The sequence below is a fragment of the Euleptes europaea genome, chromosome 4 (assembly GCF_029931775.1).
Source record: "Euleptes europaea isolate rEulEur1 chromosome 4, rEulEur1.hap1, whole genome shotgun sequence".
NCBI lineage: Eukaryota > Metazoa > Chordata > Lepidosauria > Squamata > Sphaerodactylidae > Euleptes > Euleptes europaea.
Genome location: NC_079315.1, coordinates 117,617,083 through 117,689,171, shown reverse-complemented (window position 1 = coordinate 117,689,171; position 72,089 = coordinate 117,617,083). Strand labels below are relative to the sequence as shown.

The 72,089-nt window shown below is 45.5% G+C and overlaps 2 non-coding genes across 2 annotated transcripts; one reads left to right on the top strand and one right to left on the bottom strand.

Moving 5' to 3' along the window:
• The first annotated feature begins 20,560 nt into the window (after positions 1–20,560).
• TRNAI-GAU (transfer RNA isoleucine (anticodon GAU)) lies at positions 20,561–20,632 on the top strand. Its single transcript has one exon. It is a non-coding gene; the product is annotated as a tRNA-Ile (tRNA).
• A 20,335-nt stretch (positions 20,633–40,967) lies between these two features.
• On the bottom strand, positions 40,968–41,074 carry LOC130477212 (U6 spliceosomal RNA). The gene has a single exon (XR_008933303.1). It is a non-coding gene; the product is annotated as a U6 spliceosomal RNA (small nuclear RNA).
• Between the last annotated feature and the right edge of the window lie 31,015 nt (positions 41,075–72,089).

Sequence of the window (72,089 nt, the reverse complement as noted above, 5' to 3'; positions counted from 1 at the left end):
ATCTACAGTAAGACCCATTTTGGGGCTTTTCTCTATAATTTTTCTCCTGTGTGTGTGTGTGTGGGGGGGGAAACAGAGTCTGTGTGTGTGTGGGGAGGGAGCAGTTTCTGTGGGTGTGGGGGAAGCCAAAGGGGGCTTTCACACATTCTGCCTGGGGGTGTGTGCTCCCGAGTCTCTCTCTCCCTGGTTTGAGGGGGGGGGGCTTCAGTTGTGTGTCCTCAGCTTTTCCCTCATTCATAAGATTGGTTAGGTCTATTTTGATGCTTGCTCAAAACTGGTTTTCAAATTGTGACTTAAAGAATGCATTTGCCTGGTCTCGAGTCCGATGCAAAAGGGGAAATTCCACCCCCTCCTGCTCCTTATGCATAGCTAGCGTGCCTCTGTCCCTTTCCATGGTTTGCAAACTCCCAGGCATCACGTGTTGCTTTGCATGGTTTGCATGGTTGCAAAGGTGTTGCTTTGCATGGTTTGCAAACTTCTTCGCACCTGCCCCACCCTTGCTCCCCCCAGCTCAGCTGTTTGTCGGGGCTGGGAGCTTCGGGAGTGGGCGGCAAGCTCTGCTAATTGCAAACCCCCATTGTCAGAGATGCACATTAAGGAGGGGGGACCCTTTTCTGGGCCCATATCTCAGCCCCCCCCAACCCAATCTTCACAAAACTTGGGAGTTCTTGCAAGAAGGGTCCCCTCAAGCTACGCTGAAAGTTTGGGACCTCTACCCCCCAAAAATGCCCCCCGTAGCCGCGGAAAGGCGCAATTGTGTTTTTAATGGCTTTATTCGGACTAATTTTTCCCCGAACTCCGGATCTCATGCCGAATTGCACGGACCCGAAGTGGGGGAGCTCAGACTTCGGCATTTCCCGAATAAAAACGGGCCAAATTTTGCCAAATCCGAATTTTACCGAATTTTTTTTCAACAGCCCTACAACAGACATCTTGTGAGGTAGGTGAGGCTGAAAGAGAGCAAAGAGAACTGTGACTAGCCCAAGGTCACCCAGGTGGCTTCATGTGTAGGAGTGAGGAATCAAACCTGGTCCCCCAGATTAGAGTCCCCTGCTCATGTGGAAGAGTGGGGAATTAAAACTGGTTCTCCAGATTAGAGACTGCTGCTCATGTGGAGGAGTGGGGAATCCAACCCGGTTCATCAGATTAGAATCCACCACTCATGTGGAGGCATGGGGAATCAAACATGGTTCTACAGATCAGAGACCACCTCTCCAAATCACTGCTCCAAACCACCGCTCTTAACTACTATACTATGCTGACGTATGAGTGTTCAAATCTGGAGAACTGGGTTTGATTCCCCATCCCTCCACATGACCTTGGGATAGTCACAGTTGTATTAAGAGCTCTCTCAGCCTCACCTACCTCACAAAGTGTCTGTTATGGGGAAGGGAAGGTGATTGTAAGCTGCCTTAGGACACCTTTTGGTAGAGAAAAGCAGGGCATAAAACCCAACTCTTCTTCTAAATTTAATCATTGTTTTAATATTTTATATCAACTTGAGAACATTTAATTACTCAAGTGTCGTCAAGTCGCAGCTGACATATGGTGACCCCGTAGGTAAGAGATATTTAGAGGTGGGTTGCCATTGCCTGCCTCTGTGAGGGCTGAGAGAGTTCGGAGAGTACTGTGACTAGCCCAAGGTCACCCAGCAGGCTTCATGTGGAGGAGTGAGGAATCCAACCTGGTTCTCCATATTAGAGTCCAGCACTCTTAACCACAACACTCTTAACTGTTGGCTCCTAAATACTCAAAGGGTGGGTACAAATATTGTACTACTCAAATGGGGGGTGTACAAATACTGCTAAAAATACATTGTGTAACTCCCTCCCATGTCCGGAATAAACTTTACTGTGGGATGACATCAAGAGAACACTTGGTATCATATCCTCCATTCAGAGGAAGAAGCAGAGTTGGTTTTTATACCCCGATTTTCTCTACCTTTAAGAGATCTCAAACCGGCTTACAACCGCCTTCCCTTCCTCTCCCCACAACAGGCACCTTGTGAGGTAGGTGGGGCTGAGAGGGTTCAGAGAGAACTGTGACTAGCTCAAGGTATCCCAGCTGGTTTCATGTGGAGGAGTGGGGAATCAAACCCAGGATCTCCAGATTAACCACTACACCACACTGGCTCTCTTCATAAGGAGGAAGATGGGAAAGGGGGGATGGATGGCTGCATTTTATGAACTCTGAAGAGAACCCAGACACTGAACTCTTCTTCCTAAAGCTAGCATGGCGCAGTGGTTAAGAGCAGTGGTTTGGAGCGGTGGACTCTGATCTGGAGATCCGGGTTTGATCCCCCACTCCTCCACATGAGCAGCAGATGCTAATCTGGTGAACTGGGTTGGTTTCCCCACTCCTCCACATGAAGCAAGCTGGGTGACCTTGAGCTAGTCACAGCTTTCTCAGCCCCACCTACCTCACAGGGTGTCTGTTGTGGGAAGGGGAAGGGAAGGTGATTGTAAGCTGGTTTGAGTCTCCCTTAAGTGGTTGAGAAAGTCGGCATATAAAAACCAATTCTTCTTCTTCTTCTTCTTCTTCTTCTTCTTCTTCTTCTTCTTCTTCTTCGCTACTGATATATGTCTGAGCTCCTGCCTCCACCAAAAATTCCCCACCACTGTTCCTCTTTTCTCCTAGCCAGCGCAAGTTTCCCTCTCCTCCAGCCCTAAATCTCATCATCCATCACCCATGCAGGCCAGACCGCCTAGGCGGCTTTCTACCGAGCACATTCGGCAGCCAACGGGGAAAGAGATTGATGTCTCTGCACCAGGATGCTTTTTGGCCAGCAGACCGCTTCAGCAATATGATAAGCCCAAAGTAGCAGCTGGTCTCATCGCTTAGTCGAAAGCCTCATTTTCTGCAAACATTTTGGGTGCGATAATGGACTCCTTTTATCGCTGTGATTAGGCAGCAAATTATTCCATTAAATTGGAGTTATATTATTATTATTATTATTTATTTACGGAGTGCCAACAGGGCTGTTCAGATAGGAACGGAAGGAGGTTGGAGTATTAAAAAAAATTGGAATGTAAGACAGTCATATACCACTGCAGGACCTCTCCAGTGGACTCGTACAATTAGGAGGGTCACTATGGGTTTTGGCGAAGATCAGCTAGGAAATTTGAAGAGGAGGAACAGTGGTGCTGTGAATCAGAAAAGGAAGACCTCATTCCAAGAAGGATGCAAATCACAACATAATGGAGAGTTCTTGGAAAGGAATCATGATTTTGGAACACAGAAGGAGGAAAGAGGTGATATGATAACCATCTTGAAGTACTTGAAGGGCTGTCATATAGAGGAGGATGCTGAGTTGTTTTCTGTTGCCCCAGAAGGTCGGACCAGAACCAACGGGTTGAAATTAGATCAAAAGAGTTTCCGTCTAGACATTAGGAAGAATTTTCTAACTGTTCAAGCAGTTCCTCAGTGGAACAGGCTTCCTCGGGAGGTGGTAAGCTCTCCTTCCCTGGAGGTTTTAAAGAAGAGGTTAGATGGCCATCTGTCAGCAATGCTGATTCTATGACCTTGGGCAGATCATGAGAGGGAGGGCATCTTGGCCATCTTCTGGACATGGAGTAGGGGGTCACTGGGGGTACGGGGGGAGGTAGTTTGGAATTTCCTGCATTGGGCAGGGAGTTGGACTAGATTACCCTGGTGGTCCCTTCCAACTGTATGATTCTATGAATGTGAGAAGTGGAGCTCCCTGAATGGCTGCTATCTTGATAAATCCATTCCCACACAAGATTTATCAAGATAGCAGCCCGTCAGGGAGCTCCACTTTAATCCTAGGAATAGTAATATTAAGCCTTTTGGCTGATGAAGCTACTTTTGTAGTGAAAACGCTGGAATACGTCCGGAGCCGCGTTACCATCTGTATCTCCGTTGCCTGAAGACACATGACATTGAAATTGACTATAATATGACTCTATGTCTTATATAAACCTTTTTGCACTCATTATCAGCAACTCCAGCTGATTTTTTTCTTGACATTGTTATTTCCTTGCTTTGTAACCCTCGTTGCTTAGCTTTATTTGGATATTCATTTCTTTGTAATATAGTTACAGCCTTGGCTGTTTTGCTGCCTGCTATCCATTGCCTATTGCCTCATTCAATTTTGCCTACTACTGTTTTAACTGCCAGGTACTAGCTGGAGATTTCCTGCTCTTACAAACAATCTCCAGCCGATAGAGATCAGTTCGCCTGGAGAAAATGGCCGCTTTGGCCATTGGACTCTGTGGCATTGAAGTCCCTCCCCTCCTCAAACCCCTCCCTCCTTAGGCTCTACCCCAAAAACCTCCTGCCAGTGGTGGAGAGGGACCTGGCAACCCTTTCCAGGTGCCACTGGAGTTCTCCCAGAAGTACAAATGATCTCCAGACTTCAGAAATTAGTTCCCCTAGGAAAAGAAATTGGAGGGTATCCTCTATGACATTCCACCCACTGAGATGCCTCCCTTCCCCAAACCCCACTGTTCCCAAAACCCACCTCCAAAACTCTAGGAATTTCCCAACCTTATAGCATCAGACTCTGTTTCAGCTTGGGGTAGCCTGCCTTTTCACGGTGCCTGGTCCCACAGAGATATGAATCTGGCTATAAAACCATGAATAGGATTATGTGTTGGAAGAGGAGTTTATTGGGCTGTTAATGCATGGCTTAGTTCTACTTGTTTTGTCCCTGTGTTGTCGCATGTCTGATGATCCCACATTCTGGAAAATAAATGCATGGCAAGGAGCCACTGCTACTCTGCGCTCCTTCACCACGCTGTACCCCAGGTGGAGGCGAAGGTAAGCCAGCCGCGGGTGGAGGCAGTGGCAAGTGGCAGAAGGAGCCACCATCACACTGTGAAGTGAGAGGAAGCCGGCACCACTTGGAGGTGCTGGAGAGGAGGGCGGAGGTTGGGGAGGGGAAGGACTTCAATGCCATAGAGTCCAATTGCCAACGCAGCCATTTTCTCCAGGGGATCTGATCTCTGTTGGCTGGAGATCAGTTGTAATAGCAGGAGATCTCCAGCTAGTACCAATAGCAGGAGATCTCCAGCTAGTACCTGGAGGTAGGCAACCCTACTTATGGTGACCCAGTAGTGTTCTCAAGGCAAGAGACTAACAGAGTTGGTTTGCCTTTGCCTTCCTCTGCATAGCCACCATGGTATTCCTTGTCGGTCTCCCATCCAAATACTAACCAGAGCCAACCCTGCTTAGCTTCTGAGATCTGATGAGATCAGGCTAGCCTGGGACGTCAAGATCAGGGCTTTTTAAATGACGAAAAGCCTCAAATGCTTTCTTATTTCTTCACTTGGAAGGTGTTGCGAACACTTAATCCTAATAATGAAAATGCTGAATACTCCCCTTTTGTTTCTTGGCCTTATATCCTAATTTACTGACAACTGTCTGGAAAGAAAATCCCAGCTGGCCAACTGAAATTGAAGCCAGACTGCTCCAGATTCTAGCTAGTTAGAGGTGCTTTGGATTTCACTTTCAAAGTATAATGCAGCAACCACTTTAATTTTATTCTTGTTTTAAGCTTTTTGTGGGGAGGGGAAGAGACATAATTTCACGGCATCAACTGTTCATTCTCTTCCCCCTTTGTTCAGCTTGGGTTGTCCCCCTGGTCTTTAAAACCTCTCGCTGCTTTTACATCGAACTTCCCCAATATAAAATCATCCCAACACTGATTTTACATCTGTCCTTATGTTGTCGCTTCTGCTGAGCTAGTCTAGACTCCCGACATGCCGCTCCAAACGGAGGCCTCCCCTGCGTCTGCATCTGTTGACAGAACAGCGACTGTCCAAGAAGACAAGCCCGAATGGCTTCCATCAATAGGAACGGCTGCAAAGGAAAAATAAAAACCCTCAAAAGCAACCAAAACGGAGCAACAAAGAAATGAGAAAACTGAGCTTGTGCCAAGCTAAATATGCTCCAGGATATTATTTTTTGCTACCCAATACACACACACACACAAACACACACAAAAAGGAAACATTCCCTTCCATTCAAATCCTCAATCCCACCTTTCTGTAACTCTCCTTATGTTTAAATCCACAGGATGGCCCCCATGAAGACTGTCACTGGGGGTGGGGGGTCTATACAATAAGAAGAGTTGGTTTTTATACCCCACTTTTCTCTACTTTTAATAGGGTTGCCAGGTCGCCCTTTGCCATCAGCGGGAGGTTTTGGGGGCAGAGCCTGAGGAGGGTGGGGTTTGGGGAGGGACTCCAGTGCCATAGAGTCAAATTGCCAAAGCAGCCATTTCCTCCAGGGGAACTGATCTCTATCTGCTGGAGATCAGTTGTAACAGCAGGAGATCTCCATCTAGTACCTGGAGATTGGCAACCCTATGGCACATGGATTAATATTTGTGTGAGTTAATTGCTTTTTTAATGTTGCTTTGCACTGCTGAACTGGAGACACACATGAAGCTGCCTTATACTGAATCAGACCCTTGGTCCATCAAAGTCAGTATTGTCTACTGAGACCGGCAGCGGCTTTCCAGGGTCTCAGGCAGAGGTCTTACACATCACCTTCTTGCCTGGTCCCTTTAACTGGAGATGCCGGGGATTGAACCTGGGACCTTCTGCATGCCAAGCAGATGCTCAAGCACTGAGCCACAGCTAGAGTTGCCAGGTCCCTCTTTGCCACCAGCAGGAAGTTTTTGGGATGGAGCCTGAGGAGGGTGGGGTTCGGAGAGGGGAGGGACTTCAATGCCATACAGTCCAATTGCCAAAGCGGCCATTTTCTCCAGGTGAACCAATCTCTTTTGTCTGGAGATCAGTTGTAATAACAGATCTCCATCTAGCACCTGGAGGTTGACCACCCTAGCCACAGCCCCTCAACCAGTCTCACTTGGGTTAGTAGACTGAATCCACAACGTCTGGCAGTTTCCACTCTGAGAAGCTCAGAACCTGAATGCCCATGATCAGCGACATGGGATAACTGACTCTGACACTCAGATATTCAAGGGAGATGTCAAGGAATGACACTTATTTCTGTTAAGTCTTTTCTGAATTAATTAGCAGGAAGAATTCTCGCTCTGTGCCAGGAAGGACTTGGAAGGCGTTTGGTGCTGTCCTGATTTCCGCCACGTCCTCAGCATACCTCTAGAGAGGAAATCCATTCCCTTCCTTCCTTCCACCATCCAATTAAAGAATCTCATTCATGGTCCAGGAAAGGCATTGTGGGTGAATAACAAACAAACAAACAAACAAAAAAGAGAAGAGGCCAGCTCAGAAATGGCTGGATTCAGCTCGTGTGGAATTAGATGGCAGTTTCAGATTTCCATGAATAATGGATCCAATTTGTGTTAGGCTTGAATGGGGCCTACACAGGTTCGATTAAAGGCGAGAAAACTTTGAAGTAATTCTTGAGAGCTTCAAAAGACGTCTTAACTTTTTTGCTTCTTTTAGACAGGAAGGTGAAGACGAGTTTTCGATTCCAACTTTGAAATGAAGTCATGTCAGCCTGGGAGCTTCCATCAATGTGGATTGACATTCAAGCTCGGTATAAGTGAAACCCAATAGATGACTGGTTCGTTCTCTCTCTCTCTCTCTCTCTCTCTCTCTCTCTCTCTCTCTCTCTCTCTCTCTCTCTCTCTCTCTCTCTCTCTCTCTCTCTCCCTCCCTCCCTCCCTCCCTCCCTCCTCCTCCTCCTCCTCCTCCTCCTCCTCCTCCTCCTCTTCAGTTGACATTTTGAGCTGCATTCCCTGGACTAAGAAGTTGCCAACGAGAATATATCTGCTGTTGTGTATCAAATAATCTGATGAATTACTTTATTTCGAAAAAATTCCTGAAATGTTTGTATCACGGTTACACAGATTGTGGTTTTAGTGGCTCAAGGAAGGGCTGGGGCAGCTGCTGGGGTATGGGACTTCTACCCACTGCCACCAGCTCCCCACCAACATATCTGCCTTGCCAATAGGGTTTCCAGTAAGGGCTGCCAACCTCCAGGTACTAGCTGGAGATCTCCCACTATTACAATTGATCTCCATCCAATGGAGATCAGTTCCCCTGGAGAAAATGGCTGTTTTGGAAATTGGACTCTATGGCATTGAAGTACCTCCCCTCCCCAAACCCTGCCCTCCTCAGACTCTGCCCAAAAAACCTCCCGCCAGTGGAGAAGAGGGACCCAGCAACCCTACCTACCCACCCCCCCCCGTGCCGATCAGCTGGCTAGCGGAGGATTTACTAGCAGCAAAAGGAGGCCTAGGCCCATGAACACATGAAGCTGCCTTATACTGAATCAGACCCTTAGTCCATTTAAGTCAGTATGGTCTACTCAGACCGGCAGTGGTTCTCCCGGGTCTCAAGCACAGGTCTTTCACATCACCTACTTGCCTAGTCCCTTTAACTGGAGATGTCAGGGATTGAACCTGGGACCTTCTGCATGCCGAGCAGATGCTCTACCACTGAGCCACTTTCAATGCACTTTACAGCTGGATTTGACTAGGTAAAATGGCAAAATCCACTTGCAAATTATTGTTAAAGTGCATTGCAAGTTAATTCAAATTTTATTGTTCAGCATGTGTGAAAACACCCTTGGTTAGCTGAAACTGATAAAAACACAGGACCTGGAATACAGGCTAGCTATAAAATTCTTATGCACATATACAATGTAAATGACCAATTCTTGACCAGACGTGTTTGGGCCTTAGTAGGCCTTCCTCAGTGGACATTAGTGTTGCCATGTCCCCCTCTCCACCAGTGGGAGATTTTTGGGGAGGAGACTGAGGAGGGTGGGGTGTGTGGAGGGGAGGGACTTCAATGCCATAGAGTCCAATTGCCAAAGGGGCCATTTTCTCCAAGGGAACTTATCTCTATCGGCTGGAGATCAGTTGTAATAGCAGGAGATCTCCAGCTAGTACCCGGAGGTTGGCAACCGTAGTGGTCATACATACAATAATTTTTTTTAAAGCACATGCGGAAATAAACCTGATGAAATATTTTAATCTAATATTTTGTGTGGCTTGATGTAAATTCTTAACCCCAATTGTGGGTCTTGCCACATGGACAATTCCTCACATTATCTGATGCAACATGCACAGTGCTTCCAGATGTGTGTATATCAACCTGTGATGCTTTAGGATTAAGCTGTTCAGTTCAGGGACCAAGTCAGAAATGTACTCTTACTCTTCCCAGATACCCATATGGCAATGAATGTGCATTATTGTACATGCATCTACAATTTGTACTCAGAGTTCATTGGAATAGATCTGTTTCTCTGCGTGCTTCCGCTATACATCATTAACGTTGATCGCTTTCAAGTCCTTTAAATCTTTATTATTTGCAAGGCAGACTGTTCACAGTTTAGAAATCCCAACCTGTCCTGATTCTTCTGTAGGATGTGATTCCAAAACACAAGGCACATATAGAGAGAACCGTGGCAATGACAAAGGTCTGGAGATGCAACGGACCTCTTCCCCAAGCAATTCCATCAACATTATCCAAATTCCTTGTCACTTCCTTGAGATAAGGTAAACCTTCTCCAGGACTTCTTGAGATTTTTTTTTTATCAGAACTCTTTTGGCTTCCCTCAGATACCCCTTGATGTTTCGGCTAGGAGGGATCACCATATTCATTTTACTTCAAGTAGAATCTGGTGACTATTGAGATTGTCTCCATCATCAGAGGAGCCTGCTGAATATATTAGGTGCTGCAGAACACAGGCAGGATAATGCTGCTGCTGTTGTCTTGTTTTTGGACTTCTTAGAGGCATAGTTAAATTATGGAACTCCCTGCCCCAGGATGTGGTGATGGCTGCCAACTTGGAAGGCTTTAAGAGGAGAATGGACATGTTCATGGAGGAGAGGGGTATCCATGGCAATAGTATCCATAGTCAAAATGGATACTATTCAGGATGCATACCTATTCTCTCCAGGATCAGAGGAGCATGCCTATTATATTAGGTACTGTGGAACACAGGCAGGACAATGCTGCTGCAGTTGTCTTGTTTGTGGGCTTCCTAGAGGTTCCTGGTTGGCCACTGTGTGAACAGACTGCTGGACTTGAGGGGCCTGGGTCTGATCCAGCAGGGCTTTTCTTATATTCTTATAACTTGGGAGGCTTTAAGAGGGAGGTGGGCATGTTCATGGAGGAGAGGGCTATCCATGGCTACTAGTCCAAATGGATACTAGTCATGATGTAGACCTATTCTCTCCAGGATCAGAGGAGCATGCCTATTATATTAGGTGCTGTGGAACACAGGCAGGATGCTGCTGCCGCAGTCGTCCTGTTTGTGGGCTTCCTAGAGGTCTGATCCAGCTTTTCTTGTGTTCGTATGTTCTTATTAACATGAGGCTGCATCACACATCTTGTGATGACTGAAAGTCAAGTGGCAGGTTGTATGTGTGAAAGAAAGAAGAAGCAGAAGAAGAAGAATTGGCTTTTATATGCCGACTTTCTCTACCACTTAAGGGACACTCAAACCAGCTTACAATCACCTTCCCCTCCCCACAACAAGCACCCTGTGAGGTAGGTGGGGCTGAGAGAGTGTGACTAGCTCAAGGTCAGCTGGCTTCATCTGTAGGAGTCGGGAAACAAATCCAGTTCACCAGATTAGCCTCCACAGCTCATGTGGAGGACTGGGGAATCAAACCCGTTTCTCCAGATTAGAGTCCACTGCTCTTAACCACTTCACCACACTGGCAAACTGAGGGTCGTGGATTCCTTGGTTGAGTCCATTCATGTCATGTCAGGTCTTCCTCTTTTCCCGCTGCCTTACGCGTTTCCTAGCATTATTGTCTTTTCCAGTGACTCTTGTCTTCTCATAACATGGCCAAAGTATGATAGCCTTCGTTTAGTCATTTCAGCTTCTAGGGAGAAAAACAACCACTTAAAAAAACATAAAATAAATGTAAAACATTTGGACCCAATCATCTAGGGAGGATGCTGAGCTCTGCTTTGTTAGACATCTATCTTCAAACAGAGACAAGAAAGTCACCTATTGAAGCTTCACAATCTTTAGATTATCTGCACTGTTCAGGGACAGAACTGGATGGTCAATAAAAGGTCCGATTCTAGGACTCTAGAGTTGGAAAAGATCATAGGTATGAACAGATATGGAGAAGATCACATATGTATACCTGTACCCCATTCAGCCAGTGAAATTCACCTGGAACTTGCCTTCAATCAAAACCAGGTGGTGGCAGCTGTACTTTGTTCCTTCTTTCCCAGTGACTTGGCTCGTCTTTCCTCTCTCGAGTGCCTTCCGACCACTGTCTTCTGCCTCGACAGAATGACAGCATGCACCAAACTAACTTTTATTGCAAAAAAGGACTTTGCGGGAGCTAATGATGCACTCCTCCCATTCCTGCGCCGTGTCCCCGGCCCTTTTCGACGCAGTCCTCAATGCAATCATGTCAGGAAAGGGGAAGGCGGCCATCAACAACCCTCGGCCCTCAGGATTTGGGGAATGTCACAAATGCTGAGTCGCAGCTTTAACTGCCCTTCTCTCTCCATCCCGGTCCGCGTGCCCCCTTCCCATGCATCTCCCCTCCCCTCCCTTCGCCGGGTGGGCACTCCGCGCTACTTAGCTCCCGATTCTGCTATCCTCAATTTCCATGCCTAATGAGCCCTGAGCTGAGTTAATAATGGATGTAATAAGTAATGACTCGTTTTGGAGGGGGGGGTCCAGGCGTCTCGGCGTGAGATGAAGAGGAAGCCCGGGCTCCGGTGCGATTTGTTCTGCCGTGTCACTCGCCGCCAAAGAGGGCCGCTCATCAATAAAAGGCAAGATGACGGATGAGTTCATTTAATGGAATTCCTCCGAGTAAGCTCAAGCCAGTGCTTGTCGAAAGGCTTGGCTTTGTAGCGCACACATATTTTTTTTCTTTTTCTTTTTTTAAACCAGGACATTTGGGTAGCTGGCCTCATACGCTGCAGTCTGTGCCAACATATCCCTCTACTCTTAGCGACTGCTCTGCTAAATCGAATCAGGGGCTCGACACTGGGAGATGAGACTGGCACCGCCTGATGGAAGCATGTTGCGTGTTGTCAAAGCTTCTCCTCCCGCCATCCTTCTCGGATCTCCTCGCCTCCTGATTCTCCCTTGTTTGTTTGTTTACTTATTTTCCCTTGTTTGTTTGTTTGTTTACTTATTTTCCTCCCACTCACAGCTGGCTGGGCGAGCAGGCGAGTGAAAAGCTTTGGATGAAAAGGGGGTTTTCAAGGCTGGCAGTATGGCGGCAGGCATGTGGTACTGCTAAAAAAGGGCCCAGGAATGGCCTTTGCTTCTCATTGAACTCTAATCTGGAGAAGTGGGTTGGATTCTCCACGCCTCCACCTGAGTGGCAGACGCTAATCAGGTGAAGTGGGTTGGTTTCCCCATTCCTACACATGAAGCCTGCTGGGCTAGTCACAGCTCTCTTAGAGTTCTCTCAGTCCCACCTACCACACAGGGTCTCTGCTGTGGGGCAGGGAAGGGAAGGTGATTGTAAGCCGGTTTGATTCTTCTTTAAGTGGTAGAGAAAGTTGGCATATAAAAACCAACTCCTCCTCCACCTTCCTCCTCCTCCTCCTCCTCCTTTTTGAACATATGAACACATGAAGCTGCCTTATGCTGAATCAAACCCTTGGTCCATCAGAGTCAGCATTGTCTACTCAGACTGGCAGCAGCTCTCCAGGGTCTCAGGCAGGGTCTCGCATCACGTACTTGCCTAGTCCCTTTAACTGGAGATGCCGGGGATTGAACCTGGGACCTTCTGCATGCCATGTAGATGCTCTATCACTGAGCCACAGCCCCTCCTCATCTCACCCAATATCATGTTCCCCACAATGGCTAAACAGGGCCAGCGTGATGCAGTGGTTAAGAGCAGCAGACTCTAATCTGGTGAACTGGGTTTGATTTCCCACTCTTCCATGTGAAGCCTGCTGGGTAACCTTGGGCTAGTCACAGTTCTCTCAGAACTCTCTCAGTCCCACCTACCACACAAACTTGTTGTGGGGAGAAGAAAGGAATGTGATTGGAAGGCATTTCTTATAGTAGAAAAAGTAGGGTATCAGAACCTACTTTCTTCCTTAGAAAGCCTACAAGCAGGGCCCAGAAGCCAAAGCCTCCACTAATTGCCTACCCAACAACTAATATACATGGTAAGGTTGCCAGGTCCTTCTTTGCCACCAGTGGGAGATTTTGGGGGCAGAGCCTGAGGAGGGTGAGGTGTGGAGAGGGGAAAGACTTCAATGCCATCGAGTCCAATTGCCAAAGTGGCCATTTTCTCCAGGTGAACTGATCTCTATTGGCTGGAGATCAGTTATAATAGCAGGAGATCTCCAGTTGGACCTGGAGGTTGGCAACCCTAATTCACAGGTACATGGTCATTGAACCATCATGGTTAATAGCCCTTGTATGTCCTAATGGCAGCTTAGAAAAGTCCACCAGGTTCCCCGTGAGCTGGTCTAGTATCTTATAAAGGAACTTGATATATGTATTTAAATATGGAAATGTCTGTCCACATGATCATTTTTGGAGGCTCTGATTTGTGTTCTTCTGCTGGCTGAGGCTAGCTGGGTGACCTTTGAGGATGCTAGCCTCCAGGTGGGATCTGGGGATCCCCTGGAATTACATTTCAGCTCCTGACTATGGAGATCAGCTCCCCTGAAAAAAATGGATGCTTTGGAGGGTAGACTGTATGGCATGGTGCCCCACTGAGGCCCCTAACTTCCCCAGGCTCCATCTCCAAATCTCTAGGAGTTTCCCATCCTGGATCTGACAACCCTACCCCCAATCTTCTGCAAATGGCCAAGGGGGAACCTGGCAACCCTAGTGGCAACCCAAGAAATTGCTTTCTCAGTCATGGCAACAAAACTTTGGAACACACTCCCCACGGAGATTTGCTTGTTCACTTCTATTTTTTTTTTTGTCTTCTGCCATCAAATGAAGACTACAATTGTGCAAAAAACAAAACAAAAAAACCCCCAAAATTTTGGTTTCGGCCTGATCCCCCCCCCCCCGGTAAACCCAGAAAAAGCTGAATACAAATACACTTACCAGTAAATATTCAGCTTTTTCCAGATTTACAGAAAAAAATTTGGGCCCATTATCGTCTATGGTGATTTTTTTCAAAGCTCCTGTGGGAGCATTTTTCAAAGTAGAGTTACCAAATTTGCAGTGTGGCTGCAAGGGACTGTTCTTAGAGCTTCCCTGGAGTTGGGTGAAGTTTGGGACAGGGGGGTCCAATTTTATGGGCCCACAAATAGCAAGGAAAGCATTTCTTCTGGTGGCAAATGACATCCTGTTAACAGTCCTTTATTATGGTCATCAAAAATCTGATTTCAAGAGATGGTCACGGTGCGGGGAAATGAAGCCTGTACTCAGGGCAACCTTCAGTTTGACAGAAGGTTTTTTTTGGGGGGGTGATATTGGAGACAGCCAAAGTCTTTACCACGGGGGCTGTTTGAAGGAGATTGCTCATCCATGCACATGAGGAAGTCTCCTTCGGAAGCCTGGTGGTTTGAGTATGGTTGTGCATATCAATATACCTGAACCGAAAATAAACCCTAAATTAGCTGTTTCAGTAATTTTCATTTTTACCAAACACCAAAACCTGGGGATCTCCTTGAATCTCAATAGGCGATTCCCGAAAAAGCCAAATAAATATTCAGCTCTTTCGGGTTCGGCTATTCGTTTTTGCTCAGATGCACAGCTCTGTGCTTTCTCACATTTTTCTATCTTTTTTTTTTACTTGTTTTGTTAGGGCTCCATAGTTGGGACCCTTTTGAGGTAGGGATTGTGTAATCTGAACCAACTTGGTCTGACCATCCATCCAACCGCACAACCATCAATCCATCACCATTCAGTGGGTTAATTTGGATAGAGCATAAGTATCGTTTAAAAGACAGGGCTCACCAAGTCCCGTCCAGAGTGGTATACCCTCCAATGAAAAAGAACCAGCTTCAACAGCTGCTCACACCACCAGACTTCCAAAGGAGACTCCCTCACCCGTGCGGATGAGCAATCTCCTTCAGGCAGCCCCTATGGTTGAGACCCCGGTTGGCTCTGATATCACATACACCCCTTTGAAAACCTGCACTCAAACTGAAGGTCGCCCTGAGTAGAGGCTTCGTATCCCCACACCGTGACCATCCCTTGAAATCATATTTTTAATGACTACAATAAAAGACTGTTCACAGGGTGTCATTTGTCGCCAAAAGAAATGTTTTCCGTGCATTATTTTTTTTGCTTTTAAGTATTTTCCCTCAGTTTGGAAGTTAATTTGCAAGGACATCATGCTATGCGCCCCAAATACGGACAGAGCCCCAAGACTTTGAGGCACCGGGAGAGAAATTGAAATTTACTTCACTTGAAATTGGCTTTTATGAAGTTCAAGTATTAGGATTGCCAACTTGGGGCTGGGAAATTCCTGGAGGTTTGAGGATGGAGCCTGGTGAGGGCAGAGTTTGGAGAGGTGAAGTACCTCAACAGGAAATAACACTATAAAGTCCATACGCCAAGGCAACCATTTTCTCCAGGGGAACTGATCTCTGCAATCTGGAGATCAGTTGTAATACCAGAATATCTCCAGGCACTACCTGGGAGTTGGCATCCTTATTGAGTATTGATCCATTTAGATCAGTCTTGTCTACTTAGGCACTGGTGCTCTAGTCAGAGATTCCAGAAACTTGAGATTCCAAAAAAAAAAAACCTGAACCTAGTGGTGGCATCGATGAATGCATCAGGACTTGATGAACGGTTAAATAGCTTCACTCAAGAGATGCCCAAAGTAACGGGAGGCAATATGAAAATCCTGCCTTTGTGTTTTATCTGAGGGAATATATAAGGAAAAGAAAAAAATTAAAAAGCCACTTTCAGCAAAACTCATACTTATTTTTAAAAAAAGGCAAACTAAACCAAAAGAGAGACCACCTCCAAAGTGTTTAAGCAGCTCACTGACTGAAAACATATATTAAATAACCTATAGAGTCATATAAAAAAGCATATTAAAAAGCGGGTAAAGACCGCCAAAAACAGATTAGCAGAGCATTACATTTTATAGCGGAGCACAAATGTTCCATTCCTTTCTCAGCACTCCTAATCAGCATTTTTCATTATTTGCTCTCCCTCGGATTTGGCGGCCATGCGCCAATGCTCCGAGTGGCACCTCCAGTCACGTTTAAAAAATGCCAGGCTTCGCCTGCCTTCCCGGGCAGGGAGCCGTGCCAAGGCCCTCCGCTCGATCCAAAGAAGAGGACATGCCCGCTCAGAGGGGCAAGGTCATAATAATGATCGTTCTCCCCTCAGGGGCAAACAGGCTGAGGAGCGATCACCCACCCTTCTCTCCTGCTGCCTGGGCTCATTTGGATCTCGGTTGTTATATTCAGCTCCTTTTATGCTGCAACTGAAGTTAGCTGCTTGCTTACCCATGGAGATGCGTTATTTTTTTTTTCTCTTGGTAAAAAGAAACTCAGACCCAAGATAAGAAAAGCCATGCTGTATCAAACCAAGGCCCATCAAGTCCAGAAGTCTGTCAACACAGTGGCCAACCAGGTGCTTCTAGGAAGGAGAAGGAGAAGCAGAAGCAGAAGCCGAAGAAGCAGCAGCAGCAGCAGCAGCAGAAGACGACAAAGACGAAGACGAAGACGAAGAAGAAGAAGAGTTGGTTTTTATATGATGACTTTCTCTACCACTTAAGGAAGAATCAAACTGGCTTACAATCACCTTCCCATCCCCTCCCCACACAGACACCCTGTGAGGTAGGTGGGGCTGAGAGAGTGTGAATACCCCAAGGTCACCCAACTAGCTTCGTGTGTAGGAATGAGAAAACAAACCCAGTTCACCAGATTATCCTCCGCCGTTCAAGTGGAGGAGTGGGGAATCAAACCTGGTTCTCTAGATCAGAGTCCACCGCTCCAAACCACCTCTGTTAACCACTACACCACGCTGGCTCATAACCCATATCTGGTGTTAATACTTTTACATCTGACCACACAAGACATAAGGTTTTTCAATTTCCAGATGTGTTTTTAACAATCATGTTTTATATATATGACCACTGAGGAAGGCCCACAAGGGGGAAATGCTTGTGGTCTATTGGTCATTTATATTACCGTATCTGTAACCATCAACTGTGTGGAAAATTTCTGTAAGAGTTTACACTGGTGGTTTTAAATGTAGCCTATATTCCAGACCTAGTGTTTTTTTATCATATCTATTGTGTACACTTAATAAATATAATTATTTGATAAGAAGTTATTGTTTTCAGCTCAACCTTTGAGGCTCCCTAAATCTTGACGGGGAGGAAAGGCAGCCTAAAAGTATTTCAAATAAATAAATAAATATTAGTGCTAGTAGTAGCGGCTATCGCTAGGCAGGATCTCACCAAACAAACTCAGGAAGTTTGAATTCAAAGGAGAAAGAATTGAAATGACGGCGATTAATTTGAATATCCCATTCATTCTCGTCAATTATGCCTTTTCTTACTCGCTATTCTGGACTGATTAACCCAGAGCGAGAGGGTGTGATCTTTTGTGCATGGAATTAGTGATTAGCCCGGGGCGGGGGGTGGAAGAGAAAAAAGAGCATGGATTTTTGTTCCTCTTGCTAACTGAATCTAGCTGGTGCTCACATTTATGTGGCCGAGCATTCGTCAAGCGCCATCAGGAAAATAAAGATAAGGCCGTTAGAAGTGAATGCACGGCTCCTCTTAAATTTTTTACCGAGCTGAAGATTGGCGAGAAATATGTATTTAATCACAGGATAAACAAGAGATCGTCATTTGCCAGGAATTTTATGTGCACATTTCCTTTCCCTCGCCATCTGAAATGAAAAATAAATAAAGTGACAGGGATGAAACCTTTTAAATCTGTTGGCAAAAAAAAAAAAAAGTTCCAATTTTCCTCACCTCCTTATTTTGCTTTATGTGGTCTACTGTTCATTCCTATTACCCCCTTTATAGTTGTTTTGTTAAAAGTTCATACCACAAAGACCTGTAAAGGAAATTTACGGCTCGTGAGGTTTCAGCCAATTCTAAATAACTATCACGCAAATGCGGCAAATTAATTAAAGACATGGGATTCTCAGTTTTAACAGAGATAGTGACATTACCCCCCCCCCCAATGTCACATGCATTAAGGTGGTATGACAAAGAGTGTGTAATTTCACAATCAGGGCTTTCTAATGGGTACCTTTATATCTTGGTTATGAAAAACTCACTGTCCTTGGTTTAACCTGGTAGGCAGACCAGGAACCCTAGTCTAAATATTTTTTGCCATAATTCTTCAAGCATGCCAGGGGATTTGCTTTGCAGGTGCTGGAGATTCAAGCAAAAAGGAACAGTGATGGTATTTAGGGTACGCAACATAAATGGTACCCATCATACTGTATATGAATGCCTGTTTTTAATACAATTTCTAGATATACATTTTTTTGCAAATGACAATGGGTTATTGATTTATGCAGCAGTGTATAACATAGCATAAACTGATGTAAATACAGAGTATATTTCTACCAATTAGTCATACAGTCTTTAGTCATACACACAAACAGAAATACAGGTAATAATTCATCAGGTAAAGATTATAAAGAAGGGACAAAGGTATTGAATTCATAGAATCATAGAGTTGGAAGGGACCACCTGGGTCATCTAGTCCAATCCCCTGCACAATGCAGGAAATTCTCAACTACCTCTCCCCCACACCCCTAGTGACCCCTACTCCATGCCCAGAAGATGGCCAAGATACCCTCTCTCTCAAGATCTGCCTAAGGTCATAGAATCAGCATTGCTGACAGATGGCCATCTAACTTCTTCTTAAAAACCTCCAGGAAAAAAGAGCTTACCACCTCCCAAGGAAGCCTGTTCCACTGAGGAACCACTCTGACTGTTAGAAAATTCTTCCTAATGTCTAGATGGAAACTCTTTTGATTTAATTTCAACCCGTTGGTTCTGGTCCAACCATCTTTGTTAGGTGTTCATTTTGCTCACAAGCCAAAGCTTTCTTAATGTTTTCTTGTCAAATTAAAAACTACTCGGCATTCATATACAGTATGATGGGTACCATTTTATGTTGTTTATCCTTGATATGTCTGGCACCCATATTACCATTCTTTATATTTGGTATTTAGGGTACTGTGACGACACAAAGATGTTGTTGCTACACTGAGAATGGAATAAAGTGTGCAGATTGCAAGGATCATTACACCTTTCCTTCTCTTTTAAAAAGCATCAGCAAGGATTGCTATTTCCTCGCCCTCCCCTCGACCAGGGATACTCCATCAAATGCTGGTTCAGCTTGACTCCTGCTCATTGGGCATGATAAAGGAGCTGATCATTCACCCAGCTGTTCAGTCACATTGGAATGAATTTGGGAATGGCTTTTGCACAGTTAGATTGCTTTCTCGTGTTTGTCACTCCCCACATCTGGCACCACTGCCTCTAATTGCTAAAAGGCACATAGTTAAAAGGGGGGGGATCAATTTGATGCTGCTGAGCTGTGACTTACTACTTAGATGTCTGTGTTTACACGCAGGGTCTTCCCATGGACCAGTTAATCTTGCACTCAGTTCTCATGATCACGTCACGAAAAGATGCCACTGGCTGTGTAGACATGAAAAACTGGCAATATCTCCAATGTCAAGGCCAGTGAGGTGTAGTGGTTAAGAGTAGCAGACTCTAATCTGAGAACCGGGTTCGATTCTTCATTCCTCCACATGAAGCCTGATGGGTGACGTTGGGCTGGTCACAGTTCTTTCAGGACTCTCTCAGCCCATGTGGAGGCAGGCAATTGCAAACCATCCCTGAACATCTCTTGCCTTGAAAACCTTACAGGGTGACCATAAGTCAGCTGTGGCTTGGCAGCAAAATCACACACACACACCTGACTGTAGAGGTGCAGAAAGGGGATAAACTTCAAAGGATTGTGTACTTGGCAAATAGGTTACTTTACGAACCAGAATATGAGCATGACAGATACTTGTTTCCCCCCTAGAAGAAGAGTTGGTTTTTATATGCCGACTTTCTCTACCAATTAAGGGAGAATCAAACCAGCTTACAATTGCAGTCCCTTCCCCTCCCCACAACTGACACCCTGTGAGGTAGGTGGGGCTGAGAGAGTGTGACTAGCCCAAGGTCACCCAACTGGCTTCATGTGTAGGATGGAAACCAACCCAGTTCACCAGATTAGCGTCTGCCGCTCATGTGGAGGAGTGGGGAATCAAATCCGGTTCTCCAGAGTACAGACCACCGCTCCAAACCACCGCTCTAAACCACTACACCATGTACTAATTACCAAGACTTGACCTGCCCTGTAGCATAACATACTTGTTTATTTACTTCATTTATAGCCCACCTCTCTCCCCGGTGATGATCCAAAGCAACTGACATCGTTCTCCTCTCCTTCATTTGATTCACACAACAACCCTGCGAGGTAGGTTAGGCTGAGAATGTGTGGCTAGCCCCAGGTCACCCAGCAAGGTTCCTTGGCAAAGCGGGTGTTTGAACCCGGTCTCCGAGATCGTAGCAGGACATTCTCAGCACTACACTGCACTGGCTACTGACACAAAGCTTCTTAACCTATTGCTCAAGATGAATTTCAGACAATAAACCTTTGAGGTGATATAATCAGGAGTCCGCCTTTCAAGTAGGGGAGGGGGTCTGGCTCAGTGGTAGAGCATCTGCTTGATATGCAGAAGGTCCCAGGTTCAATCCCCGGCACCTCCAGTTAAAGGGACCAAGCAAGTAGGTGAAGTAAAAGACCCCTGCCTGAGTCCTTGGAGAGCTGCTGCAGGTCTGAGTAGACAATACTGGCTTTGATGGACCAAGAGTCTGATTCAGTATAAGGCAGTTTCATGTGTTCATGTGCCTGTTCCTTCTGATAGCAGTAGAAGAAGAAGAGTTGGTTTTTATACCCCACTTTTCTCTACCCAAAGGAGTCTCAAAGCAGTTTACAAGTTCCTTACCTCCCCCCACAACAGGCACCTTGTGAGATAGGGGAGGCTGAGAGAGTTCAGACAGAACTGTGACTAGCCCAAGGTCGCCCAGCATCCTTCACATGGAGGAGTGGGGAATCCAATCTGGTGGTGTAGTGTTTAGGAGCGGTGGACTCTAATCTGGAGAACTGGGTTTGATTCCCCACACCTTCACATCAGCGGTGGACTCTAATCTGGTGAACCGGGTTGGTTCCCCCACACCTACACATGAAGCCTGCTGGGTGACCTTGGGCTAGTTGCAGTTCTCTCAGAACTCTCTCAGCCCTATCCGCCTCATAAGGTGTCTTGTGGGGAGAGGAAGGGAAGGTGATTGTAAGCCATTTTGAGACTCCTTAAAGGTACAGAAAATTGGGTTATAAAAACTAACTCTTCTTCTTCTCCAGAATAGAGTCCACTGCTCATATGGAGGAGCGGGGAATCAAACCTGGTTCTCCAGATTAGAGTCCGCCACTCTTTACCACTACACCACGCTGGTTCTCAGCGTGCCTGCAGTTAACTAGTGTGTTTCATGTAGCCAAGTTAAGCAATGGAAGCGCCAGCTGACGGGAAAAAAGCAACACCATATACCTAAATAGATTATTGGCACAGTTCACTTCACTGTAGCATGCACTGTTGAATCACGTCACTGCGAGTCCTGGGTAAGGTGTTTGTCAGTTCTGAAAGCAAATGGATTCTAAAGGGCAGGAATGGTTCGTATACTGCACAAAAGAGGAAGCCAAATCAAGAGCATTTCAAAAGGCCACTCTCCAATTCCTGTCCCGTGCAGTCCTCTGCAAACTAATTCGACTCACCATTGCAGGGACCTCAGCATCTTGGGAAGTGAATTATCTCGGCTGGACGAAAATGTTCTGCTTTGTTCCACGAGCTCATCCCTTGCGCATTTATAAGAACCTGCAACCTCGGTTCCTTGGCAGAAGCATTTGGGTAGAACTGACTGAAACTCGACAGGTTTCCAAGCCATGTGTGCAGGATACAATGTGCCTAACACGTATGCAAGAGAAGTTAAATCTTCTTTTCAACTTAAAAGTGTACTTTTAAGAGAGCCAGCTTGGTGTAGTAGTTAGGAGCGGTGGTTTGGAGCGGTGGAGTCTGATCTGGAGACCGGGTTCGATTCCCCACTACTACACACGAAGCCAGCTGGGTGACCTTGGGCTAGTCACTAGGGCTGTCAATTCGGTTCGGCCAGAACTGAAAATCAGCTGAATTTCCCTTGATTCGGCGGTTTTTAGTTCGGGAGGAACTGAACTCAAAACTGTCGGGCAACCGGGGGGGTGCCGAATTCAGCGAGTTCGGGAGTTCGCAAATAAATTCGGCCAATTCGGGGCCGTCAGTAAGCAGCATAACCTTCAGTAAGCAGCATTCTCCTCCCCCGGCCAATCGGTGGCCAAGCTGGGTCTTCTTCTGGCCAATCAGTCAGGATTGAGTACTGGAGGAATCAGCTGATGTGCGGCCGGCTGGGGAAAGAGATAGAGAGAGGGAAATCCTCATGTGTGTGTGAGGGGGTGCTTGTGCACATTTGCTCCTTTCTGTGGCTGCAGGGGGCGCATTTTTGGGGGTACAGACCCCAAACTTTCAGGGGATATTCAGACAGGTTTTCTTAAGAGACCACCCAAGTTTTGTAAACATTGGGTCAGGGGGTCCCGAGATATGGGCTCCCCCCCTTTTTCTTTCCATGGCTGCAGAGGGCGCATTTTTGGGTGTGCCGACCCCAAACTTTCAGCGGAGCATCAGACAAGGCTTCTTAAGATACCCCCCAAGTTTTGTAAACATTGGGTCAGGGGGGCCCGAGATATGGGCTCCACCCCTTTTTCCTCTCCCCCCTTTTCCATTTTCATGGCTGCAGGGGGCGCTTTTTTGGGGGTGCAGCCCCCAAACTTTTATCATAGCTTCAGAGAATCCCTCTTAAGAGACCACCCAAGTTTTGTAAAGATGGGTTCAGTGGGGGCTGAAATATCGGCTCCCCCCCTTTTCTCTTTCCGTGGCTGCAGGGGGCGCATTTTTGGGTGTGCCGACCCCAAACTTTCAGCGGAGCTTCAGACAAGGCTTTTTAAGAGACCACCTAAGTTTTGTAAACATTGGGTCAGGGCCCCCCCGAGATATGGGCTTTCCCCTTTTCCCTGTTGGGATGAATGGATCACCCTCGAGAGATGCATACATATGGATCTTATATTGGATACAAATGGAATCATATTGGATTACCCAGCCTCCCAGCCCCTCCTGCTGGAACAGAAGTCAGCCACAGTAAGACCCCTTTGGGGGCTTTAATCTATAATTTTTCTTTTCTGTGTGTGTGTGTGGGGGAAAGCAGAGTCTGTGTGTGTGTGGGGGGGAAAGCAGAGTCTGTGTGTGTGTGTGGGGAGGGAGCAGTTTCTGTGGGTGGGGGGCGGAAGCCAAAAGGGGCTTTTGCCGGTTCTGCCTGGGGTGTGTGTTCCCCCTCCAGCCTCTCTCTCCCTGGTTTGAGGGGGGGCTTCATTTTTACGTCTTCAGGTTTTCCCTCATTCATAAGGTCAGTTAGGTTATTTTGATGCTTGCTCAAAACTGGTTTTCAAATGGTGACTTAAAGAATGCATCTGCCTGGTCCCAAGTCCAATGCAAAAGGAGAAATTCCACCCCCTCCTGCTCATTATGCATAGCTAGCTGCCTCTGTCCCTTTCCATGGTATGCAAACTCCCAGGTGTCAGGTGTTGCTTTGCACTGTTGCAAAGGTGTTGCATTGCGTGCTTGTGTTGCTTTGCAGTTGTATTGTTTTGCAAAATTCTTCACACCTGCCCCGCCCTTTGCATGTTTGCAAAGGTGTTGCTTTTCAGTTGTGTTGCTTTGCAAAGTTCTTAGCACCTGCCCGGCCCTTGCTCTCATCAGCTGTTTGTCGGGGCTGGGAGCTTTGTGCGTGGGCGGCAAGCTCTGCTGAGAGATACACATTAAGGTTGGGGGGGACCCCTTTCAGGGCCCATATCTCAGCCCCCCCTGACCCAATCTTTACAAAACTTGGGGAGTCTTTCAATATACGTCCTTTGAAGCTCTGCTGAAAGTTTGGGACCTCTAAGCCCAAAAATGCCCCCCCCCAGAGCCGCGGAAAGGCGCGATTGTGTTTTTAATGGCTTTATTCGGGCGAATTTTTTTTCCGAACTTTGAATTCCCGCCGAATTGAACGAATCCGAAGTGGGGGAGTTCAGACTTCGGCACGTACTGAACCCACAAGGGCCAAATTCGGCCGAATCCGAACTGTACCGAATTTTTTTTTTTTGACAGCCCTACTAGTCACACTCTCTCAGTCCCACGGTGGGGCCCCCACCTACCTCACAGGCTGTCTGTTGTGGGGAGGGGAAGGGAAGGTGATTGTAAGCTGGTTTGAGTCTCCCTTAAGTGGTAGAGAAAGTCAGAATATAAAAACCAACTCTTCTTCTACAACTTGAAGCTTCCTGGTGGTTGTACAACGGGCATGAATTTAGGGCTCTCAGACTGCTTTCATGCATGCACTTTATATGTACTTTAGCAATAATTTGCAACAGGATTTCCCCAGTGTATATGCCCTTATGCACATGCACATTGGTAAAACACCACAAAAAAGCATCCTTTTGCCATGAGCAATTGCACATTAAAATGGTGCTTTTTTGTGTTTTAGCAATGCCTATATGTGCATCACCAACATACAGAATAGAAAGACAAACATGAGCTGTAGGAATGAGAAGGAACAGGATATATGCCAGATCCAGTTCTGGAATTAATTTTAGGCATTCCCCGAGTTCATTCAGAATCCAAGAGGACTGAACCAAAAGCAATAATGGAGCGCAGATACTCCACTCATCTCCAGTCATAAGGCAGCATGTATATGGAAGCAACATCAATTCTACACCACCCCCGTCATCATCATTATCATTGCTTCTAATATTATTCTACACAGCAATTTCAGTGTTCAGAGTGATGAAGACAAAATAATGCTGTTCCATATATGCTGAGCCAAAACAATTCATCCTGAATAGTTTCCCTGCAGAAGCTATTTCCCTTCTCAGACACATATGGCATTTTTTTTTGCCCCAGACAGGACTCATCTCAGAATTCTGACTTGGCATACACTAAAGTAGACAATCTCCCTCCATGATATAATCTCCATGATATAATATAATCTCCCTCTGTGATATAATTCATACTTCTTAGGGACAAAGCTTGCCAAATGTGGACAGACCTTAAATACTGTGTGCAGAGGCCAAATCTGTAGCCCAGAGGTGTCATTATCCGTGGTCTTCCAAACTTTTTTGCAGGAAGCTGACCCAAATTTTCAGGGTAGCTAGATGGGGACTCTCCTTGCCAGAACCCCCAAGTTTGGTAAAGATTAGGTCAGGGGGTCCGGAGTTATGGGGTCTGGAAGGGGGTGCCCCCTTTTCTCCATAGGAATGCATTGGACCTGATTTTTTTTCCCAACTGCCCTAGTGTATTGGTTTAGAGTGGTGGTTTGGAGCAGTGGATTCTAATCAATTGCCAAGGTGGCCATTTTCTCCAGGCGAACTGATCTCTATCAGCTGGAGATCAGTTGTAATAGCGGGAGATCACCAGCTACCACCTGGAGGTTGGAAACCCTATTCCTCCAGGAATCACAACTGATACTATGAGTATCAGTTCCCCTGGAGAAAATGGCAAATTGGAAGGCAGACTCTGTGGGACCTCACCCCTGCTGATCTCTCTCCCTTCCCCAGGCTCTGCCCCCAAATCTCCAGGAGTTTCACAATCTGGAGTTGGCAGCCCTAAGCAGCCTATATTCCATAACTGGCCAGAAGAAACATCATGCATATGTTAGCGTTTCCTCACTTATTGGTAGGGTTGCCAGCCTCCAGGTGGTAGCTGGAGATCTCTTGCTATTACAACTGATCTCCAGGAGACAGAGATCAGTTCCCCTGGAGAAAATGGCCTCTTTGGAAGGTGGGCTGTATGGCGTTATACCCCCTGAAGTCCCTTCCCTCCCCAAACCCCACCCTCCTCAGGCTCCACCCCTAAAATCTCCTGGTATTTCCCAACCTGGACCTGGCAACCCTACTTCCTGGTTGGGCTTGCCAGGTCCCTCTTCACCACCGGCGGGAGGTTTTTGGGGCAGAGACTGAGGAGGGTGGGGTTTGGGGAGGGGAGGGATTTCAATGCCATAGAGTTCAATTGCCAAAGCGGCCATTGTCTCCAGGGGAACTGATCTCTGTCGGCCGGAGATCAGTTGCAATAGCAGGAGATCTCCAGCTAGTACCTGGAGGTTGGCAACCCTGTTCCTGGTTAAAGCACCAGCCAGGACTGGGGGTGAACACAACGTATTGCTCAACTCTCCTTTCAGGGCTTTTCACCTTTACATTAGATCTGTTTTCTCCATTTCGTTTTATGTACCTTTTTCCTGCTCTTTGCTGAACTTTAATATCCTGCCGGTTGTGCCGTCTCTGCTCCCCAATTGAATGAGACGTTCCCTCCAGTGGAAGCCTCGCCTTGACAAATAGCCAAGGAGTAATTATTATTCCTTTCAAGAGGCTGAGCTATAGAATAAGGGCTGTAATTTCCCAGGCTTGAGTGCTGAGAAATTTATGCTGTACTTTTCCCCGGGTTGGAGTTTTCATCTGAGATTGTATTTCAGGCTTTTCCCTTTTGATGATATGATTAAGATAATTCCTTTATGAAGTTGGAGTCTCTGCAAAAGTATCCAGGAAACATGTTTCATTTCCTTTCCTTTCCGAATCCCAGCTAGAGATGAAAAAGAAATGATTTTCCTTTCCTTTTCTTTTTTTTGCTTTCTGACCTAGATGGCCTAGCAGAGGGGTAAGGTGTAATTTCATTGGAACAATAAAAGAGATGATGCTCTATTGGCAACAGACCTGGCAGCAGCAACAATTTTGAATGTTTTATCTCTGCCGTTTCAACCTGAACGTCCCCCCATTTCGAGTTCTCCTCTCCTTGGCGCAAATCAAATGTCTGCTGTTTATTTTCATGCCCTTTTTTGTTTCCCTGCACCGAATGTACCTTGTAAAATAAATATTTCCCAACATTATTTGTATCAACAAATCAGCATTATACAATGTAAAGACCTGTGTGGCAAGTTCAGTCTTCATTTCAGTTAGGCTTGCTATTTATACCCACCCATGGCAGGTAAACCCCCACCTTCAGCCCCAATCACCTATCGTCAAGAAACGGAGGAGTGGGAGAAAAATTGGCAGGAAAATGGCCTCCATAGTGACGCTCTAAGAATTTCACTATGTCTCTATGGGCTGTAGCATAAAGACTCGGGGAAATTCCTAGAGCGTCACCCAGAAGGGATATCACCCTTCACAAACTCCACCCTCCCCAAGCACCGCCCTCAAAATCTCCTGGCACTGGCTGAAGTAGTGCACCAAATCCTAATTTCAGGCCTCGTTGATGGCACCATTGTTGAAGGCAAGCAAAAGTGTTGCCCTGTGGACTTAGACTTTCTCTGTGGCCATACCTGGAGCAGTCTTCCAAAGGTGATGAGGAGGTTGTCTGCCCTCCAACTAGGGTTGCCAGCTCCAGGTTGGGAAATATCTGGATATTTTGAGGGTGGAGCCTGAGGTGGGCATGGTTTGGGGAGGGGAGGGACTTCAGTGGGGTATAATGTCATAGAGTCCACTTTCCAAAGTGGCCATTTTCTTCAGGTGAGCTGACCTCTGTCGCCTGGAGATCAGTTGTACCAGCAGGAAATCTCCAGCCACCACCCGGAGGTTGGCAACCTTACCTCCCACTGATCAGGAATCTCCACACGGGAGGATTATTTCAGCAAGCTTTGGAGTGTGTATGTCTAGCCTGCATTGTATTGGTTGTTCAGATGATATTGTGGGAAGATGTTTTATGGTGATATAGGGTGAACTTACTGCCTCTGTACCTTGAAATGCAGACTGTTCTTTGGGGGATTTTAAATGTTGTGAGCCTCCTGAGTCCTGTATACAAGAAAAAAGCAGAATACACTTATTTTAAATAAATTAAAGCCCTGTAAATGATGCTCTTCATTGAGCCCCATGGCACAGAGTGATAAGCTGCAGTGCTGCAGTCCAAGCTCTGCTCATGATCTGAGTTCGATCCTGACAGAAGTCAGTTTCTGGTAGCCGGCTCAACCTTCCATCCTTCCAAGGTTGCTAAAATGAATACCCAGCTTGCTGGGGGTAAAGTGTAGATGACTGGGGAAGGCCATGGTAAACCACCTCATATACGTAGTCTGCCTCGTAAATGTCGGGATGTGACATCACCCCATGGGTCAGGAATGACCCGGTGCTTACACAGGGGACTACCTTTACCTTTTAAAATGATGCTCTGCATGAAAATTTATTTACTTACAGCCCATTTTTCTGCCCGTTAGGGACCCAAAGGGCCTGACCTGGATAGCCCCAGACTAGCCTGATCTCGTCAGATCACAGAAGTTAAGCAGGGTTGGCCATGGCTAGTATTTGGATGGGAGACCTTTAAGGAATACCCGAGTCATGATGTGGAGGCAGGCAATGGCAAACCACCCCTGAACCTCTCTTGCCTTAAAAACCCTACGGGGTCTCCATAAGTCAGCTGTGACTTGTCGACACAAAAGAAATTGGGGGGGGGGGGGTCAAGGCAGCACCACCCTCCATTTTATCCTCACAGCAATAACCTCACAGCATGAGGTTTGGCCTGGAATGAAAGCACCAGAGAGAACGGGCTGCAATTGCCCAGGCTTGAGCGCTGAGAAGTTTATACCATACATCTACTAGATACACCATACATGTGGGTGTTAAGTGCTGTCAAGTTGCTTCCGACTCATGGTGACCCTATGAATCAAAGTCCTCCAAAACATCCTATTCTTAACAGCCTTGCTCGGGTCTTGCGAATTGAGGGCTGTGACTTCCTTTATAGAGTCACTCCATCTCTTGTTGGGTCTTCTTCTTTTCTTGATGCCTTCAACTTTTCCTAGCATGACTGTCTTTTCCAGTGATTGTCTTTGCCGGTTTAGTGCTTAGCTGTGCGTTGCACTCCCAGCCGGAGACCTGACCCCCCCAAGACAAACCATGTGACGTATGCCCAACCTGAACAAAATGCACAGAGAACAGTTTGGATGAAATGGCACAACTTTATTGATTGCAGCAGCAAGGCATTGGCATGGCATGGGGGTGTATCCCCTCATCGACCTGCCACCCTGCAGGCCGATGCACAGCTCCCAGCACCCCTGCTGGGAATGCAAGAGATGGCAGTACAAGGACACACGAGGGCGGCAGCCAGCTGTGTGGTCCCCTGCCACTTGGAGGGAGGCCAACTTGACAGCCCATGGCAGGGTATGCCCCCCAGACAGCCTTCAGTGAGGCTTGTCCCTGGCATCCCTCCATCTTGGCATGTCCCCGTCCGGCCTTCCCCCAAAATCCCATACTGGGATCCTCTACATGGGAAAATAGGCACGCAGGCCATTTCCCCCCAAAACCGGATGCTGCCCCAATGCCAAACCACCAAAGTTGTGCGGAGCAATAAAACAAAACACCAATTGTAACAGTGGAGGGTGGGTGGGTCAACAGGAAGCGAACAGGAAGGGGCAAACGGCGACTCTTCCTTATAAGGAGTGGAGGCGGACCGGAGTGAAAACCCCGGTCCGACTTCGGGAGGGCCCTCCCCCCCGACGGAGCCTTGAGCCCCATTGGCTCATTCAAACTGGGGCTCCCGGTCCCCAGGTGGTCACGAGGCAGCCCAGCTGGGAGGCGGGCGGAACGCCGCCATTTGCTGCCCCGCCGCCATTCCGGGCGGACATGGGAGCCCTCAGCCCGGCAAGCAGCCCTAGCTCCAGGCTCTGCTGCCCCCGCCGCCCCCAAAAGAAACTCCGGCGTGTCTGTGCCTGCCCTGCACAACCCGGCAACCTCGGGCTTATCGGTGAGTCGTGGCCGTGTTTTCCAGTGACCAAAGTAATGTGACCAAAGTATAATAACCTCAGTTTAGTCATTTTAGCTTCTAGGGTCAGTTCAGGCTTGATTTGATCTATAACCCAATGATTTGTTTTTTTGGCGGTCCAGGGTATCCCTAGCACTCTCCTCCAACACTACATTTCAAAGGAATTGACTTCCTTCATATCCGCTTTCTTCATTGTCCAGCTTTCACACCCATACATAGTTATAGGGAATATGATGGCATGAATTAACTTAATCTTGGTGGCCAGTGACACATCCTTACACTTCAGAATTTTTTCTAGCTCCTTCATGGCTGCCCTTCCCAGTCTCAATCTCCTTCTAATTTCTTGGCTGCAGTCTCCCTTTTGGTTGATGATGGAGCCAAGGAATAGAAAGTCTTGAACCATTTCAATTTCCTCATTGTCAACCTTGAACATCATGCTTACGTACATCATAAAACAAAAATGGTGCTTATCTCTATGCTTGTTTTTATAAATACGTGCATACCTTGTTTTATTGTGCTTCACTTTATTGCACTCCACAGATATTGCATTTTCGAGCAAGTCTATCGGTGCCATTTTTCCAACAGCATGTACTCACTTTGTGTCTCTGTGTCGCGCGTTGGGAATTCTCACAATATTTAAAACTCTTTCATTATTATTATAATACATTGGGTGTTTTTTTATATACATAATGCTATTGCACATCTAATAGACTTCAGTATAGTGTAAATGTGACTTTTATATGCATTGGGAAACCAAAATATTTGTGTGACTTGCATTATTGCAATATTCACTTTATTGCGGTGGACGGGAACCGAAGTTATGCCTGTGTATATATCTCACTTTTCTTGCTGATTAGGGACCCAAAGTGACTTTTCACACATTTTCCCTTTCTCCACCTAATTTTCACAATCACCACCTTGTGCAGGTAGGTTAGGCTGAGAGATTGTGATGGGACCAAGGTTGCCTGGCAGGCTTCCATGGTTAAGTGAGGAATTCCAATCTGGTTGTCACAGATCCTCATTCTATACTTTAATCACTACACCACACCACACCAGTCCTCAGATCTACAAAATAGACAGTGAAAGGCAGATAAGCATTTTCAAAGACATAAGCATACAAATGAAATGGGGAGTATTCGCTCATCCCTAGCCGATAACTAATTTCTAAAATTAGCGCTGCGGGAAGAAGAAGAAGAAGAAGAAGAAGAATTGGTTTTTATATGCTGACTTTCTCTACCAGTTAAGGGAGACTCAAACCGACTTACAATCACCTTCCCCTCTCCACAACAGACACCCTGTGAGGTAGGTGGGGCTGAGAAAGCTCTCAATAGAACTGTAACTTGCCCAAGGTCACCCAGCTGGCTTCTTGTGTAGTAGTGGGGAAACAAATCCAGTTCACCAGATTAGCCTCCGCCGCTCATGTGGAGGAGTGGGGAATCATACCCGGTTCTCTGGATCAGAATCCACCGCTCCAAACCACCACTCTTAACCACTACACCATGCTGGCTTACCTACTGCAAAAGAAAGCTTTTGTTCCTGCCATATGTTCCTGCCCAGGAAATAAGATCACTGCCCCATCAATCAAAAAAGCTGATTTGGCAGGTACACAGGAGAGGGCCTTTTCAGCCCACAATCATGGAAAAACCTCGCCAGTAAGCTACACCTGGCTTCCTCACTTTCAATCTGTAAGTGGCAGCTGAAGACGGTTTTACTTAGGACTGCATGTGATTAAAGCAGTCCTAAACTATGATTTGAAATGTTGGTTTTATGTATTTTTTTATGTAATCCATTGTATGTATTGTATTTACACTGGGAAGGGCAGCCATGAAGGAGCCAGAAAAGATTCTGAAGTGTAAGGATGTTTCACTGGCCACCAAGATTAAGTTAATTCATGCCTTCGTATTCCCTATTACTATGTATGCTTGTGAAAGCTGGACAGTGAAGAAAGCTGATAGGAAGAAAATAGATTCCTTTGAAATGTGGTGTTGGAGGAGAGTGTTAAAGATACCGTAGACTGCCAAAAAAAAAAAAAAATCAGTGGGTTCTAGATCAAATTGAGCCTGAACTGACCCTAGAAGCTAAAATGACTAAACTGAGGCTGTCGTACTTTGGTCACATGATGAGAAGACAAGTAATTTGGTCACATTATGAGAAGACCTGGAAAAGACAGCCATGCTAGGAAAAGTTGAAGGCAGCACGAAAAGACCCAACAAGAGATGGATTGACTCAATAAAGGAAGCCACAGCCCTCAATTTGCAAGATCTGAGCAAGGCTGCCAACGATAGGACATTTTGGAGGACTTTGATTCATAGGGTCACCATGAGTCGGAGGCGACTTGACGGCGCTTAACACACACACACACACACACACATCTATACTGTTAGCCGCCTTGAGCTCTGTAGGGAAGACAGGTAGCTAATAAATGTTTTAAACAAACCAACAAATAAATAAATACACCTTCCTTTCAAGCTATCTAAGCAGCCCTGGAGAAGTCAGACAGATGAATGTGCGATGTTATTATATAAGACAATTTTCTCAGGGGTTACCTTACCACTGTTACATGTACAGAGATGTATGAACCTTATGTACTTCATGGATTCCTTATCTATCAGCTACTCTTGTGAAATATTACTGGTTTCCCCATCTATAACTTTTATTGTTTTTTATCTTTGACAAACTCTGAAATAGTACACTGGTGACATCCTTCCTTTTTTTAAAAAAAAATTAGGCTCCTGCGTTTAAAGACCACTCATCATATTCATCTATCATTGTTCTCGAAATGTCACATTGATTTTATCCCGGTTGCAATAAATGGTTACATCCACACACAAAAAGTAAAAGGAGAAAGAAAGAAATAATGGCTTGCCACTTCAAAAATCAGCTGCCACTCTTGGCTAGAGCAAAAATAAATAAAACGACAATTTTCTTGAAGGACAGAGAAAGAGAAGGAAAAATATATAAAATGAGGGTGAAAAAATATAAAGCTTCATCACCTTTCTCTTAGTAGTGACAACAGTTTAGAGTTAGCAGCAGAAATTAGAAGTTTTCATGAATTAACAAATGTGAGCTGCATAATAATAGCAGCAAAACAGAATATGGTTGAAATATGTGTCTGCTGGTACAGACACAAATGGTCAGAATTAGGGTTGTGCAAAAAAAAAATCGGTAAATTTCAGGTTTATTAGGCCCTATTTTTTAAAAAACCAAAATATGCCAAATATCTATACCATAAATATTGGTATTGGGCTTGTTTCTGGGTTTACCCCCAAAAAAGTGGGCCCATTATAGTTTATGGGGATTTTTTTAAAGCTCCTGTGGGGGCATTTTTGGAGATAAAGTCACCAAATTTGCAGCATGGCTGCAAGGGACTCTCCTTAGATGGTCATCCCAGTTTGGTGAACTTTGGGACAGGGGGTCCAATTTTATGGGCCCACAAAGGGATCACCCCCATCCTCCAGGCATTTGCGAGCAGAGCTGTCCATCGGTTTTCAGGTTCAGAAATTCAGTGTTGCCGAGTAGGGCTGTAGAAAAAAAAATTCGGTATAGTTCGGATTCGGCCGGATTCGGCCCGTCTGGATTCGGGATATGCTGAAGTCCGAACTCCTCCGCTTCGCATCCGTGAAATTCGGCGCGAATTCAAAGTTCGGGGAAAAAATTCGGCTGAATAAAGCCATTAAAAACACAACTGCGCCTTTCTGTGGCTCCAGGGGGGGGCATGTTTGGGGGTAGAGGTCCCAAACTTTCAGCAGAGCTTCAAAGGACCCTTCTTGAAAGACCCCCAAGTTTTGTAAAGATTGGGTCAGGGGGGGCTGACATATGGGCCCCGAAAGGGGTCTCCCCACGCTTAATGTGCATCTCTGAGCAGAGCTTGCCGCCCACGCACAAAGCTCCCAGCCCCGACAAACAGCTGAGAGCAAGGGCGGGGCAGGTGCTAAGAAGTTTGCAAAGCAACACAACTGCAAAGCAACACAACTGCAAAGCAACACAACTGCAAAGCAACACCCACAACTGCAAAGCAACATGTTTGCAACTATGCAAAGCAACACCTGACACCTGGGAGTTTGCAAACCATGGAAAGGAACAGAGGCAGCTAGCTATGCATAATGAGCAGGAGGGATGGAATTTCCCCTTTTGCATCAGACCCGGGACCAGGCAAATGCATTCTTTAAGTAACCATTTGAAAACCAGTTTTGAGCAAGCACCAAAATAGACCTAACCGATCATATGAATAAGGGAAAACCTGAGGACACACAACTGAAGCCCCCCCCTCTCAAGCCAGGGAGAGAGAGACTCGAGGGGGCACACACACCCCAGGCAGAACAGGCAAAAGCCCCCTTTGGCTTCCCCCCCACCCACAGAAACTGCTCCCTCCCCACACACACACAGACTCTGCTTCCCCCCCCCACACACACACACAGGAGAAGAATTATAGATTAAAGCCCCCAAAGGGGTCTTACTGTGGATGTCTTCTGTTCCATCAGGAGGGGCTGGGAGGACTGGGTAATCCAATGTGATTCTATTTAAGCACGGGAGGTTTGCCTTGGATTTGCTGCTCTGGAGATGCATACAGGATCAGGTGATCCATTCATCCCAATAGGGAAAAGGGGAAAGCCCATATCTCGGGACCCCCTGACCCAATGTTTACAAAACTTGGGGGGGGGTCTCTTAAGAAGGCTCGTCTGAAGCTATGCTGAATGTTTGGGGGCTGCACCCCCAAAAATGCACCCCCTGCAGCCACAGAAAGAGAAAAGGGGGAGCCCATATTTCTGCCCCCACTGAACCCATCTTTACAAAACTTGGAGGGTTTCTTAAGAAGACTCATCTGAAGCTATGCTGAATGTTTGGGGGCTGCACCCCCAAAAAAGCACCCCCTGCAGCCACAGAAATGGAAAAGGGGAGAGGGAAAAGGGGTGGAGCCCATATCTCGGGACCCCCTGACCCAATGTCTACAAAACTTGGGGGGGGGGGTCTCTTAAGAAGGCTCGTCTGAAGCTCCGCTGAAAGTTTGGGGTCTCTACCCCAAACAATGCGCCCCCTGCAGCCACGGAAAGGAGCGAATGTGCACAAGCACCCCCCCCCCCCTGCACGAGGATTTCTCTCACTCTCTCTCCCTGGCCGGGCCGCACAGCAGCTGATTCCTCCAGTACTCAATCCTGACTGATTGGCCAGAAGAAGACCCAGCTTGGCCACCGATTGGCTGGGGGAGGAGAATGCTGCTTACTGATGCCCCGAATTTGCCAAATTTATTCGTGAACTCCTGAACTCGCTGAATTTGGCTCCCCCGGTTTCCTGCCATTTTTGAGTTCGGTTCGTCCCAAACTAAAAACCGCCGAATCAGGGGAAATTCGGCTGTTTTTCGGTTCGGGATGAACGGAATCGACAGCCCTATTGCAGTGGACCGCCGGAAAGAGACGATTGGCAAGATGGCACCTCGAAGTCTGGTAGCTCCCTTCATATCTGGGGCGCATACCCTGATGTCTGTGCAAATTTGCTTCCAAACTGAGTAAAACGTCTTAAATAGAAGAAAAAAATAAGGCATGGAAAACAATGTATTTTGGTGGCAAATGACATTCTGTGAACAGTCCTTTATTATAGTCATAAAAATCTGATTTCAAGAGATGATCACGGTGCGGGGAAACGAAGCCTCTACTCAGCGGACCTTCAGTTTGAGAGCAAGTTTTCAGGGTGGTGGTGGTGATATCAGAGCTAGCCAAAGTCTTGACCATGGGGGCTGTTCTGAAGGAGATCTGGTCATCTGCAGTGCACGGGTAAGGAGTCTTCTTCACAAGGGACCTGGCAACTTTAATGCTTGGACCCTGTACTCACCTTCTTTAAAACATATTGCCAAAGTGTCAATCTAAGGATGTGTTTAAATAACCTTTTTTTCTGCTACTACTAATGAATTCACCCTGATCTGGATGACCAAGGCTAGCTTGATCTCATCAGATCTCAGAAGCTAAGCAGGGTCAGTCCTGGCTAATACCTGAATGGGAGACCATCAAGGAATACCAGGGTCGCTATGCAGAGGAAGAAGAAGAGTTGGTTTTTACCCTGATTTTCTCTACCTTTAAGGAGTCTCAAACTGGCTTACAATTGCCTTCCTCTCCCCACAACAGCCCCTTGTGAGGTAGGTGGAGCCGAGAGAGTTCGGAGAGAACTGTGACTGGCCCAAGGTCACCCAGCAGGCTTCATGTGGAGGTGCGGGGAACCAAACCCGGTTCTCCAGATTAGAGTTCACCGCTCCTAATCGCTACTCCATGCTGGCTCCTAACCACAACACCAATGGCAAACCCCCTCTGTTAGTCTCTTGAAAACCCTACAGGGTTGCCATAAATTGGCTGCAACCTGATGGCATTTTACACACACATACTAATGAATTTGTGGTGAGATCAAAATAAAAGCATGTCCATCTGAGGAACTAAATCTGGTATGCTCAAAGTGCACTTTGGGTTTGACAAATGCTACCAGAGGAAATTGAAATTGTTGAAGACTTTCTATTCCTTGGCTCTGTCATCAACCAAATGGGAGACTACAGCAAAGAAATCAGAAGGAGATTGAGACTGGGAAGGGCAGCTGTAAAAGAGCTAGAAAAGATTCTGAAGTGTAAGGATGTGTCACTGGCCACCAAGATCAGGTTAATTCATGCCATCGTATTCCCTATTACTATGTATGGGCGTGAAAGCTGAACAATGAAGAAAGCTGACAGGAAGGAAGTCAATTCCTTTGAAATGTGATGTTGGAGGAGAGTGTTGCAGATACCGTGGACTGCCAAAAAAACAAATCAGTGGGTTATAAATCAAATCAAGCCTGAACTGACCCTAGAAACTAAAATGACTAAACTGAGGCTATCGTACTTTGGTCACATTATGAGAAGACAGGAGATACTGGAAAAGACAATCATGGTAGGAAAAGTTGAAGGCAGCAGGAAAAGAGATGGATTGACTCAATAAAGGAAGCCACAGCCCTCAGTTTGCAAGACCTGAGTAAGGCTGTCAAAGATAGGACATTTTGGAGGATGTTGATTCATAGGGTCGCTATGAGTCAGAAGCGACTTGACGGCACTTAACACACACACCAGAGGTCCCTAATCCCATTTCCTTCTGTGTCTTGTAGAAGGATCAAAAGGAATCCAAAATGGCACTGGACAGAATCTTCTAATTCAGAGTTTCTTCTAGTGCCTAAGAACAGTGGCTCTGGAAAGCCATCTGGTGATCCATCTTCTCGCCATCTTAAAATATATTTTCCCTTCTGTTACTAGGAACGAAGAGGAGGAGTTGGTGGGGGTTTTCCATGGCTCAGTTGTATACAATAGGCTAGCCGAGTGATTGCTGTCACAATCTAACAGACAAAAATCAACAAGGTACAATTAGGACCTAATGCATTTTAAATTCATTCATGGTAAGGCGCCACACACACAAACAATCGTATCATTTTAAAAAACCCTCTAGCATCAATCACCCATGGTAAAACTTTCAAATGCTAACCAGACTGTAATGTTGCTACTAGAACACATTCCTGTAACAAACACAAGAAAATAAGCCCATTCATCAGGGCAGAATGAGCTCATTTTCCTGATAAAAAGACAAACCTTAAAAAAAGTGATCAAAAAGAACTGGAGCCCTTAGAATTTGCAAATACATTTAGAGTATTGCACAATCATTTGACAGTACATTTAAGAATCCAGGCATCAGAAATAGCTTTTTTTGTGGGGTGGGTGGGTGGGCTGTTGTTTTAAATGTAGGGTTGCCAACCTCCAGGGACTATATTCCTGTGGAAAGGAATAGTTGGAACCCTCAGAGGTCTGAACAAATTTAAATCATATATGAGACAATTTTTTGTACCATTGCATCATATAACGGACAGCTGAAGAAGATTATCGAAACGCAGGAGAATATCTAGAATCTGCGTCCATCCTTTTTTGGAAGGGATCCACGTTGCGGTCCTGGGACTTGTTCCGTTGAACTTTGCACCCGCATGTTACTTTGGGGCTTTGTTACTAACTGGATATTTCCGGCATGTTTAAGCAGTTTATGAATGTATTATTCGTATGTGTATGTTGAGTATGAGTTGTAGAGTTTGTATGTTTGTTTGAATTACTCCACCTTCACTATGGTATATGTTATGTATAGGATTTGATTGTTTGTTTAATATAAGTGTTTAAATAGAGCCTGCGTGCTGCCTTATTTTTGTTGTTAACCTCCAGGGACTAGCTGGAGATCTCCCGCTGTTACAACTGATCTCCAGGCGACAGAGTTCAGTTCCCCTGGAGAAAATGGCTGCTTTGGCCATTGGACTCTATGGCATTGAAGTCCCTCTACTCCCCAAACCCTGTCCTCCTCAGGCTCCGCACCAAAAACCTTCCACCAGTGGTGAAGAGTGACCTGGCAACCCTAATCTGAAGAGGTGAGCTGTGTCAAAAAGCTCCAGCCAGCCTCCACCAGCTGGGCTGCTTTGGTTAGGTATTAGGGTGGTCAAAAGTTTCCCAAAAAGCAAAACATTAAACTCTGGGATTCCACCACAAGTTCAATGAGTAGCTGCCACCAACTCTGGACCAAAGGTTAAGGCTCCAGGCAAGGGTCCAGGGTAGGGCTGTTGAAAAAAAAATCGGTAAAATTTGGATTTGGCAAAATTCGGCCCGTTTTTATTTGTGAAATGCCGAAGTCCGAACTCCCCCGCTTCGGGTCCGTGCGATTCGGCATGAGATCCGGAGTTCGGGGAAAATTTGGCTGAATAAAGCCATTAAAAACACAATTGCGCATTTCCGCTGCTCGGGGGGGGCATTTTGGGGGGTAGAGGTCCGAGACTTTAAGGGGACCCTTCTTGCAAGAACCCCCAAGTTTTGTAAAGATTGGGTCAGGGGGGCTGAGATATGGGCCCCAAAACGGGTCCCCCCCTCCTTAATGTGCATCTCTGACAATGGGGGTTTGCAATTAGCAAACTTGCCACCCACTCCCGAAGCTCCCAGCCCCGACAAACAGCTTAGCTGCGGGGAGCAAGGGCTGGGCAGGTGCGAAGAAGTTTGCAAACCATGCAAAGCAACAGGTTTGCAACCATGCAAACAATGCAAAGCAACACGTTTGCAACCATGCAAAGCAACAGATGATGCCTGGGAGTTTGCAAACCATGGAAAGGGACAGAGGCACGCTAAAGGAGCAGGAGAGGGTGGAATTTCCCCTTTTGCATCAGACTCAGGACCAGGCAAATGCATTCTTTAAGTCACAATTTGAAAACCAGTTTTGAACAAGCATCAAAATAGACCTAACCGATCTTATGAATGAGGGAGAACCTGAGGACACACAACTGAAGCCCCCCCCTCAAACCAGGGAGAGAGAGACTCGAGGGGGCACACACACCCCAGGCAGAACGGGAAAAAGCCCCCTTTGGCTTCCCCCCCCACACCCACAGAAACTGCTCCCTCCCCACACACACAGAGACTCTGCTTTCCCCCCACACACACACACAGGAGAAAAATTATAGAGAAAAGCCCCAAAACGGGTCTTACTGTGGATGTCTTCTGTTCCATCTTCTTTGCACCTGCCCCGCCCTTGCTCTCCGCAGCTCAGCTGTTTGTCGGGGCTGGGAGCTTTGGGTGTAGGCGGCAAGCTCTGCTAATTGCAAACCCCCATTGTCAGAGATGCACATTAAGGAGGGGGGACCACTTTCGGGGCCCATATCTCAGCCCCCCCCGATCCAATCTTCACAAAATGAAGCTATGCTGAAAGTTTGGGGGCTCTACCCCCAAAAATGCTCCCCTGCAGCCATGGAATGGCTCAAATGTGCACACGCACCCCCCCCCCAAGGGGGATCTCTCTCACACACAAACAGATACTCTCTCTTTCTCTCCCCGGGCCGCGCAGCAGCTGGGCTCATGCACTCAATAGCGACTGATTGGCCAGAAGAAGACCCAGCTTGGCCACCAATTGGCCGCGGGAGAATGCTGCTTACTAACTGACGGTTATGCTGCTGCGCCAAACCCCGAATTTGCTGAATTTATTCACCGAACACCCCGAACTTGCTAAATTCGGCTCCCCATTTTCCCGCCTTTTTTGAATTCGGTTCCATCCGAACTAAAAACTGCCGAATCAGGGGAAATTCAGCTGTTTTTCGGTTCGGGATGAACCGAATCGACAGCCCTAGTCCAAAGTAACCCATGCCAAGCTTCAAATTCAGTGTGACACTTTTCCTGCCAGGCTGAGACCTAGCCAGGACTGTTCACACTTCCCAAAAGAGTTTGCACAATTATAGTGTGGTCAAAACACATACAAGGCACTTGGATTTAGGCATGGAATCCCAAAGTCAAAAGACACAATCAATTTAAAGGCTAACAATTTATTTATTTATGCTGGTTTACAGGAAATAAAAATGGTTTCATGAAGTGATAGGCAATAAAATAATAATCCATTTAGCAAAGCTAACTAATACATTCAAAAGCCTTTTTGATTCAAAAGGATTGGCAAAGATTTCTTGCATCAGGTTTATAGTTACCAACTTCCAAAGATGCTTCCAGCATTCAAGAGTTTCACAAATTGTCCAAAGTTTCTCCAAGCAGGTCTAGTTGACCAGTATTTCCCCTTAGGGCCAAAATCGGAATGGGTTGTGATGCCGCCTGCACAGCCTTCTTGCTGTGCCCCCAATGAGCATAATTAGGCTCAGAACTGATCTGGTTTTATGATCGTTTTCTCAGTGGCATAAGCTCAAGAGCCAATGAGAAAATGAAAGTAATTTAATGGTTGATTAATTGCTTGGTCAGAATGCTGACTCACTAATTGACGTGTTCAGGTGATGAAGCCTGCAGAACTCCCTGCACCTGGACATCGTCATGATGGCTGACCGATTAGTTACCGTGACAACGCATGGCCTTGCATTCCAAAAGGGGAGAGGAGGCTTTAACAAGTAGCAGCTGGATGCCTATCTGGCTCTCTCCCCAGAAGCAGCTTTCAAAATGTAACTATTTTACTGTTCTAAAGTCCCAACAGCACAAAATTCATAGGCCTCTAGGCCTGAACCAAGAAAATCATGAAATCCAAGAAATTGAGGGACCTCAACTTCTTGACAAGCTGTGGCTCCCAAAAGCTCATACCCTGCCAGAAATGGTGTTAGTCTTTAAGGTGCTACTGGACTCTGGCTCTTTTCTACTTCTACTGATAGACTAATACAACTACCCATTGACATTTACCAGCATATCGGAAGAACATCTTTACTAGGAACGTTGCACGAATTTGCGTGTCATCCTTGCGCAGGGGCCATGCTAATCTTCTCTGTATCATTCCAATTTTAGTGTATGTGCTGCCGAAGCTAGCACATCTTTACTAGGATAATGTGCAAGTTCCCAAAGAATGGTTTGTTTTTTCTCCACTCTTTCAGCTTTCTGCTGAAAAGTTTCAAAGGGAAGAAGGAGGAAGGGCTGTGGCTCAGTTTGTAGAGCATCTGCTTGGCATGCAGAAGGTCCCAGGTTCAATCCCCAGCATCTCCAGTTAAAAAGTACTAGGCAAGTAAGTGATGAGAAAGACCTTTCTCTGAGGCCCCAAAGAGCCGCTGCCGGTCTGCGTAGACAATCCTGACTTTGATGGACCGAGGGTCTGATTCAGTATAAGGCAGCTTCATGTGTTCATTAGGAAAGATACATTCAGCATGGTGCAAGACACGGCTAGAGAAGATTTGCATTCTTATCAACACTGGAAATATCCATGTCCTCTGTTCCCTTTCTCTCCATATGAAGAAGCCTCTGTCCTTCATCAGTTCCACTTCTCTTGGCGCTGTGTCCAGGCCTTTCCCCAAATCCCTTTGCCCTGCCAAACCTTGCTTCTCTTCCTAATCTGTGGCCGAACGGCTCATATCCAAGTGTCACCCACTAGCGCGCAGTACATGATTGAGAGTCTCGCATGTCAGCCAATGTGCTGCTCCCAGCCATGCAGGGGGAAATGTTCACTTGATAGATAATGGTTTTATTTTGGACCATCTTAATCACCCTGCACCTGGTTGGTGCTTGATATGAACAGATAAGTAGCACCAGGAGACAGATAGAACTCGATGGGCTACATTCTTTTTCATTTGCTTATTTGCAATATTGGGGACAGACTTTCAACCCTCCTGCCCCACACATATTATTCTCCCTGGTATCAGAGACGGGAGAGAAGACATTTAAAGACATTTAATGATTGGTGGAAACATGGATTGGACTTAATTAATGCTACTTACAGACATAATACATTTATTGAAAAAAAAAGAAGAAAAAACACCTCCTAAGCAGAAGCCAGTCATTTTGACCTTAAGGATGTGTCCTCTTCCAGGGGTGGGGGGAGGTAAATTACATTTGCTAGCTCTGTTTATGGCAAGGCTCAAATATCCTTGCAAATGATGCATAATTGCCCTGTGATTATAGGGTGATTGCAGCACATTGTCAACAAAACAATTATTCCCGGCCCAATCGCTTCTGACTCGTGGGGCATGGCGATTAGCACAGGAAAAGCCCGGAAGCCCACCGGGAGGTCCTTTGGCACATCTGAAGGACAATTAGTCCCTGCAATGGCATCGGAATGGTAGGACAATCATGCAAAAACAAATCAGAAGTGTAGAAGGACTCAAATCTAGCTGTTCTTCTGCAGATAACACGTAGGGTTGCCAAACTCCAGGTTGCACCTGGAGATCTCATGCTACCACCATTGATTTCCAGATTGACCAGGATCGGTTCTCCTGGAGAAAATGGCCACCTTGGAGGGTGGACTGGCATTATACCCCACTGAGGTCCCTCCCCTTCCCTCCCCAAATGCTTGCATCCCCAGAGTCCATCCCCCAAATCTCTTTCCCAACCCTAGAGCTGGCAACCCTACCAATACAGCTACCCTCTGAAACTATCCTGCTTGAAACTCTCAATGCAGGCTTCATGCCATTTAGCACAGTGTAGAGGACTCTGTAGATTTTTCGCATCATGAGTTTGCATTCTGAGCTGGCCTTGTGTGGATAAAAGGGGAAACAGTGTTGAAAGCGAAGTTAGAGTGAGTTTTCCCCTTGTTTCAGTTTCTCAATCTTCCTGACGGACAGGCATGACCATAAGTCAAATGTTGACTCAGCCATCAATCCTACCTTACCTCTTCCTACTCAGCTTTTATGTTTTTAAGTACATTGCATGTGTTGGGGGATGCAACCAGCCAGCGTGGTGTAGTGGTTAAGAGCGGTGGTTGGGAGCGGTGGACTCTGATCTGGAGATCCGGGTTTGATTCCCCACTCCTCCACATGAGCGGCAGAGGCTAATCTGGTGAACTGGATTTGTTTCCTCATTCCTACACATGAAGCCAGCTGGGTGACCTTGGGCAAGCTACAGCTCTGAGTAGGGTTGCCAATCTCCAGGTACTAGCTGGTGATCTCCTGCTATTACAACTGATCTCCAGCCAATAGAGATCAGATCACCTGGAGAAAATGGCCGTTTTGGCAATTGAACTCTATGGCATAAAAGTCCCTCCCCTCCCCAAACCCCACCCTCCTTAGGCTCTGTCCAAAAAGCCTCCCTCCGGTTGTGAAGAGGGACCTGGCAACCCTAGCTCTGATAGAGCTCTCTCAGCCCCACCATCCTCACAGGGCATCTGTTGTGTGTGTGTGTGTGGGGGGGGGGAAGGTAAGGTGATAGTAAGCCAGTTTGAGTCTCCCTTAAGTGGTAGAGAAAGTCAGCATGTAACAACCAGCTCTTCTTCATCTTCTTATTATTCTTTATTTATTTATAAGGCTTGGAAGGCCCAGGAGAGCTTGATCTTGTCAGATCTTGGAAGCTAAGCAGGGTTGGCCGCGGTTGGTACTTGGATAGGAGACCATCAGTGAAGTCCAGTGTTGCTACACAGAGACAGCTAACGGCAAATCACCTCTGCTCGGCTCTTGCCTTGAAAATCAAATAAGTTTGCCAGAAGTCAGTTCCTATTTGACAGCACTTTCCACCACCACAAGGTTTGTAGCTTGCTTTTCTGCCTGGTTAGTAGGGTCGCCAGCTCCAGGTTGGGAAATACCTGGAGATTTTGGGGTGAGAGCCTGAGGAGGGCAGGGTTTGGGGAGGGGAGGGACTTCAGTGGGGTATCTTGCCATAGAGTCCACCCTCTAAAGCGGCCCTTTTCTCCAGGGGAACTGATCCCTGTCACCTGGAGATTAGTTGTAATACCATGAGATCTCCAGCAACCACCTGGAGGCTGGCAACCCTACCAGTTAGGGCCCCCCAGACAATTAACAGTTAAAACCAAGGATTAGAAAAACACATCATAAAAGACAGGAGAAAAAAAAGCTAAAGCACACATATAGAAACACAGCCAAACAAGAATTGAAAATTTGGGCAGGGAGGAGGGATCACTAAGTGAATGCCAGACTCTCCCCCCCCCCAAAAAAAAGTCATCACCTGCCGGCAGAAAACAGTGATAGAAGAGGGCTGATGAATATTCCCGGGGGGAGACTTCCATAGTTTTGGTGCCATGACTGAGAAGGCCACTGCTTCATCGGCATTGGCAATATCACGATGAGAACCCTTCCCGCACACCTATTGAATTTCCCTCCATGACTGTGAGGTCAGGTATTTGAAAAATCGTTTTAAGGTATCAAGTAAGGCCTCTTGCTGATGGCATGGGCCCAAGCCAATCAGTGTCTTCCACAGCTTTCTTTTCCTGGTTGAAACTTAACCAGTCAGGGACAGTTCCCCCCCCCCCCAGAGGTCACCCTGGAAGACGAAAAGTAATCTTTGTATTGAAGACATCAAGGTCACTTCCAAACTGGCCCCAGCACTCTATAATTGTTATTTCCGTCTTCTGCCAAGCCATTTGTTGGACAAAATAATGATTGACAGTGAAACAGCCTTCATGATTTTATTTGCCTCACTGACTCTCCATTTCACTTCCAAAATCTTTCTAGAAAGTGGGGAACTTTCCCCCCATGCCCCATAGATAGCTTTTCGTTTTCCCCGCATTATCATTTCTTTATTAATCTCCGTACCAGGCGATGCTCGACTTTGGAATGCAGCTCAGACAGATGCGGCTCGCCAGCCAAACACTCCAGCAAATAAAGCCGCGTCGTGCTGTAATACGAGGGATGCGAACGATGGATGTGCAAGGGACCATTTTGGAAGCGGGCGGGGGAGAGCTCGGCTGGAGGGCCGAGACCGTCGCTGGGTTTAATGGCCGCCTGGAACGGATTTTTATTTAAACTTTCCCTCGCAGGCAGGCAAAAAGGGACTGTTGGCGTGAAGTGCTGGAAGTCCAAGGCCCCCCGCAAGCCGTGCTCCCACTCCGCCAAGCCGTTCGCTCCCGGTTGAGGTGCCAGCGGTGCCGTTAATCACAGGCCCGGCCTTAAGAAGGAGGCATAAACGTGCCCGTGCCATTTTTATTGTTGTGACCCTGACGCCAGGCACAAATTCTACAACGGTTCATGCCAGCAACCGCCGTGATTTACATACATTTCCCCCCCTTTCCGAACAAAGAGGACAGCTGGTGAATCCTCGGGCCTATTAATCTTTTAGCGCGCAATCATTTTCCGGTATGTAACAACTATTTTTCAATCTTTGGGGCATCAAGTGAGGTAATGAATAATTCCATTATATTCTTACTGGACAAATAGGGCATCGCCGAATGACACGTTCGGTTTGGAGTAGCGCAAGGAAGGGGTGGCCGAGAAGCAGTTTATTACCTTTTTCATTGTGGGCAATGTAGAAGAATCTTTCTAATCTCCTCCTGAGGGGATCGCTATAAAACAGAGAGACCGTATACCATTCTGCTTTGGTGTCTGCATGCGGAAAACGGCGAGCTCAACTTTCCTACTGTCAATATTTTCTCCCCCTTTGTATTTTCGGAGCGCTTCAAAGCTCTATTTTTGATCCAGCTTAGGGTTACTAGGTCCCTCTTTGCCACTGGTGGGAGATTTCGGGGGTGGAGCTTGAGGAGGGCAGGTTTTGGGGAGGGGGGGACTTTAATGCCATAGAGTCCAATTGCTAAAGTGGCCTTTTTCTCCAAGGGAACTGATCTCTATTGGCTGGAGATCAGTTGTAATACCAGGAGATCTCCAGCTAGTACCTGGAGGTTGGCAACCCTATTCTGGAAGTAGGGTTGCCAGGTCCCTCTGCGCCACCAGCAGGAGATTTTTGAGGTGGAGCCTGAGCAGGGTGGGGTTTGGGGAGGGGAAGGACTTCAATGCCATAGAATCCAATTACCAAAGCAGCGATTTTCTCCAGGGGAACTGATGATATCTCTTTACTCTGCTCTGGTTAGACCTCACCTAGAGTATTGTGTTCAGTTTTGGGCACCACAATTTCAGAAAGATGTAGACAATCTGGTCCAGAGGAGGGCAACAAAGATGGTGAGGGATCTGGAAACCAAGTCCTATGAGGAAAGGTTGAAGGAGCTGGGTACGTTTAACCTGAAGAGAAGATCGAGAGGTGATATGATAACCATCTTCAAGTACTTGAAGGGTTTTCATATAGAGGATGGTGCCGAGTTGTTTTCTGATGCCCATGAAGGTCGGTCCAGAACCAACTGTTTGAAATTAAATCAAAAGAGTTTCTGTCTAGACATTAGGAAGAATTTTCTAACAGTTAGAGCGGTTCCTCAGTGGAACAGCTTCCTCTGGAGGTGGTGAGCTCTCCTTCCCTGGAGGTTTTTAAGAAGAGGTTAGACGGCCATCTGTCAGCAATGCTGTTCTATGAATTTAGGCAGATGATGAGAGGGAGGGCATCTTGGCCATCTTCTGGGCATGGAGTAGGGGTCACTAGGGGTGTGGGTGGGAGGTAGTTGTGAATTTCCTGCATTGCGCAGGGGGTTCGACTAAATGACCCTGGTGGTCCCTTCCAACTCTATGATTCTATGAGTCTATGATTCTATATATGTCCATTAAGCTATTCATCACTCAAAAACTACATCTAGTGATGGCCGGCATGTGTGAAATAGCCCTCATTGATAAAGTACCAGAAATTGTTTCTGATATTGGCTTGCACACAATTTTTTTTTTACTGAAGCAGTTCAAAAGCTTAGCTGGGAGTTACTGAGTGATAAATCTAGGGGACAGCAAGATTTGTAATTGTATGTGTGAATCAGCCCTAATGGGAAATGCACATAAGAGTAGACGTCCGTCTTGCTCACTTGCAATCTTCGCAGAGCTACTATAGCCAAATCTCCTTTATTCCAATGGCGTTAGACTGTTAGTCTTCGAAGTGCCAATAAATTCTCATTTGTTCTTGTTGCCATACATTAACCTGGCAATCCCTCTGGAATTGTTATCTGTTCCTGCACTGCACTTATTGCTTGGGAAACCACAGTTTTTTTCCACTGGAAATATGGAGCCTTTTTTCTTCACCTCGTGCCATAAATTAGGACGGTGGTGTGCTGAAACCAGATTGTGCGGCTCCGACTTCAAGGGCCGATGATTTGGACAAGACGGTCTGCGGTTCCTTTTGGAATTCTTGTAGCTTCAATGAGTTCAGCGCTGAATAGGCTGGCCATCTGTGAACGACCGAATCACAAGATTGTAAGATGTCATAGTTCCGCTGTACGCTGCATTGGTCAGGCCGCACCTGGAGTACTGTGTGCAGTTCTTGAGGCCTCACTTCAAAAAGGATGTGGACAGAATGGAGCGGGTGCAGAGGAGAACGAAGAGGATGATCAGGGGCCTGGAGACCGAGCCCTGCGAGGAAAGGCAGAGGGACTCGGGAATGTTCAGTCTGGAGTAGGGCTGTCAACAACAAAAAAATTCGGTACAGTTCGGATTCGGCCGAATTTGGCCCTTGTGGGTTCGGTACATGCCGAAGTCCGAACTCCCCCACTTCGGATCCGTTCAATTCACCGGGAATTCAAAGTTCGGAAACAAGTTCGGCCGAATAAAGCCATTAAAAACACAACCGCGCCTTTCCGCGGCTCTGGGGGGGGGGGCATTTTTGGGCTTAGAGGTCCCAAACTTTTGGCAGAGCTTCAAAGGACGTTTATTGAAAGACTCCCCAAGTTTTGTAAAGATTGGGTCAGGGGGGGCTGAGATATGGGCCCTGAAAGGGTTCCCCCCACCCTTAATGTTGTGCATCTCTCAGCAGAGCTTGCCGCCCACGCACAAAGCTCCCAGCCCGACAACAGCGGAGAAATTAGCAAAACAACTGCAAACACAATCTTGTTAAACATCACCTTTGCAACACACAACTGAAACCTCCCCCCTCAAACCAGGGAGCGAGAGACTCGAGGGGGAACACACACCCAGGCAGAACTGACGAAAGCCCCCTTTGGCTTCCCCCCCACCCACAGAAACTGCTCCCTCCCCACACACACACAGACTCTGCTTTCCCCCCCACACACACACACACATACACAGGAGAAAAATTATAGATTAAAGCCCCCAAAGGGGTCTTACTGTGGCTGTCTTCTGTTCCATCAGGACAGGCTGTAATCCAAGATGATTCCAATTAGGCACGGAACGTTTTGCTCTGGAGAGATGCACACAGGATCGGATCGGCTGCCCCATTCATCCCAATAGGGGAAAGGGGAAAGCCCATATCTCGGGATCCCCTGACCCAATGTTCACAAAACTTGGGGGGTTGCTTAAGAAGCTTAATCTAAAGTTCCAGTGAAAGTTTTGTGTCTGCACCCCCAAAAATGCGCCCCCTGCAGCCATGGAAAGAGAAAAGGGGGGGAGGCGATATTTCTGCCCCCACTGAACCCATCTTTACAAAACTTGGGTAGTATCTTAAGAATAATTAACTGAAGCTATACTAAACGTTTGGGGGCTATATCCCCAAAAAAGCGCCCCCTGCAGCCACATAAATGGAAAAGGGGGGAGGGAAAAGGGGGAGAGCCCATATCTCGAGACCCCCTGACCCAATGTTTACAAAACTTGGGGGGTAACGTAAGAACACTGGTCTGAAACTCTGCTCAAAGTTTGGGATTTGTACCCCCAAAAATGCGCCCCCTGCAGCCATGGAAAGAAAAAGGGGGGGGAGCCCATATCTCGGGACCCCCTGACCCAATGTTTACAAAACTTGGGGGGTACCTTAAGAAGCTTCATCTGAAGTTCCAGTGAAATTTTTGTGTGTGCACCCCAAAAAATGCGCCCCCTGCAGCCACAGAAAGGAGCGAATGTGCACAAGCACCCCCCCACACACACACACACGAGGATTTCGCTCTCTCTCTCTCTCTCCCTGGCCGGGCCACACATCAGCTGATTCCTCCAGTACTCAATCCTGACTGATTGGCCAGAAGAAGACCCAGCTTGCCCACCGATTGGCCGGGGGAGGAGAATGCTGCTTACTGACGGTTATGCTGCTTACTGATGGCCGAATTGGCCGAATTTATTCGCGAACTCCCGAACTCGCTGAATTCGGCCCCCCCGGTTGCCTGCCAGTTTTGAGTTCAGATCCATCCGAACAGAAAAGCACCGAATCAGGGGAAATTCGGTTGATTTTCAGTTCGGACCGAACCGAATTGACAGCCCTAGTCTGTAGAAGAGGAGGTTGAGGGGGGATATGATTTCTCTCTTGAAGTATTTGAAGGGCCGTCACTTAGAGGAGGGAAGGGAGCTGTTCTTGTTGGCAGCAGAGGATTGGACTCGCAATAATGGGTTTAAATTGCGGGTGGAAAGGTACCGGCTAGATATTAGGATTTTATTTTAACAGTAAGGCCATTTATGTTTGGTTATTAGCAGTGTGTTCCAGGCTGAAGTGACCCATATATATATATATATATATATATATATATATATATATATATATATATATATATATATATATATCTTCACGCTGAGACATCACTCCAGATGTCACTGCGAAGCCAGCACATACCTGCTTTGGATTTCTTTCTTTCTTTTATATATAAATATTTTATTGGTTTTTTGGGTATACAATACAAAAATGGGGGAGAAAAAAAATGGGTAAGGAGTGGATACAATATCTTATTGGGTTGGCATCTTGGGCAGTTCTTGTACATTTTTAGGGCTGTTGAAAAAAAAATTCGGTAAAGTTCGGCTTCGGCAAAATTCAGCCCGTTTAAATTCGGGCCGTGCCGAAGTCGGAGCTCCCCCGCTTCAGATCCGCGAACTTCGGCGTGAGATCCGGAGTTCGGGGGAAAATTCGGCCCCCCGCGTGCCTTCACGGGGCTTCCCTGAAGGCGCGCAGGGGGCTCTTTAAACAGATTTGCGCCTCCTGGCCGGGAGGCACAGATCTGTTTAAAGGGCGACCCAGGGCAGGGGTGTTGTATAAGCCGACCCTCGGTTTATACGCGGGTGCCTAATTTTTCCCCATTTTTGGGGTGAAATTAGGCACCTCGGCTTATACGCGGGTCGGCTTATACCCGAGTATATACGGTAATATCTTGTAGCCACATCTTCTCCCACTCTCGCAGGGGTGTCATTTCTCCAAAATTCTGCATCCATTTGACCATACAAGCTTTTATTTGCTCTGGAGCTGTTTCAATTGCCAATAATGTCCTGTATACTTTTGATAACAGATGGTCTTGTGACTTGTTTATTATGGATTCAAATTCAGTCAGTTTTCTCGGTTTCCCTTTTGAAAGATATTCGGTTCTTAATGTATGTGTAATTTGCATATATGGAAACCAAGATATCTTGATCTTCTCCTCAGTTAGCTCTTACATGGAATTCACTTTACCTTGTTTGTTAATAAGGTCTTTGAAGGTTAAAAAGCTTTGCTTGGACCTTGTATCCCAATCCCAGTATGCTTCTGTTGGAGACATCATCTCTGGTGGTGATGGACTAAACATTTCTTTTATTTCATACCAGATTTTTAATAATTGAAATGTCAGAGTCTCTTGATTGATTTCTTTGGGGATTTTCATTTTCTCTTTTGACCACAACCATTGGTGAAATCCTTCGGGCAGACATGATTTCTCAAGTCTTATCATCCGGTCTTCTGTTTTTTTTATCCAGTCTATTACTGCAACAAGGGCAGCTGCCCTGTGATATAATTTCAGATTAGGTACTGCCTGGCCTCTTCTCTTCTTCTCATCCTGCAGAACTGTGAATCTTACTCTAGGTTTTTTCCCGTTCCATATAAATTTGTTGATAGCTCATTGCCATTTTTTAAGAGCCATTTTTGGAATTTGAATGGGTAAGGTCAAAAAGAGAAAGTTTATTCTTGGTAAGATGTTCATTTTGATTGTAGCAATCCTTCCAAACCAATATAGTTGTAGACTATTCAATCTTTCCAAATCTTCTTCTATATTTTCCCAGAGTTCTTTATTATTTAAATCAAATAGCATATCTGATCCTGTGGGTATTTTTATACATAAATAGTTCAGGCTTTTCTTTGGAATTGAACATTGTAAAATATCTTGGATTTCTTGTTTTTCTCCTGTCGTCAAGTTAAATGTTATCAAATTCGTTTTTTGTTTGTTTAGTTTGTATCCAGCAAAGTAACTGAAAATGTCAATTTGGTGAATAATTTTATCTGCTGACTTCTTGGAATGTTGACACATTAGTACAACGTCATCTGCATAGCTTCTGATTTTATATTCTTGATCTTCAAATTTTAATCCTTGAATTCCTGGATCCGTTCTTATTTTATTCACTAGTACTTCCATTGCAAGGTTAAATAATAGAGGTGATAAAGGGCAGCCTTGTCTTGTTCCTTTTTCAATATTGAATTGCGGAGAGAGCCATTTATTAACAACCTGGCTTTTTGTGAAGAATAGATGGCGTCCACTGCATTTGAGAATTGTTTTCCACAGTTCAAATACTTCATCGTTTTTTTGGAGAAAAGACCATGATACATTGTCAAATGCTTTCTCGGCATCCAAGAATAACATAACAGATTTATTTTTGTTAATTTTGATATTGTGAATAGCTGCCAAAACTACTGTGAGATTATCTTACAATTGTCTTTTTGGCATGAACCCAGTTTGATCAGGGTATATTATTTTCAAGATGCACCTTTTTAACCTTTCTGTTAGTATCGCAGCCAGTAATTTGTAATCCACATTCAATAGAGAAATTGGTCTATAAGCTTTTGTCAAATGACCTTCCCATTCATCTTTTGGAATTAATGAGATGTGGGCTTCTTTCCATGATTCAGGCAATCTCCTGTCTTGTAGCACTTAACTCAAAATCTTCTTGAGATATGGAGCCAAAATATGTTCCATCAGTTTGTAATAGTTAGACGAAAGTCCATCTGGACCTGGTATCTTATCTGGTTTTAGTTTTCTAATAGCATCTGAGACCTCTTGAATTGTGATGGTCTGGTTCAATGATTGTCTGTCATTGTCAGAAAATGTATTCAGACCTGCTGATTGTATATACTCTTCTAAACCAGTTTGTTCAGTGTCATTGTTTTGATACAACTGTTTGTAGTAGTTCACAAAAACCTCTTGAATGTCTTCTTCTTTGTTTGTCATTTTGAATGGCCAGGATCCTTCTTTTCTCTGTTTCGTTCTTTAATAAGTTTGAAAGCAGTCTTCCAAGTTTGTTTGATTGTTCAAAATATTTTTGTTTTACAAATCTTAGTTTCTTCTGAATCTCCTCTACTTCAATTGCCCCGATTTTATGCTTAATCTCTTGAATCCTTTTCAATATTTGCTTTTTTCCTGACTTCTTATATTCTTCCTCTAGCTGCATTAATTGAAAATTTAATTGTTCCAAATGTTGCTTTTGATTTCTTTTGATTTTGGATGTTATAGCTATCAATCTTCCTCTAACATAGGCTTTACTTGCATCCAAATAATATTCACTTCCACTTCAGGTGTTGAATTTCGAGCAAAAAATTCTTTAATTTCTTCTTGGTATTGTTTAGTGATGTCTTTTCTCAACAATATTGCATCATTCATTCGCCATCTTCTTAGTCCTTTCCTATCACTCCAAAATTATAATTTCACAGGACTGTGATCTGCATGTGTTGATGGTAAAATTGAAACTTTTTCAACTGAGTTCAATAGAGACTTTGATATGAGGCATAAGTCAATTCTGGAATATGAATTATGTCTACTGGAAAAAAGGTATAGTCTTTGTCTTTTGGATGTTTAAAATGCCAGGCATCTAATAAACCCCAATCTTCAATGAATTGAAATACCGTCTTAGGTAATTTACTCCCTATGTGATACAAAGATTTATCTAATTCGGGGTCTATTACTCCATTCATATCACCTAGGATCAAGATTTCTCCTTGATGTACATCCACTAAATCTTTAAAAAAGGTATTGAAAAAAAATTCTTTGGTGTGATTTGGGGCATATATATTTGCTATTGGTACAGTTTTCTCGTTGGCACCTTGTATCACAATGATCTGGTATCTTCCTTTCTTGTCTTCGAAGGTATCTAATACAGTCAACTTATTTCCCTTAATGTAAGTAGCGACCCCTTTTTTCTTATTAGTTGATGATGAAGAGTAGACTTTCCCCAGTTTTTTATAGTCCAAAAATTTCTCATGGGTATTCTTGATATGAGTTTATTGAATACAAATTATGTCACATTCTTCTTTGATTAATTTATTAAATATTCTCTTTCTTTTTGCTGGCTAGTTGAGTCCATTAACATTGATGGATAAGATTTTAAATTATCCATCTTAACTTGTCCTGATGCTTCTTCTAGTTTAAATTCTTCTGGTACGTCTTCTTCCCCTGATGGTGATCCCCCAGAAGCTAAAATTTCTGCTTGCCTTTGTTCTTCTCTGGTTATCTCCAACAAAATCTCTGGTGAGATGAATGGTTTTGCTGCATCTATAAAGGCAGACAGTTAATCCATCTCTGGCTGAGGAGTCTGTGGGTCGACTTGTGTTAATCCTAAAAGAGATTCTCTTAATTCAAGTCTGCGAGGATCTTTTTCTCTTGGGAAGCATTCTGAGTTGGTTTTGTTTGGTGTTCCCAGATCTCTACTTGGTCCACTTCTTCTGGCTTAGATGATAAGTTCTGTTAAAAGTTGATCAGCTTCTCTGTTTCGGATGATTCTTCTTCCTTCTGCTAGAGAGATGTCTAATGCCTATGGCACAATCCAATGGAATCTAATATTCCACTTATGTAGAGCTGATCTTAAGTCATCAAATTGCTTTCTTTTTTGAATCACTGCTGCTGGTAGGTCCGCTAAAACCAATATATCTTTCCCTTCATATTTAAGGCATTGTTCCCTTTGTAAACATAAGATCTCATCTCTCATCCTCTGATGGGTGAACTTGACTAGAATATCTCTTGGTGTGTTGTATCTAGTGGAATAGGCAGAGTTAATTCTAAAAATCTTTTCTATTTGCAGTAATTCTTCTTTTAAGTTGTAGGTATCTTGAAGTAAAGTCTGTAATTCTGTTTCAAGGTCCGTTAGTCCAAATTTTCCCCCAAAACCTCTACATTTCAAATTCTGTTCTCGATTAATTATGTCAAATTTCTCTTCTGCAATGTTGTGTTTGTCTTCATGCAAATTCAAGGTAATGGTTTGTTGCTCTAATTCTTCTTCAATCTTATTTTGTCTCTGTTGAAGTGATTTTATCTCCTTGGTGTTATCATCAATCTTCTTCTCAATTCTTTGAAGTGATTCTTGCAATGAATCTTGAAGTTTCTGGTGACTCTCTTGCAGACTTTGTCGAAATGATTCCTGAAGTTTTTTTGTGGCTTTCTTCTTGTTTTTCACTCAGCTTTATTATCAAATTTTTGAGATCATCCATTTGGGTAGCATCATCATCTACCTTCATCTTTTTATTCTTAGGCATTCCTGCTTGGTGTAAAAAAATATGAAAATTGGAAGATAGTGTTTGAATAGTTGTCTTTGGTCTTGTATCTTCTTCTTTAGCTACACCTGGTTGGACCACGATAGTTGTTTTGGATTCTTCTTTAACTGCTGGAATGCTCTTTTTCATATTAGACTGTCAATTTTACAGTTTGTTTAGATTATAGCCAACATTCGGTTATCAGTTAAAACATCAATGCAAGCAACATTCAAAATACCAATTAAAACAATATCAACTTTATATGCAAAACAATTGATTGGATAAATATGCAGCCAGTTTATTCATATATTTGAAAAACAAAACAAAACAGGGTAGTTTTTAGTTATATTAAAATTGTTAATTTGGTTAATATTAGCATAATATTCCTGAAATTAATTTGTTAAAATTGATTAATATTAAATTAAACCTAATTGCTTTGTTATGAGGATGTTGCTACCTTCTATAAGCACGCTCAATGAATTTTAGTAGCTTAGGGAAACATTTATTGGCAGGGTGCTATTTTGTTGGGATCCACTGGATGTCGCTGTGGTGTTCAGGCAAATAGTGTCTCCTCTATCTTCAATCTCTGATTTCTTCTTCCGAGAAGAAGCCGGAGGTCAGCCACAATGGAATGGAGCTCATCTGGCAATTAGCCAAAAATTTCTTCTCCAAGGGCAGGGGTCTTTATATCCAAAGTAAGTAAGTTCAGAAGCAGATTAAATTTTTTATTTTAAGACAAATGAGGCTGAGTTGTTGTTTTAATCTGTCTCCTCAGCACTGCCATTTGTCTTTTGCCTTGGCTATGAAAACAAAAGTAGCTCCGTAAAGCTCCCTGGAGCTTCAACTCAGCCTGTCATTTTAAACTTCCCCCACTTTACACTGCTGTGATTCTCCCTTTCCCTTCTTATGCCAGTTTGTTTGTTTTAGAAGGCATTTAAGTTATTTACAACTTGCCCGTCAGCTCCATTGTTGTTTTCCCTGGTCGTTTCATTCTGATCCACGTTCCTCTGTCTGCCATAAAAGTCTTTGTTCCTTTCTGTAAAATGGTTTACAGCCTGAGTTCAAAGTCTTTGAGGGGGGAAATGTTGGGACTGGGGAGAGAGGGGGGAAAGAAAGATGGCGGGCGCGAGTCAGCTCAGGCAGTGCCCGACACCTAACCGGTTTGGCTTGGAGCCGCTGCTGCTTGGCGGCGCCCAAAACTCATGGACCTCTTATGAGGGGGGCTCAGGGAAGGATCCCTGGGCCCCCATGGAGTTTCTACGGTGAGATTCCCCTCAAAACCAATGGGGGCTGAGAGCTGCTCGGGGCTCCCGTGCCGCTCCTCCCTCAGGTCCCGCTGGAACTCTGCTTCACAGTTTAATGGCTTTATTCCAACAGGCAGATGGGGGGCCCCTTCCGGGCCCCATAACTCGGGGGGCCCTGACCCAATCTTCACAAAACTTGGGGGTTCTTGCAAGAAGGGTACGCTGAGATTTTGGGACCTCTACCTCCAAAAATGCCCTCCCCCGGAGCTGCGGAAAGGCACAAATGTGTTTTTAATGGCTTTATTGAGCCGGATTTTTCCCCGAACTCAGAACTTGGCGCCGAATTCCACGGATCTGAATTGGGGGAGTTCGATCTTCAGAATTTCCTGAATTAAAAAGGGCCAAATTTTGCTGAATCTGAATTTTACAGAATTTTTTTCCCAACAGCCCTAGAGGGGATATAATAACCATCTTTAAATACTTGAAGGGTTGTCATATAGAGGATGGTGCCTGCCAAGTTGTTTTCTGTTGCCTCAGAAGGTTGGACCAGAACCAATGGGTTGAAATTAAATCAAAAGAGTTTCCATGTATACATTAGGAAGAATTTTCTAGCAGTTATAGCAGTTCCTCAGCGGAACAGGCTTCCTCGGGAGGTGGTAAGCTCTCCTCCTTCCCTGGAGGTTTTTAAGTTTAGATGGCCATCTGTCAGCAATGCTGATTCTGTGACCTTAGGCAGATGATGAGAGGGAGAGCATCTTGTCCACCTTCTGGTCACTAGGAGTGTGTGTGTGGGGGGGAGGTAGTTGTGAATTTCCTGCATTGTGCAGGGGGTTGGACTAGATGACCCTGGTGGTCCCTTCCAACTCTATGATTCTATGATTCTATGCTTGGCAATTTGCAGCATGTTCTAGGTTGAAGAGCCCTGCATATTTTATTTTTGAGTTTTTCATGCTGAACCATCATTCAGGAAGTGACTATAAGTCCCCCTGCTGGTTGGCAGGCCCCACCTGGAAACTGTATCCCTGGAGGATGTGTTGGGTTCTCAAAGCCGATTCTATAGGCCTGGCTCGTGGCACAGAGTCCTAAAAGTTTTCGTTCGATGTTATCTTTTCCGGGGTGTTTTTCTCTCATTTCCCCAACTGTCTACCAATATACATTTCCACCATCTCCAGCCCTAAAAATCCTGTCTGGCAGGTTCTGCCTCACCCCTGAAGGCTTGTTATGTTATTTGATATATTCGGGGCATTAGAGTGACTCACGCCTTTGTCCAAAAAAACGCCACAAAAGGGGATTGGCGCCAAGCGGGTGATTGGCAGCGGTGATGAATTCTTATTGTCGAGAATGTTCCGCCATGACATTTATTGGTAAACCCATCTGAAATAATCCCCATTCAGACCTGCCAGATTTCCTGCAAAGTGATGTGCTCCCGTCGTGCATTGCCAGACGGAGAATGATTGATGCCTGCTGCCAATCAGGGTGAGGAATCATTCAACTTCTCCTTGTCGGTTTAAAACAGGGCTCTAGGGTTGTTGTGTTTTTTTTACAAAATCTAAAGGAGGGAGTGGCTGAGTATTAATGCATATGGGATCCCTGTACAAGGCTTCTATGCGTTTCACACAACACATAGTTAAATTGTGGAACTCCCTGCCCCAAAATGTGGTGATGGCTGCCAACTTGGAAGGCTTTAAGAGGGGAGTGGACATGTTCATGGAGGAGAGTGGTATTCATGTCTACTAAAAAAGGGGATACTAGTCATGATGCATACCTGTTCTTTCCAGTATCAGAGGAGCTATGCCTATTATATGAGATGTTGTGGAACACAGCTGGATGATGCTGCTGCAGTCGTCTTGTTTGTGGGCTTCCTAGAGGCATCTGGTTGGCCAGTGTGTGAACAGACTACTGGACTTGATGGGCCTTGGTCTGATCCAGCAGGGCTTTTCTTATGTTCTTAAGGTTGTTCAAGACAAGCTTTACTAGCTAACACCCAGCCGGTTTAATTGGTGGGGAAGGAGGAACGGGTGGTGATTTCATCCAGCCCACCAGTCAACACCTCAAAATGGTATCATGGATCTGCCACTTACAGATTTGTTCCTCTTGCTACATTGGCAGAAGCCTCAGAGCTGATATATACTTGCAACAGAAGGAGTGAACAGTGAATTCCTGGACTTTTCACTTTAATAAGGACTTGACTAAGGGGGCAACTTGCCTTGACCTGGTTGGCACAGAAGAACTCAATCTTGTCAGATCTCTGAAGCTAAGCAAGGTTGGCCCTGGTTAGACCTTAGTTCTAAGGAGGAGGAGAGTTGATTTCTATATGCCAACTTTCTCTACCTTTTAAGGAGAATCAAACTGGTTTACAATCTCCTTCCCTTCCTCTCCCCACAACAGACACCTTGTGAGATAGGTGAGGCTGAGAGAGTTCAGAGAGAACTGTGACTAGCCCAAGGTCACCCAGCTGGCTTCATGTGTAGGAGAGGAGAAACCAGCCCGGTTCACCAGATTAGATTCTGCCACTCATGTGGAGGAGTAGGGAATTTTCTGCAAAACAAAGAACATCCTGTTGGCCGAAGGCTAATCTGCAGTAACCAGAAGTTGATCTTTGTTCCAGTATGAAAAGATGTATTTTTCCATGGTCAAGACATGCTTTGACTGAGTTCACATGATTAACTTTTGCATTATAGCGCTGGCGATTTTGTTCTCCAGATTAGAGTCCACCGCTCGTAACCACTGCACCACACTGATAATGAAGTCTTCTGTCCCATTTGGGGGGGGGGATGTACATCCAACCAGGTTGCCCTGGGGCGAGTGATGTCAGCATAGTTTGACTGTTATGTAGGCAGCGGGAAGTTGGAATCATGTTGAGCTTGGAGCTTCTCCAGAACACTCGTGTGTTCTAATTGGTTCAAGGGGTTTGCTGCCACCCAATCACGGACTTGGGGGGCGTGGCCCCGGGTGGCTGGGTTGGCATATAAGCCAGGTTTGTTGCACTGTTCTCCAGTTCTGTTCTCATTCAACTAATAAAGCAGTTGCTATTGGAACGCTGTCTGCAGTCTCATGTATCGCCCACGTATACATAATATTGACCGTCTGTTTTGGGTTCTCAGTAGCAACTTACAAAGTGGGTTCTGAGCCACATCCGAGCACTGAGTTTCTTGGTAAACATTCATCTGCATTCCGTTTCCCATCCTTAGCTTTTCTGCAGGAGATTTGTAAATATGTAACACCAGTGTAGGTCTTGGCAGTGTTCGAAATGTCTCTGTTGATGAGACTGTATATTCTGCGAGACCAAACACAGGTTATCGGACTCCATGTTCTACTTGTCCATTTTAGGTCCACAGCATTTGTTCTTTTTGTTATGCAGTCAAAAAAATAATGCTCCCGAAACCTTGTTGCGGCTGTCCAGCTACTTCCCCCCCTACCCATTTTTTTTGCAAAACAAAGAACATCCTGTTAGCCGAAGGCTAATCTGCAGTAACCAGAAGTTGATCTTCTTTCTTCCAGTATGAAAAAGATTTATTTTTCCATTGTCAAGACAGGCTTTGACTGAGTTCACATGGCTAACTTTTGCATTAGAGCCCTGGCGATTTTGTTAGCACATGGCTTGCCAATTAAAAAATCTGAAGGTCCTGGGCATCATGTTTGTGGAGGTGTGTGGAGGGGGAAAATATGCCGCATTGATTTATTATCAATGGCACAAAAATGATGGCCATTCTGCATCTTGTCATCCTTTTCCAGACACTTTTGCTGTACATTTTTTTTGGGTAGAATTTAAATGCAAATAGATTAAGAGAACAGAATGAATTGACATTTAAATTAAACATTATTTTCATTGCAGAAAACCACATTTCCCTTTGGGCAACAGTTAAAACATGCAGGGAAACAAATCATATATTTGTAAAGGCATATTTTTATTCCCACAGTTGCTATGTATCAGAGGCCTGGACCCTAATCCTGACAAGACAAGGACAGGTACTAGGATTAGGGTTTGCCAGGTCCTTCTTTGCCACTAGCAGGAGGTTTTTGGGGTGGAGTCCAAGGAGGGTGGGGTTTGGAGAGGGGAGGGACTTCAATGCCATAGAGTCCAATTGCCAAGGTGGCCATTTTCTCCAGGTGAACTGATCTCTATCGACTGCAGATCAGTTGTAATAGCAGGAGATCTCCAGCTAGTACCTGGAGGTTGGCAACCCTAATTAGGACCTCCATGACGAAATGAGAATCTGGAGATGTTATTCTTCAGAAGAGGGTTCCTGATCCTGAGGGGCTGTGGCTCAGTGGGAGAGTAACTGCTTTTTTGTGCAGGATGTCCCAGTTTCAATCTTCCTAATCTCCAGTGAGTGTGTAAAGTGCCGGCACGTCACAGATGAGTTATGGCGACCCCATAGGGTTTTCAAGGCAAGAAATGTTCAGAAGTGGTTGGCCATTGCCTGCCTCTGTGTCATGCCCCTGGTATTCCTTGGACGTCTCCCATCCAAATACTTGCCAGGGTCGAAGTTGAGAGTGTGTGACTGGCTTAAAGTCACCCACCAAATTTCCATGGCAGAGTGGCAATTCAGACCTGGCTTTCCCAGATCCTCGACAACATCTTAACCACTACACCATGCTGGCTCCTAGAGGCTCTGTGGGAGAGCATCTGCTCCACATGCAGAAGGTCCCAGGTTGAATCTCCCTACTTGCCAGTTCAAAGTGCCCAGGCAGTAGGTGATGTGAAAGATCTCTGCCTGAGATCCTGGAGAGCTGCTGCCAGTCTGAGTAGGCAATACTGACCTTGACAGACTGATAGTCTGATTCAGTATAAGGCAGCTTCATGTAGATACTGAATCTTGAAGGGTAGCAGACAGCATTACCCCATTGACCTAGCGAAGGTTGGAGACCTGGGGGCATCCAACCATCCTCCAAGTAGCCTTCTTCCAACTTAAGGAGTCTTCCTCCAACTTAAGTGGCTTTTCCTCTGATGGAACAGCCACTTAAACTGGATGAAGTTTTCCTAGGTTGGAGGAGGGCTTTAAACTTGAAAAAAAAAAAAAGGTAGGGGAACAATATTTTAAATAAATAAAAGCATAAACTTTAACACTCATGAAGCTGCTTTATATTGACTCAGACCCTTCAAATCATAGAATAGAATCATAGAATGATAGAGTTGGAAAGGATCACCAGGGTCATCTAGTCCAACCCCCTGAACAATGCAGGAAATTCAAAACTACCTCCCACATACCCCCCCAGTGACCCCTACTCCATGCCCAGAAGATGGCCAAGATGCCCTCCCTCTCATGATCTCCTTAAGGTCATAGAATCAGCATTTCTGACAGATGGCCATCTAAAGTCTTCTTAAAAACCTCCAGGGAAGGAGAGCTTACCACCTCCAGAGGAAGCCTGTTCCACTGAGGAACTGCTCTAACTGTTAGAAAATTCTTCCTAATGTCTAGACGGAAACTCTTTTGATTTAATTTCAACCCATTGGTTCTGGTACGACATTCTGGAGCAACAGAAAACAACTTGGCACCATCCTCTATATGACAACCCTTCAAGTACTTGAAAATGGTTATCCTATTCTCCTCCCCAGGCTAAACATACCCAGCTCCTTCAAACTTTCTGAGTTGGGTGTTAGGATGCTGGACTAGCTGGACCATTGGTCAGATCCAGAACAGCTCCTCTCATGTTCAAGGGTTCCAGGACTTCAGTGGAGTGCGCACAGGATCACGGAGAGGACAAACGTGTCAGCTGGCTGTATTAGTTTGTTACAAGGGGGATTGTTTTTCATCTGTGAACTAATAACATCCAAACAGATCCCCAAATTATCAAGTTTCACTCTATGAGTTTTCAATAGCAACCAATCTTGAGAACTGCATATATCTGCCCCTAGACAGCTGCATTATGGAGCTAAAGAAACTGCATCTAAATTCATGAGCCGATAAAATGTAATCTGGCTGAAGGCTTATATATCTATATCTACACACGCTCTCTCTCACACACACACACATATACACACATGCAGGAGTATACACTGGCAATCACACCCCCTTGATTTACAAATGTTCCACAGCCTCTCAAACGGCGTCTGAGTTACTGGCATTATTTGAAATAATGACTCAATAAAACACACTTTAAAAGACAAACCCATCACTTACTTAGTTCCCATTCCCCCCCCAAAAAAAAAAAGTCTCCGAAATTTTTTAAGAACATAATTGATGGGATACCAGATTTCATAGCCCATCAAAGATCTGAATGGGCTTTAATAAACTAGACAAATTAAAGTTGCTCTGACTTTCGAGCAGAGTTAGGTCTTTCTTTCTTCCATTATTTCTCCCTGATTCAAATGCATAAAACACTTGCAGTGCATGAGTGTGGTGAGAACATGGCTCAGCATGGGCCAAGTGTAGGTTGGGAAATACCTGGAGATTTTGAGGTGGGGCCTGAGGAGGGGCTTTTTTGGGGATGGGGGGACTTCAATGCCATAGAGTACAATTGCCCAAGTGGCCATTTTCTCCAGGGCAACTGATCCCTGTCGCCTGGAGATCGGTTGTAATAGCGGGAGATCTCCTGCCACCACCTGGAGGTTAAAAAAAGGCAAAATTTGTGCTGACCTTGGCTATGCAAAAACAAAAACAGCTCTGAGGCTAATCCAAATACAATGCAAGCAATGTCTAAATCCTCTATAGTACTAGCATAAAACAAGACTCATAAGGACTCATGAAAAGTGAACTCTAATATTTAGATATAATGAAAATTATGCACATATACAAAAATTCAATCCCTCAAACAATATAAACAATCAGTCATTTATTTTATGGTCATTTGACCCTCCCCCCAGATCTAATCAGAGTAACATAAATTTACAATAAAAACCGTATCAATCAGTCAGAGAATCCACAAAGTAAAACATATCAATAAAATCCCATATCTAAAGAGGCAAATACGCTAGCTTCTAAAATGTTTATCAATCAAATTGTATCTATTTATAAATTGCATCCTTTAGGGCATTATATATAGAAACATAAAATTTGGCCACACATCTCCAACTTTGTGGATTGCTATCCTCCAGTAGTCGTTGGATGCAAATTCTATATACAATATATACAATAAATCCAAAAGTCTCAAATGACATGTGCAATTACTCCACACTCCTAAGGAATAACCAGTTCTCAAAGGCATAATAGAAAGAATACCATAAACATATGGAGGATGATGAACTGTGGCAGCACCAATCCAAACATCAAATAAGTCAATAGTGTTCAATTCCAGCATGCGTTAAAGTCGCGAAAGGGGAGTCTGGTATCTTTCCCTTTTCTTTTTGCCGGCTCCTCCATAGAAATACAATGTATCTCTTTAAAGCCCGGCTCCTCCATTGAGATACATAGCGAAGTTCCCTCTAAAGAATCTGAATACAGCCACTTCACTATTTTCTATGGAGGAAGATGGGGGCGACCCCTTCCAGACACCATAAAATCGGACCCCTTCACCCAATCTTAACCAAACTTGGGGGTTCTTGCAAGAAGAGTACCTTGCAGCTACGCTGCAAATTTGAGGGCTCTACCTGCAAACATGCTCCCCCTTGAACCACAGAAAGCCCCACAGACTTTATTGGACGTGATTTTTTTTGGGGGGGGGAACCCGGAAAAAAGCCGAATTCCCATATTTACCGGTACGGGAATTTGGCTTTTTTCGGGTTTTCCCCCAAAAATCAGATCTAATAAACCTGAATCTGAAATTTACCTGATTTTTTTTTTTTGCACAGCCCTAGAGTCCTATCCTCTGCTGCCAACAGGAACAGCTCCATGCCCTCCTCTAAGTGACAGCCATTCAAATACTTTAAGAGCTCAATCATGTCCCCTCCTCAACCTCCTCTTCTCCACACTGAACATTCCCAAGTCCCTCAGCCTTTCCTCGTAGGCTTGGTCTCCAGGCCCCTGTAGCATATCTGTATATGCGCCAGGAATGGGTTCACCAATGATGAACAGGTGATGATACAAGGAGACGCATAATGTCCATCCTAATGCATCACCTGTTCTGTGGCAGCACATGGGACTGGCAACCGAGCTTTTCATAACGTTGCAACGATGTCCAACCGCACAGATGGGGAATGACAGCCGTCAGATGCAAGGGAATGAATGCCTTTTGTCTTAATTTCACTAATGCAAGGACTTTGAACAAAACATGACATCTTTGCCACTTGAGTTAATATTTTTTTTTAAAAAAAATCATATGACATGGAAGGCATCTCAACGCTCAGCTGTGTGGTACCTACATAACTGAGGCTTTGAAACATCAAAGGGTCGGCATCTTCAAACACTTGAGCAGCTTTATCTGAAAGATTCCCTTTCATAACAAAAGACCGATTCTGCTGTCGGAGATCAATGCATCTCTCAGAAAAAAAAACCAGAAAAAAAAACCAGTGTCCCCACTTTGAGTTGAAACACTTGGGATGTTTACATGGTATCGACTGTTCACTTGCTGACTACAAAACAGAATTGTATGAAATGAAGGATCCCATCACACAAGAAAGAATTAGCATACTATTCCATCATGCCCTCTTGTTATTGTCACTGTGACAAGGATTTCCCTTAGGCTGTGGAGGGAGGTTGGTGTTGTCTGGTTTGAAGCTCAGAAAGAAAATGAAACACACTGTCCTAAAGCACACAAAAATACAGATCATAGAATCATAGAGTCATGTAGTTGGAAGGGTCACCAGGGTCATCTAGTCTAACCCCCTACACAATGCAGGAAACCCACAACCACCTCCCCCCAAACCCCCAGTGGACCCCTACTACATGCCCAGAAGATGGCCAAGATACCCTCCCTCTCATTATCTGCTTAAGCCTGCATTGCTGACAGATGGCCATCCAACCTCTTCTTAAAAACCTCCAGGGAAGGAGAGCTCACCACCTCCTGAGGAAGACTGTTCCACTGAGGAACCGCTCTAACTCTTAGAAAATCCTTCCTAATGTTTAGATGGAAATTCTTTTGGTTTAATTTCAACCTGTTGGTTCTGGTCCAACCTTCTGGGGCAACAGAAAATAACTCGGCACCCTCCTCTATATGACAGCCCTTCAAGAACTTGAAGTTTCTTTATCTGCATACTACTGTGGAATCATAGAATCACAGAGTTGGAAGGGGCCACCAGGATCATCTAGTCCAACCCCCTGCACAATGCAGGAAATTCACAACTACCTCCCCGCTACACCCCCAGTGACCCCTGCTCCATGCCCAGAAGATGACAACAAAAACCCTCCAGGATCCCTGGCCAATCTGGCTTGGAGGGACATTGCTTCCTGACTCCGAAAGTGGCTGTCGGAATTTCCTTGGGCATGTAAAAAAGGACAAGAACCAAACACTGGCACAACCCTTCCTGCCCTCCCTCTTATGATCTTCCTAAATTCACGGAATCAGTATTGCTGTCAGATGGCCATCTAGCCTCTATTCAAAAACCTCCAAAGAAGGAGAGCCCACCACCTCCCAAGGAAGCCTGTTCCACTGAGGAACCATGTATTGTCAACCAAGCTGAAGTTAAGAAAGAATAAGGGACATGGCAGCTGAGATTTGGTCCCACCCCACTTCTGACAGGAAGAAATCAGAGATTGGACAGGCTGGGCTGCCCTGTACAGGTGAGCCAATAGATGGGGTTGATGGGAAGAATTTTGAAAGCCTTCTGTGACAGGAAGCTCCAAGTCCACCCTCTTTTTCATGGCTATGGTATAGTGGTTAACAGCGGTGGTTTGGAATGGTGGACTCTAATCTAGAGAACCGGGTTCAATTCCCCACTCCTCCACATGAGCGGAGGACTCTAATCTGGTGAAGTGGGTTGTTTCCCCCGCTCCTACGCACGAAGCCAGCTGGGTGACCTTGGGCTGGTCACAGCTCTCTCAGAACTCTCTGAGCCCCACTTACCTCACAGGGTGGGGAAGGGAAGGTGATTGTAAGCTGGTTTGATTCTTCCTTAAGTGATAGAGAAAATCGGCATATAAACTCTATCTCTTCTTCTTCTTCTTCTCTTTGCATCGTGATGGTCTGGTGAAGAAAGCTTGCAATAGCCAATCACGGCCCTCAAAACTCTGGCAGGGAGAATTCTCTTTTTTCCTTCAAGGTAATCCAGGGAAGAAAGGTTTAACCTGGTGGTTTACCAGGGAAGGGCACAGGATGTGCCTCGGATGGTTCCTCAAAATTTACTTCAGGGGTGTCTAACTATAAACAGAGCCAAACACTGGCGGGCCAGTAAATATGTATTTATTTGGCCTGATTCTCAGCTGTGCTTGGTGGTGCATTGGGGAAATGTGATGTGGATGGTAGTCCTCAATCAATCCCCAAATCAATACCTGCTATTTTCGAGGGTGGACTGTTTTCCTCCAAAAATTCATGGTGACGTCATTTCCGGTGTACACCGGAAGTGACAGCATTGTGTTGCGATTCGGGGGGCGCTCTGGTATTCGGGCAAAAACTCTGTGGTATGACTGGATAAATAAAATGTTTGAACTGGCAGAAATGGCTAAATTTACTGCTTTAGTAAATCAAAAAGACAACGAAGAATATGTGAGAGAATGGGAGGCATGGATAACATATTGTGAAAAGGAATTAAATATGGGAAATGTTAAAGGCTATGACTTAATCTAATTCAATTGATTAATATTGAAAGAATGAAGTATTCAATAATTAAAGTATATAGGATGATGATATGTAGCTTATAGAAATGTTACAATGAATTATAATGAATTAGAAAACAAATACAGAGGGGATTATATAGATAAAAAATTGATAAAGGAGGGAAGAGAGGAAGTCAGAAAAAGTCAGTACTGATTAGGCTGATCAGTTTGAAATTGTTTTATTTTACGTAACTATGAAGATGACAATATTGAAATTGTATGTGACTTAATAAGAAAAAAAATTATAAAAAAAACTCTGTGGTAGAAGACATTTTTACCATTGAGTTTTTGTCCAAATACCAGAGCATCCCCACGTGGTGACATCACTTCTGGGGTGTGCCAGAAGTGAGATTGCTGTGTTGCCTAGGCCTCCTTTTGCTGCTAGCAAATCCTCCACTAGCCAGTTGATCGGCCCTGGGAGGGTAGGCAGGGTTGCCAGGTCCCACTTTGCCACCAGCAGGAGGGGTTGGGGGCAGAGCTTGAGGAGGGCGAGGTTTGGGGAGGGGAGGGATTTCAACGGGATATAATGCCATGGAGTCCACCTTCCAAAGCAGCCATTTTATCCAGGTGAACTGATCTCTGTTGTGTGGAGATCATTTGTAGTCTTGGGAGATCCCCTGCCATTGGTGGGGGATCCCCCACACAGAAGCCCCCTAGCTGGGGGGGTGGGGCTTCTGAGTGGGGGATCCCCCACCAATGGCAGGGGATCTCCCAAGACTACAAATGCCTTTCTTTTCATGTTTTCCCATTTACTTTCCCCCCTTCATTCTTGTCTAAGAGATTTCGGGCCCTCCCTGGGCAGGGAGCAGTTGAAATGTCTCTATTTATACGGCTGCTGGTATTAGGGGGAAGAAGAAAAAAACAATAGCAACAAATGGCAAATGTCTAATTTGCAAGCACACAATGACCTATGATATTCATCATCCACTCCGTCAGCTTGGAGACTGATGCATCACCTGCAAACACTTTTAATACCAAAATGTTGCCACCTTGACAGCTGAATGGCTTTTATTAACATAATTACTTAATTTGAAATGTATTGATTCCGTTTTTATAGCGGCTGTTAAAAACTGTCATTTTTCTGAGCATGGAATTGGCTACCGGAGCTGCTGGAGAGCCGCTGCCCATCAGAGTAGACAATACTGACTTTTATACACCAATGCTGTGTGTCTAGGATTGCCAGGTCCGTCTTTGCCACCGGCGGGAGGTTTTTGGGGTAGAGCCTGAAGAGGGCAGGGTTTGGGGAGGGGAGGGCCATAGAGTCCAATTGCCAAAGCAGCCATTTTATCCCAGTGAACTGATCTCTATCAGCTGGAGATCAGTTGTTTTAGCAGGAGATCTGCAGCTACTACCTGGAGGTTGGCAACCCTAAATCCAGGCTTTCCAATTATCAGGACTATCGGTTTAACGCATACCGTATATACTCGTGTATAAGCCGAGTTTTTCAGCCCAAAAAAAGGGCTGGAAAAGCCGAACTCGGCTTATACGCGGGTCAATACGGTAGGGGAGGGGAGGGGGAGGAGGGAGGAGGGAGGGAGGAACTTACCGCGATCACCGCTGCCATCGCCGCCGCACCCGGGCGCCTTTCTCCTGCCAGCAGGGGCCTGGAGGGGCCGGCAGGAGGTCCCTGCCGGCTGCCCATTTGCGCCCGGGCGCCTTTCTCCTGCAGGCAGGGCCGATTCGCCGCGTCTTCCGGTAAGTAGGGGGTTCAGGGGCTCTTCCCCCTCCCCCCCCTTGGATGGCACTGGGGTCGGGGTGGGTTGGGGTGGGGCGGGAGGGCCCGGGAGGCCGGCGGGAGGGCGACCTGGGGCAGGGGCCCTGTGCTCTAAAATGGCGGCCGCCATTTTAGAGCGCAGCATTGCCGGTAAAGGGAATTTCTTATTGACCCTCGGCTTATACGCGGGTCAATAAGAAATTCCCTTTTCTGGCCTCAAATTTGGGGGGCGGCTTATACTCGGGTCGGCTTATACCCGAGTATATACGGTAGTTAAATTGTGGAACTCCCTGCCCCAGGATGTGGTGATGGCTGCCAACTTGGAAGGCTTTAAGTGGGGAGTGGACATGTTCATGGAGGAGAGGGCTATTCATGGCTATTAGTCAAAATGGATACTAGTCATCATGCATACCTATTCTCTCTAGTATCAGAGGAGCATGCCGAATATATTCGGTGCTGTGAAACACAGGCTGGATGGTGCTGCTGCAGTCGTCTTGTTTGTGGGCTTCCTAGAGGCACCTGGTTGGCCACTGTGCTGTGAACAGACTGCTGGTTGATGGGCCTTGGTCTGATCCAGCAGGGCTTTTCTTATGTTCTTATGGTTTTCGACCCCTTGTTAGTTATTACTAATTGAGGCATATTATCCCTCCCCAATGCACGCAGATCTTGGAGCCACCTTCTTCTCTGCCATGAATGTACGTTTGAACAAACTCTAACTTGTTGAGATCACAGGGGCTTGGGGATTCTGTACTTTTTCAGCCCCAAGAAACCTAGTTGTCTACGCCTCTGCTCCGGTGCTGGGAAAAATATGACCTCAATATTGTCATCCCGCCATCGCCTCGGCCCAGAATTGATACCTCTGTGCTGTAGCTGCCCTGAACTGTGGTGGTTTACCATTAAAATCCAACTTCAGTGCCATTACGTTGCTATTAGAAAAGACTGCTGGGCAAGTCAATTTTTCAAGTAAATATCAATTGTGATGGGCTGAAGTGCGAAATGGCCTCGGGCGACCTTTCGGAGGTGCTACGAGCATCCTTTTGGGAATGCTCAAACATCTTGCTCTTCAACGGTTTCCTGTTTGCTTCATGCGAGTGAAGCTCCATGGGTACCTTTCCCGCTAATTCGGGTTAGAGAAATTGCTTGGGGGCTACAGAATGGGTCAGATGGTCCTGCATCCAAATGCAGACACTTTAAGAGATAGGGGGTGATGAGAAAGACCTCAGCCTGAGACCCTGGAGAGCTGCTGCCAGTCAGAGTAGACAATACTGGCTTTGGTGGACCGAGGGTCTGATTCAGTAGAAGGCAGCTTTATGTGTTGTTTTCGCCAGCAGCAAAGTCCTCTTGGACTTTCTAAACATCTGGGTTATGTACCCAGCTCACAGGGGATATAGCCATGCCTAGTAGTCAGGTCAAGTGAGTTTATTTGTATAGCCATAGGCCATTACAAAGTATCCTAAAATATGAACAACATTCTAAGAAAACTGATTAAAAATTAGTTACACGATAACAAGTAAGACAATATTTATTACACAATCACAAATCTATAATCATACAATAAAAGGGAGGGGGAATCCATTAAAACTAAAAGTGCTCTCACTATTTTGACCATGCCTAGTAGCAACTATAGAGATGTGTAAGGTGGCCAGATCCAGTTTAGGAAATACCTGGAGATTTTGGGGGTGGAGCCTGAGGAGGGCGTGATTTGGGGAGGGGAGGGACTTCAACGGGATATAATGCCAAGGAGTCCACCTTCCAAAGAAGCCATTTTATCCAGGTGAACTGATCTCTGTTGTCTGGAGATCATTTGTAGTCTTGGGAGATCTCCAGCCACCACCTGGAGGTTGCCAACCTTAATTAAGGATCACAAGAGCAAAAACATTTAAAGAGTACAGCAACATAAGGTTTCCCCCCATCAAGTCAGTGTAATATTACTTGTGCAAATAAACATTAAATAAACAATCTGTAGTCTCAAAATCAGCAGCAGTTCCCAGAGACATCTAGCCCTAGGGTTTCCAGCTCCCAGTTGGAAACAACTGGAGATTTTGGGGGCAGATCCTGAGGAGGGTGGGGTTTGCTGAGGGGAAGGACTTCAATGATGTGTAATGCCATGGAGTCCACTTTCAAAGCAGCCATTTTCTCCAGGGGAACTGATCTCTGGTGATATCATAGTATCATAGAGTTGGAAGGTACCCCCAGGGTCATCTAGTCCAACCCCCTGCACAATGCAGGGAATTCACAACTACCTCCCCCCCCACACTCCCAGTGACCCCTACTCCATGCCCAGAAGATGGCCAAGATGCCCTCCCTCTCATTATCTGCTTAAGATAATGGAATCAGCATTGCTGACAGATGGCCATCTAGGCTCTGCTTAAAAACCTCCAGGGAAGGAGAGCTTACCATTTCCTGAGGAAGCCTGTTCCACTGGGGAACTGCTCCAACTCTTAGACAATTCTTCCTGAGGTCTAGACGGAAACTTTTTTGATTAATTTCAACTCATTGGTTCTTGTACGACTTTCTGGGGTAACAGAAAACAACTCAGCACCCTCCTCTATATGACAGCCCTTCAAGTACTTGAAGATGGTTCTCCTATCCCCTCTCAGTCTTCTCCTCTTCAGGCTAAACATGCCCAGCTCCTTCAACCTTTCCTCACAGGACTTGGACTCCAGACCCCTCACCATCTTTGTTGCCCTCCTCTGGACACGTTCCAGCTTGTCTACATCTTTCTTAAATTGTGGTGCCCAATACTGAACACCGCACTCCTAAGTGAGGTCTAACCAGAGCAGAGTAAAGCGATACCATCACTTTGCGTGCTCTGGACACTATACTTCTGTTGATGCAGCCCAAGATCCCATTTGCCTTTTTAGCTACCGCATCACAATGCTGACTCATATTCAGTGTTTGTGCGACTAAGACCCCAAGATCCTTTTCATAAAAGAAAGGGCCACGAGAGCCGAGCACTAACGCAACCACTACCACTTAATGTGTGCACAGGGGTCCTGAAATTTCCTAGACAAAGCATTCAGTCTCCTAAGTATATAGAAACTGGGAGGAAAAGTGCAAGGTATATGCCGGCCCTCCCTCCCTTGTTTTCACTTTTAAATTAAAATTAAAAAGAAAAGAAAAGATAAACCCAAACAGCATGTAATTGATTTTAATGTAGCTTAAAATTAGAGGAGGGGGGAGGAATTTGAAAAGTCGTTCTTTTGCCGGCAAATATATTATTGATTAACTGATATTTGGGCTCTGGAGGCTCCGTTTTGCATCGCGCACAATAAGGGTTTGAAAATACTACCAGGAATTAATTGCCTCCCCCTCTTCTCCCCTCCCCGGCGCTGTGCTCCGAGATGGCTTATCAGGTTATTTTTTTAATTAATATTAATAAGCGAAATTAGCACCAGAGATCAGGGATCCGTGATAGCTTGCCGAACCTGCAGAGACCCCGTGGCCTCTGACGGTTTATTATTTTTTAATCAAAATAGCTAACTTGAAGGCAAGAAAATGAAAGAACCCCCGTCTTTTTATGATTGTACGACGATTCAGATTTAAATGATCTATACTCGCATAATTCCTACAAGCCATTTTGTGCTACTTAAAAACAGTTAAAATGGCATAAAGGAATGATTTCTTAAGGAAGCTTCTTAAGGAAGGGCTGATTTATTGGGGTGTCCTCAGCTCTCGCATCCAGACACGAAGCAACGAGAACCATGGGTCACAACGGTGCTCGTGTGATCATAGTGTGGTGTAGGGTCGCGCTGGGATCTGCGAGACTTGGGTTCGAATCCCTGGTCATGCCTGGAAACTTGCTGGGTGAACTTGGGCAGTAGGGATCCAGATACCAGGGACTGGTGGGCAATTGCCTGCCAATTAAGGGGGCTGCCTGACATCTCTCAGCTGGCCAGCTGGCAGAACCAGGCCAGCTGAAGGGGGGGGGGGCAATTAACATCACTTCTGGGTTCTAATGAAACCATAGAGTTTTTGGAGGAATGTGCAAGAGCATCCCCATCACTTCCAGATTTAGCTTGGAAGTGATGTTATTGTGCCAGTCACCCCCAGCCTCACACAACAAAGCTCCTGCCGGTGTAAGGTTGCCAACCTCCAGG